This window comes from Nicotiana sylvestris, chromosome 3 (genome assembly GCF_000393655.2).
Source record: "Nicotiana sylvestris chromosome 3, ASM39365v2, whole genome shotgun sequence".
Taxonomy (NCBI): Eukaryota; Viridiplantae; Streptophyta; class Magnoliopsida; order Solanales; family Solanaceae; genus Nicotiana; species Nicotiana sylvestris.
Genome location: NC_091059.1, coordinates 18136335 through 18208423, shown reverse-complemented (window position 1 = coordinate 18208423; position 72089 = coordinate 18136335). Strand labels below are relative to the sequence as shown.

At 40.1% G+C, this 72089-nt stretch overlaps 4 protein-coding genes across 4 annotated transcripts; 1 reads left to right on the top strand and 3 right to left on the bottom strand.

The window, feature by feature from the left end:
* Positions 1-38519: 38519 nt before the first annotated feature.
* Positions 38520-40820, bottom strand: LOC138887104 (uncharacterized). Its single transcript, XM_070168820.1, has 4 exons — positions 40687-40820; positions 40277-40425; positions 39332-39546; positions 38520-38876 (listed from the first exon to the last, which is right to left on the bottom strand). Exons 1-4 carry the CDS (start codon positions 40818-40820, stop codon positions 38520-38522), a joined length of 855 nt encoding a protein of 284 aa, XP_070024921.1.
* Positions 40821-41082: 262 nt separating this feature from the next.
* Positions 41083-42323, bottom strand: LOC138887103 (uncharacterized). Its single transcript, XM_070168819.1, has 3 exons — positions 42044-42323; positions 41526-41714; positions 41083-41384 (listed from the first exon to the last, which is right to left on the bottom strand). The coding sequence occupies exons 1-3, from the start codon at positions 42321-42323 to the stop codon at positions 41083-41085; spliced, it is 771 nt and encodes a 256-aa protein (XP_070024920.1).
* A 3218-nt stretch (positions 42324-45541) lies between these two features.
* On the top strand, positions 45542-46033 carry LOC138887102 (uncharacterized). The gene has a single exon (XM_070168818.1). It carries the CDS (start codon positions 45542-45544, stop codon positions 46031-46033), a length of 492 nt encoding a protein of 163 aa, XP_070024919.1.
* A 5898-nt stretch (positions 46034-51931) lies between these two features.
* On the bottom strand, positions 51932-55339 carry LOC104239343 (probably inactive leucine-rich repeat receptor-like protein kinase At5g06940). Its single transcript, XM_009793959.2, has 2 exons — positions 53005-55339; positions 51932-52500 (listed from the first exon to the last, which is right to left on the bottom strand). Exons 1-2 carry the CDS (start codon positions 55268-55270, stop codon positions 52124-52126), a joined length of 2643 nt encoding a protein of 880 aa, XP_009792261.1. The 5' UTR covers positions 55271-55339; the 3' UTR covers positions 51932-52123.
* Positions 55340-72089: the final 16750 nt, after the last annotated feature.

Genomic DNA, 72089 nt, shown 5'->3' with positions numbered 1-72089 from the left:
AATATCAACAAGAAGACCTCGACAAGGAAAGATCGCAAGCAAGATTAGAGCAGGCCAGACTCCCAGCTCTATTAGAATCAGCTCTAGACCGTGAAAACCGTGTCAGAAATATAGCTACCACTCGTCAGCAGCAATTGCAAGACCAAGACCAACGTCTCCAAGGTTTCAGAGCACAAATCCACGACTTGGCAGTCTTCACATCCCAAAGTTATGTAAACTGCCAAGGAATGGATTATGAAAGATTTGCGGAGCATGCACCCATTTTTGCTCGTCATCTAGCAACGGAGTTGGAAAGGATGTATCGTACGCTGGGAGGCCATCCAGGTCAAGCCCCACATTGAGCAGATAATCCAATATTAGAGAACAAAAGTGGAAAGTGGGGCATTATGAATTGTATCTTTTATTTTGATTTAAGTGTGTGTGTTTCAAGCTATTTTCTTAAAAGTTTTCAAATGTAATTCCATCTTTGTGTAATAAATAAACATGATTGACTTTGTTCCGAACTACGCAAGGTCTGATTCATGTTTGGCATGATACGTAGGCAATCTCTAAGATTCGACCACCACGATAAAGATATATATAGTAAATAAAAGCGAATGACAATTTTTCAATTTCAAGAAAGCTGGGACGACACAAGCAACCGAGCGAATGCATAATAGAAAGGGATTATTTGTCTAGGAGCATTGCATCTCAACGTGTGATTATATATGTGTTAAACTCTCAAAACTAACAAGTTTGTTCATTTTCAGAATTCAGAATTCAACCAGTTAGTTTCTCTAAAGAGTATACTGGCATATTATCACTATCACACAAGATCCAAAGGACCAATACCCGAAAGTATGTCTATCCCAGATGTTGACACAGGTATGGAGATAGAAGAGATGGATGTCGGGAAAATGAAAGAAGAGATGTTTAAGCTCAAGCAGCAAATGGCTGAGATGTACCAAGCTTGGTCTACAGGACAGTTACCCCCATCTTACCCAAATAACCCTGCTCCATCAATGACCCAAACTCAGGATAATATCACCACTGAATTATCCCCAAGTTTCCCCATTTATCAGCACTACCGAGGCACCACCTCTCAGACACCACAGTCTCCACCTCCAAAACCAGTTCCGTACCTTCCTCCACCTATGACTCCTGTTTTCGTAGCACCTCCCCCTGCTACATTTCACAAATCTCCTAGTGAGCCTACATTTCAGGCCCAAGACAACCAATATTACCCCCCGGAGCCCACCTTCAAAGCCTCCGAAATCAATTCACCTGCTCCTCGGTTTGATCTCCCAACCGAAATTGACAAGCCAGCCAAAAATGCTGAACAAGAAGAGATGTTCAGGAAGGTCAAAAGTCTAGAACAGTCGTTCCGAGACATGCGGGGATTAGGTGGGCAAGTCAGTGTAGCATACAAAGATTTATGCTTATTCCCTAATGTACAATTGCCATTTGGCTTCAAGATGCCCAAATTTGACCTATACAGCGGGCACGGCGACCCAGTAGCCCACTTAAGGGGTTTCTGTAGCAAGATGCGAGGAGCTGGGGGAAAGGATGAATTATTGATGGCTTACTTCAGTCAAAGTCTAAGCGGATCAGCTTTGGAGTGGTATACACGCCAAGACCATGGAAGATGGTACACCTGGGATGACCTGGCACAGGCATTCGCATACCATTTCCAATACAATCTGGAAATCATCCCAGATCGATTATCTTTGACCAAATTTGAGAAGAAACACAATGAAAGTTTCAGAGAGTATGGTTTTCGGTGGAGAGAACAGGCAGCAAGAGTAGATCCCTCCTATGAAGGAGAGCGAAATGGTAGACTACTTCCTCCAAGCCTTGGAACCGACTTACTATGCCCATTTGGTTTCAGCGGTTGGGAAATCATTCAACGAAGTAGTGAAGATGGGAGGTATGGTGGAAGAAGGCCTCAAGACAAATAAAATCATGAGCTATTCAGCAATTAAGGCAACTACTCAAGCCATTCAAGGCGGGGTAGGAGGAATCGGAAGAAAGAAAAGGGAGGAAACAGCAGTAGTTGATTCAGGAATTTGGCCGGGACCCAGAGGTTCACCACTTTACTATAATCAACAACGACCTCGCCAATCAGCTTACCACCATGATTCATCCCAACACTACTATCACCCTTCAGAGCCTCATTTTGCCATTAACCATGCTCAAGCATACAATCAGCCACCTGTTCACACCAATTGGCGTGCTCCTGTCACACCAAATACTTACCCACGAGCCTATCCCGGACCAGGTTTCAGGCCTAGGCCAGCATTCAGGGGAGAAAGGGAACAGAAAAAGAAAACTTACACTCCATTGGGAGAGTCTTACACTAGTCTGTTCCACAGGTTGAGACAGCTAGACATGCTGAGACCAATACAATCCAAACTACCCAATCCTCCACCAAAGAATTTGGATTACACCATTAGCTGTGAATATTGCTCCGGTGCACCAGGCCATGATACGGAGAAATGTTGGCATTTGAAAAATGCAATACAAGAGCTGATTGATACTAATAAAATCGAGGTTCAAACCCCCGAAGCTCCAAATATCAATAGAAATCCAATGCCAGCCCATCAAGAGGCTAATATGATAGAAATCATACAAGCTGATGGGGAGACAAAGAAGCCGTCACAAACTGTCATGATGATCAAGTCTCATGAAACCAAGCCAGATAAGCAGTTAATGGAGGAGAAGCCGGTGTCTAAGCATAACAAGAATGGTGGTGAACCGTCTATGATAGTCGATGAGGGATCATCGAACAAAGTTGCCGTTATTATTGCACCTGTAATTCAGCTGCCAATCATCAACAACAAAACCATCCCATGAAACTATGAACGGGTGACCGTAATGTACAAGGGCAAAGAAATCAAGGAAGAAGTGTGTGAGGTGCAAGGCTTGACTCGTTCGGGAAGATGTTTTACTCCCGAAGAGTTGAGAAAAACTAAAAACAATCCAATATCAACAAAGAAAGCTGTGACGGAAGAAGAGGCGGAGGAGTTTTTAAGAAAAATGAAGCTCCATGATTATTCTGTTGTGGATCAATTAAAGAAGACCCCCGCTCAAATTTCATTGTTGTCATTACTGATCCATTCAGAGGAACACCGTCTGGCGTTGATGAAAATCCTGAATGAAGCTCATGTTCCTGAAAAGATCTTCTGTAAATCATTTGGGCAAAATAGCCAACAGAATCTTTGAGACAAACAGAATTACATTTGCTGATGATGAATTACCTGTGGAAGGTACCGAGCACAACAAAGCTCTTTACCTCACCGTGAAATGTGAAAACTCCGTAGTAACCCGGGTATTGGTTGACAATGGGTCCAGTGCAAACATATGCCCTCTCTCCACTTTAAACAAATTAAAAATTAAAGAGGAAAGGATCCAGAAAAATAGTATCTGCGTACAAGGATTTGACGGTGGAAGCAGAGATTCATTTGGCGACATAGTGTTGGAACTAACTATAGGGCCAGTTGAATTCACAATGGAGTTCCAAGTGTTGGACATATCTGTTTCTTACAACTTGTTATTGGTTCGACCATGGATCCATGCTGCTAAAGCAGTCCCGTCAACACTATATCAGGCTGTCAAGTTTGAATGGGATCATCAAGAAGTAGTCGTGTATGGAGAAGAAAGTTTAAATGCTCACAGCAGTACCATTGTACCGGTCGAGGGAACAGGAATTGACCAAGGACCATGGGTATACCAAGTGACCAACACGGTGTCAGTAGAGAAAATTCCCGAAGGGAAATACCTTCCGAATCCAAAGATATCTTCTGCATCAGTCATGGTAGCTTATGAAATGTTAAAGAATGGCTTTATACCCGGCAAAGGTCTGGGTTTATCTTTGCAAGGAATTATACAACCAGTATCTCTCCCCGAGAACTGGGGAACATTCGGTTTGGGGTTCATACCCACTGCCAATGACGTGATAAGGGCTAGGAAGCTGAAACACCAAGCATGGGTTCTTCCAAAACCAGTCCCACATCTGTCAAAGTCTTTTGTCAAGACCGGTGCTAAAAATCGCCCGATAACAACAATTCCTAAATCCCGGGTCAATCCTGAGGAGGAATTAATTGAAAGGTTCGAGAAATTGTTTAGTGATGTGAATATGTTGGAAAGCGGAGAAGGGTGTAGCAACGCAGAAGTTCAATTCGTTGGGCCAGAAACAAAGCTCAATAATTGGAAAGCCACTCCTCTCCCAATTCGAAAGGAGTCTTGGTAGTTTATTTTGATTTTCTTTCAGTTTGTTTGGGTTATTTCAAGGTTGTAATCCCAAAGTTTATTTTACAGTCGGTTTGAAGTGTGCAAAACCTTGTTATCTTTCATCATCCAATAAAAAGCAGTTTCCTTTTTATTATCATTCCTAATAGATTTCTTTTCTTTTTTCTTCTTTCTTGTACAGTTCCTTTTACGCTGGCTCTAGTGATATGGCATGCATGAGGAATCCTCAGCCCAGTCTTAAAAATCAATCTGGTTCCGAAATATTAATTCAAGAAATATATTGTGATTATGAATCAGAATATGATGAAGATGAGGTTTTTGAAGAGATTAGTAAAGAGTTAATTCACTTTGAGGAAAAAATCAAACCTAACTTGAGTGATACCGAGGACGTCAATATAGGGGACACGAGTAATGTCCGGGAAACTAAAATAAGTGTCCATCTCGAACCAAAGATCCGAGAAGAGTTAATTAAAGCACTCATAGAATTCAAAGATGTTTTTGAATGGTCATATGACGACATGCCGGGCCTGAGCACTGATTTGGTGGTCCACAAATTGCCCACCGATCCAACGGTGCCTCCTGTTAAGCAGAGACTGAGAAAATTCAAGCCTGATATGAGTATGAGAATTAAGGAAGAAATCACCAAACAATTGGAAGCAAAGGTCATTCGAGTTACTCGATATCCTGTTTGGTTGGCTAATGTCGTTCCTGTGCCAAAGAAAGATGGCAAAATTAGAGTATGCGTCGACTATCGCAATCTCAACAAAGCAAGTCCAAAGGATAATTTCCCATTACCCAATATACATATTTTGATCGACAATTGTGCCAAGCATGATATAGGGTCTTTCGTGGATTGTTATGCCGGGTATCATCAAATTCTAATGGATGAAGAAGATGCAGAAAAGACGGCATTCATCACACCATGGGGAACTTATTGCTACCGGGTAATGCCATTCGGTTTAAAGAACGCCGGAGCAACCTATATGAGAGCAATGACCACAGTGTTTCATGATATGATACATAAGGAGATTGAGGTATACGTGGACGATGTAATCATAAAATCAAAGCATCAGACCAACCACGTTGGGGATTTGAGGAAGTTCTTCTTAAGACTTCGCAGGTACAACCTCAAGCTTAACCCTGCCAAGTGCGCATTCGGAGTTCCATCTGGAAAATTGCTGGGATTCATAGTCAGTCGACGAGGCATCGAGCTAGACCCATCAAAGATCAAAGCCATCCAAGAACTGCCACCCCCAAGAAACAAAACTGAAGTAATGAGTTTGTTGGGAAGGTTAAATTACATCAGCAGGTTTATTGCTCAGCTCACAACAACCTGTGAGCCAATTTTCAAATTGTTAAAAAAGGATGCTGCAGTCAAATGGACCGATGAGTGTCAAGAAGCGTTCGAACAAAATAAAAGGGTACTTGTCAAACCCACCCGTATTGGTCCCGCCAGAGCCAGGAAGACCTTTGATTCTTTACTTAACGGTTTTGGAAAATTCATTTGGTTGTGTATTGGGGCAGCATGACCTCACTGGCAGAAAAGAACAGGCCATCTACTACCTTAGCAAGAAGTTCACAGCTTATGAGGTTAAGTATACTCATCTGGAAAAGACATGTTGCGCCCTAACATGGGTAGCTCAAAAATTGAAACACTATTTATCATCCTACACTACTTACCTCATTTCTCGGTTGGATCCATTGAAATACATTTTTCAAAAGCCTATGCCAACGGGAAGACTTGCAAAGTGGCAGATATTGCTCACGGAATTCGACATCATCTATGTGACTCGAACTGCAATGAAGGCTCAAGCACTGGCCGATCATTTAGCCGAAAACCCGGTCGATGAGGAATATGAGCCGTTGAAGACTTATTTTCCCGATGAAGAAACAATGCATATCGATGAGGTGGAGCAAATTGAAAAGTATGGCTGGAAACTTTTCTTTGATGGAGCTGCTAACATGAAAGGAGTTGGGATATGAGCTGTAATCATTTCTGAAACAGGGCATCACTATCCTGTTACGGCTCAATTGCAATTTTATTGCACCAATAATATAGCTGAATACGAAGCTTGCATTTTGGGGTTAAGGCTAGCTGCAGACATGGGTATCCGAGAAATCTTAGTCATGGGAGATTCGGATCTTTTGGTACATCAAATTCAAGGAGAATGAGAGACCCGAGACTTAAAGCTCATCCCGTACCGGCAATGTCTACATGATCTTTGTTAGCGGTTTCAATCAGTGGAATTCCAACATATTCCAAGAATCCATAATGAGGTTGCCGATGCATTGGCTACCCTGGCATCAATGTTGCACCATCCGGATAAAGCTTATGTAGATCCAATACATATTCAAGTCCATGATCAGCACGCTTATTGCAATATGGTTGAAGAAGAATTTGATGGCGAACCATGGTTCCACGACATCAAGGAGTATATCAGGATGGGGATATATCCCGCACAAGCCACAGGAGACCAAAAGAGGACCATTAGGCGATTGGCAAATGGATTCTTCTTAAGCGGAGGAGTTTTGTATAAAAGAACACCAGATCTTGGATTATTAAGATGCATAGATGCCAGACAAGCTACAACTGTCATGTCTGAAGTACATTCAGGAGTTTGCGGACCCCACATGAGTGGATATGTGTTGGCAAAGAAAATCCTCCGAGCTGGTTACTATTGGCTTACCATGGAGCGAGATTGTATCAGTTTTGTGCGCAAGTGTCATCAATGCCAAATACACGGAGATTTGATTCATTCTCCACCATCCGAGTTGCACACAATGTCGGCACCATGGCCATTTCGTTGCCTGGGGCATGGATGTGATTGGACCAATTGAGCCGGCAGCATCCAATGGGCACAGGTTCATTCTGGTAGCTATTGATTATTTTACCAAATGGGTTGAGGCCAAGACATTCAAATCAGTGACCAAGAAAGCTGTGGTCGATTTTGTCCACTCAAATATCATATGTCGATTCGGAATCCCGAAGGTGATCATCACAGATAACGGTGCTAATCTCAACAGCAACTTAATGAAAGAAGTATGTCAACAGTTTAAGATTACACATCGTAACTCTACCCCATATCGGCCCAAGGCGAATGGAGCAGTAGAAGCAGCCAACAAAAACATAAAGAAGATACTTCGGAAAATGGTAGAAGGTTCAAAACAATGGCATGAAAAATTACCATTTGCATTATTGGGATACCGCACTACTGTTCGCACTTCAGTAGGAGCAACTCCTTATTTGTTGGTATACGGCACTGAAGCAGTAATTCCTGCAGAAATTGAGATTCCTTCCCTTCGGATCATCGCCGAAGCAAAGATTGATGATGATGAATGGGTCAAAACCCGTCTAGAACAGTTGAACTTGATTGACAAAAAACGATTGACCGCAGTATGCCATGGTCAATTATATCAAAGAAGAATAGAAAGAGCATACAACAAAAAGGTGCGTCCCCGAAAGTTTGAAGTAGGTCAGCATGTGCTGAAGCGTATTCTTCCACATCAGGTTGAAGCAAGAGGCAAATTTGCCCCGAATTGGCAAGGACCATTCATTGTGACCAGAGTATTATCAAATGGTGCACTATGCTTAACAGACATTGAAGGCAAATGCATAGATATGGCGATCAATTCTGACGCAGTAAAGAGATATTATGCATAACTTTTTAAATGTTTATATTTAGCATTATTTCGAAGATTGGAATGACAAAGGCAATTTATTCTGCTATCCAAACACTATACCATTTGCTTCCCCTTTGAGCCATACTTGTTTCTTTCCTACCCTCTCTTGGAATCAATAAAAATCAAGTATTATAAAAAAAAATCATCATTATTATGAGGTGAACTACGTTTGACCTGATTCCTCAAAGAAGGATACGTAGGCGCTTCACGGCTCGGTCATAGGGTGCACAACATACATAAAATGTGCACAAAAAGAAACATTAAGCGACCCCAATCAAGGAACTGGGGCAAGAATTGTATTAGGAATAAGAAAAGATTCCAAGAGTTGTAATTTCAAACACATACCAAAATTGTTTAAGCTTTTCACCTAAGAACCCCATACCGAAAGACCTTTCGACCAATCTTAGAAAAAATGCTAATGAAGATGGTTCATAACATTCTGGTACAAACAAGAAAAGAAAGTAAAAACGAGAGAGTCTTATAGGTAAAAACCCAAATGGGCACCATAAGGCGACAGAAGTTGAGAGAAAAAGTAAAAATGAGAGAGTCTTATTGGTGAAAACCTTTGTAGGCACCACAAGGCGAAAAGGAAATGAGAAATGAACGAATGAGGAAGGTTTATCGGTGAAAACTCTTTGAGACGTTACAAGCTTGTGAAATGAAAAATGAAGTTGGATTATGGAAATTTTGGGGAGATTGATTAAAAGACTGGGTTGATTAATCCGAAATGCATACCCTGATCATTGGTGCCAGTAACTCCAATCAGATAAGTTTTTATTCTTTCTCAAATAGTCATCCAAAATTGGATTTTTCTTTTTATAATTGTCGAAATCAACGTATTTCGTCACTAATAATCTTACTTTGAGATAAGTTTTATTCCAAACAAACAAGAAGGAATGTCAAGGTGTGCTACCAATATCCAGGGTTACAAAATACAACCACGAAAGGTGGGAGATAAAAGATATGGGTATAAGAAGGGTGAAATCAAGAGTGGATCAGCAAAGTCAGAAGGGACATATGATTACAGTTAAAAAGGTTTTGAAGGAAATCCTATAGTCGAGAATCAATTACAAAGACAAAACAGTCTTTTCAACCATTCTAAGGCAACAAAGAGAAACGAAGAGAAACATCACCATCTGCAAGAATACCACAGCCAACCACCCTGCTTTAAACTAACGAAGTTTTCTTTGATTTAAAACAGGGGCAAAAACAATATTTTTGTTAGGAAATACCTGGTAAAAGAAATTAAAGAAGTCAGGCGTCCACCTGGAGAATGAGGATGATAAAGGAAGAGAAGTCAGGTATCCACCTGGAGAATAAGGATGAGAAAAGAAAAAGTCAGGCGTCCACCTGGAGAATGAGGATGAGAAAGAAGAAGTCAGGCGTCCACCTGGAGAATGAGGATGAGAAATTAAAGAAGTCAGGCGTCCACCTGGAGAATGAGGATAAAGGATTAAAGAAATCAGGCGTCCACCTGGAGAATGAGGATGAGAAAGAAGAAGTCAGGCGTCCACCTGGAGAATGAGGATGAGAAAAAGAAGTCAGGTGTCCACCTGGAGAACGAGGATAAAGAATCAAAAGAGGTCAGGCGTCCACCTGGAGAATAAGGATGATAAAGGAAGAGAAGTCAGGCATCCACCTGGAGAATAAGGATGAGAAAAGAAGAAGTCAGGCGTCCACCTGGAGAATGAGGATGAGAAAGAAGAAGTCAGGCGTCCACCTGGAGAATGAGGATGAGAAATTAAAGAAGTCAGGCGTCCACCTGGAGAATGAGGATAAAGAATTAAAGAAATCAGGCGTCCACCTGAAGAATGAGGATGAGAAAAAGAAGTCAGGCGTCCACCTGGAGAACGAGGATAAAGAATTAAAGAAATCAGGCGTCCACCTGGAGAATGAGGATGAGAAAAAGAAGTCAGGCGTCCACCTGGAGAACGAGGATGAAGAATTAAAGAAATCAGGCGTCCACCTGGAGAATGAGGATGAGAATTGAAGAAGTCAGGCGTCCACCTGGAGAATGAGGACAAAGAAGAGAAGAAGTCAGGCGTCCACCTGGAGAATGAGGATGACAAAAGAAAAGAAACAGTCAAGGCACCCACCTGAAGAACAAGGGAATGCAATTGAAGTGATGAAATCAAAAGCTCGCTCATATGAAAGGAGCACATTTAGAATCAATAAAGCAGAAGAGTCCAACAGAATCCCCAACAAGAAACAACAAGAGTCCCAAAAGAAAATACGGGACACAATGAAAAGGAATACGGAATAAGCCAAATGCCCAAGATTCACCAAGATATCAAGACAACAAGAAACGCAAGGGCATGATCTAGATAAGATTTTTATAATTCCTGTACCATAGTCTAGTTTAATTTCTGTATTTCCTTTAAAGTAAGGTGTAATAAGGAGGTCAGCAAGTAGTAAAAACAACATGAAGCAGCAGTGACATCACAGTCCCGCGGTAGTCCCAGTTACCCAAAACTTCCCGAACTACATTGACCTGATTCCTTTATAGCCAAGGATATGTAGGAAACCTTTGAAGCAGAGGTTCGGTCTGTCACACCTCCTTTTTCCGCACCCGAGGGGCGCAAGGGAGTTTTTTCCAATTAAAGGACAATCGAAACGGGATTTGTTTATTTATTTCAGAGTCGCCACTTGGGAGATTTAGGGTGTCACAAGTCACCAATTTTAATCCCGAATCGAGGAAAATAATGACTCTATATTACAGTCTGCGTACCAGAAATCCGGATAAGGAATTCTGTTAACCCGGGAGAAGGTGTTAGGCATTCCCGAGTTCCGTGGTTCTAGCACGGTCGCTCAACTGTTATATTTGGCTTGATTATCTGATTTTATACAAGTGTGAACTTATGTGCAAAATTTAACTTTTAACCGCTTTTATCATTTACTGTTTTTATCAAGAATTGCAACGTTGTGAAAATGTATCTCGAACCGCGTTACAATCAATGTACCCGTGGTCGTCGACACACTTTGACTCCGTTGAGATTTGGATTTGGGTCACATCAATGTGCACCCGAGTTTAAGGAAATTAAATTATTAAAGACGCGCCTAAAGTGACTAGCGTATTTATTTTGGGTAAGACCGTGAAATTTTACTAAACGGTCCATCCCGAAGTCCAAATAATTTTTAAAACAAATATTTACTGAGGGCCCCGCAATTTGTATTTTTATTTGGTGAGGCTCATCTCATTCTTATTTTTTTAAAAATGAATTTGCAACGTCATGGACATGCATCTCGAACGACGTCACAATCAATGTACCCGTGATTAGAAACACATTTCGACTTCGTTGAGATTTGGATTTGGGTCACATAAATGTGCACCCGAGTTTAAGAAGGTAATATTTATTAAGGCGCGTCCTAGAGAGTCTAGCGTATTGTTATTTTAGGAGGGTTGTGAGATTTGCTAAACAACCCGTCCTGGAAACTAAATGCTTCGATAATATACATTTTTACAAGGGCCCCGCATCTTATGCGTTTTTGTTTGTCGAGGCACATCTCATTCTTATTTTTTGAAAGGATGTCCAATGACAACTACGTTTCTTATCGCGTTTGTCTCTACTAATTGAAAACAGTAGATAGTCCTAATTAATTACATGCTTGCAAGTTGTTTGTAACAACATTCAGAAATTCTTTAAAAAAATCAGAAATGAGGCTACATGCATAGTCGGCCGAACAAATAATCATGGGCCCAAATCCAGCCCACGCATGATTGGCCAGACCTGGGCCGCTGCTTGTTCGATGCGAGCCTGCTGGGTCTGTTTTGACCCGGGCTCGACCCTCGTGGGGTTGAGATTGTAAACCGTGTTCTTTATCTAAAAATGGTTTTAACAGTTATATATGAAATTTATTGGAAAGGAAAGAAATTAATTTACAGTATACGATTTTCATGCTGGGCATACATTACATGCTTATACTGCACCATTGCACTAAATCTGAGATACAACCTATTACCTTGGGCATGCTCTTATCGCCATCCTATATACACAATCTAACATTCAACTACCATTCATTGTCAGTATTAGGCCTGAAGGCTATCCCCAGCATCCAAAACAAGCATAAAATTTTCTACATTACATGATATTTAAGGTAGCAAATTATGTATATAGAAAAAAAACATTCTTCAGGTCTTTTCATTTGCATTCACGCTCAAATTTCCAGCTACATTTGACAGTGTATTAGGTGTGTACCTGGTATAGAGGAACAGAAGAAGAAGGAAAAGGATCAGCTGAGTAGCACACAGCAAACAACAGCAATCAGCAGATTCACAGCAACAACACAGCAACAAACAACCAGCCAATAATGATGAAGCTCAGCAAAGAGTCGGACAACAAATGAACAATCCCAGTGGTGTCCACAGTCCACAGACAAACAACAATATTTCCCAGAACCAAAGAGAACCAGCAAATAGTCGAGTACCAAACCAGTGAACCCAGAAAAGAATGATGAAACAACAGCAACAACAGAGTATTCAATGCAGCAATACTACCAATTCAACAACCAGAAACAGTTCAGTCAATGCAAACACAGAACTTGGCCAAGACAGCTTGAGCAAAATGCACTCTTATACCACTTTCAGACAGTGTTTGGTTGCAATGTCTTACTGGAACTCTCTTATGTTTTCAGTCTTTTCTTTTAACTCACAAACCTTTCTTAAGACTTAAAGATTCCAGCCTCAAGACTCAAAATTCTTCCTTTTTTCTGAAGACTAAAAAGTCCAGCCCCTCTTAGGTACTCAAAGGACCTATTTATAGGCCAAATGACCCAGTGCAGCTGAGCTGCCCTCGTGCTGCAACTTGCAGCCTGCCCATACTCTGTTAAACCCATGCTTGAGCATCTCTTGATGCCAGCCATTGGTTCCCCACGCCTGGTTTTGTTTAATCAAGAGTGATGGGCTCATTTTATTATTCATTTTAAGCCTCATACCCTTGTGTCTTGTTCCCCATTAGTATTAGTTTAATCTTAATTAGTACCCTACTTGTCAGCTTCATTTAAACTAACCTTTTCTGCCCTTTTCAAACCCCAGATTACCCCTATTTAACCTTGATTATTACTGCCCTGCCTATTGCAGCATCAGGGCACTTTGGGCTTTGATTATTCGATTTCAGAACTGCCCCAGCCTAGCTTTTTTAATTGTTTACAATGTAGTTACAAACTAACATTCATAGGTAATGCCCAACATTCAAATCACAATACAGGCCCATTCAGAATATTTGAACATTCAGTCGTAGGAAACTAATCGACGACATTTATCAGGTGGACTACACTAATTATAACAGGTAATAATCAGTCGCTCATATAAACAATACGTTCAGGGACCTAAAGGGCATCAAACAACTTTTGTTCAATTACTGGGGGGCCTATATGAATTAACTCATTTGACGACTAATCTAATTGACGCACATGTATGTCACAGAGTACATTTAGAACACAAACAGAAAACCAACTGACCAAATAAGAGGCCTTTGACAGAGATGGAAGAAATTCGAATGAAAATAACAAAATAACAAACAAACACAACGAAGCATGCTGACAACTTAATTAGAACCAAACAAAGAGAAAAGGAAACTTACCGAAAAAGTTTGAAATCAAAACGGACCCGAATCAGACTCAACTTCGACCTCTTGAGGCCGAACAAACTTTAATCAGGGTATTCTCACATGAGAACACCTTGATTAAGGTCTATTAGACCTCAAACCCTTGTCAAGACCGGCCAGATTCCCCAGGTGCATGTGTTTTAAGGTCTGGATTTTCAGATCTGGATTTTTAGGAGTTGTGGGTAGATTCAGACCAAACCAAGCTTGGTTTGGTCACGAGGAAGGTCAGGGGAGTGTCTGATACAAAGATGGTGAGGTTTGGTATAGATCGAGTTTTGTCCCGAATCTTCAAATCCAGATTCGAGATGACAGGAGGTGATTCGAGGTTCATGGTTAGTGGATTCGTGTTCAGGGGAGTGAGGGGGTGTTAGGGTGTTCGGGAGGTGGCCACCGGCGTTCATGCCGCCGGGTTTTGGTGGAAGGGAAACTAGGGCGGCTTGCTAGGGTTTGGGGGTTTCAGGTTGGGGAAGGAGACGAGTGAGGGGTGGGGTTCGGATAGGGGGTGCGGGGTAAAGGGCTGAGTTTATATATGGGGAGGTTGATCGGATCTGAGCCGTTAGATCAGATGATCTCAACGGCTTGGATCTGAGGGTGAGAAGTGAGACGGGGTCGTTTGGTAGTTAAACGGGGTCGTTTGGTTTAAGTGAGGGGTTGGGTCAGATTGGTTATTGGGTGGGTTTGAACACGGGTTGCTGAAAGGGGTCCTGAGCCGTTGGATTGGCCTGGACGGACGGCTCAGATTGATTTGCCTGAAACGGCGTCGTTTCAGGAGGTGCCTGGGCAGCCGGATTTGGACTGGGTCTGAGTGCTGGTTGGGCCTGTTTTTTTTTGTTTCATTTCTTTTGGCCCAAACCGATTTCCTTCACTTTTTGTTTTCTAATTTCATTTTTCTTTTAAAACAAAAAAATAAAAATAACAAATAATAAAATAACGAAATTAAAACTAAACAACAATGCAACATTTTAACACAATTATCACAAAAATATTTAAGTAAGTTAGCTAAAAGCCTAGAACGAACGATGCACACATATATATTTTTTGAATTTTCTTTTACTGACCGAATTATGGTTTAATCATCCTAACATACATATTTTGTATTTTGTTTGTTAATGATTAAATGCAAAAATGGACAGATCCACAAATGACTAACAACACATGTCACGAAAACTCGAACAATTGTACAGCGAAACCATTTGTCACTATTTTTATTTTCTTTTGGAGCGATTGCTCGCAAAGCAAAAATCACGTGCTTACAGCTGCCCCTCTTTGCACGAAGACACGAAGGGTTTTCGCGCAAAGATAAAGCGAGCGATTTTTGCCCGTCTGAATACTCCGTGTGAAGCATTTTTTGAAAAAGATTTGACCGAACCTTTGCTTCAGAGGTTTCCTACATATCCTGGGCTGAACAGGAATCAGGTCAATGTAGTTCGGGAAATTTTGGTAGCTGGGACTACCGTGTGACTGTATTGCTTGCTGCTGTTGTGCGCTGTTGCACGCTGCTATAGGATGCTACCGCTCGCTGATCTCCTTGTTACATTATTCTTGAAAGGAAAAACAAGAAGCTAAGCTAGAGTGTGAGATCTCATCTATCTCCAACTTGTTCTTGTTGCCTTGCTTTCTTGTCGGGTAACGCTTTCCTCTGACGCCTTTATTTTGTGAACCTGGCAGATTATGCTGATCCTTCGCCTTTTCTGAATGCCAGTTTTTTTCATCACTTTGTTTGATTCGCTGGGAACATGGCTTTCTTCTTTAAATCTTTCACTGGTTTCTTCAGTGGCATGTCTCTTCATCAGCATTGTTATACTGGGAATGCTACAATGTTTCCGAACTGCTTCTTCTGAGACGCGTTCCTTCTTCCTTTTGAATGTGCGCTTGCTTTGGCAGACTTCTGCTTCTTGGCGCTGGGGATTTTATTGTTTCCTGCTTGGGGATCTCTGTTGCAACCCTCCGTCTTCAGGTGGGGCTACTGATTCCAAACTCTAGAGCTAAAAGTATTCCCGCATTATACTGGCGGGCGACCTAGAACTTAAATGTATTCCCGCATTATACTGGTGGGCGACCTAGAACTTAAATGTATTCCCGCATTATACTGGTGGGCGACCTAGAACTTAAATGTATTCCCGCATTATACTGGTGGGCGACCTAGAACTTAAATGTATTCCCGCATTATACTGGTGGGCGACCTAGAACTTAAATGTATTCCCGCATTATACTGGTGGGCGACCTAGAACTTAAATGTATTCCCGCATTATACTGGTGGGCGACCTAGAACTTAAAAGTATTCCCGCATTATACTGGTGGGCGACCTAGAACTTAAATGTATTCCCGCATTATACTGGTGGGCGACCTAGAACTTAAATGTATTCCCGCATTATACTGGTGGGCGACCTAGAACTTAAATGTATTCCCGCATTATACTGGTGGGCGACCTAGAACTTAAATGTATTCCCGCATTATGCTGGTGGGCGACCTAGAACATAAATGTATTCCCGCATTATACTGGTGGGCGACCTAGAACTTAAATGTATTCCCGCATTATACTGGTGGGCGACCTAGAACTTAAATGTATTCCCGCATTATACTGGTGGGCGACCTAGAACTTAAATGTATTCCCGCATTATACTGGTGGGCGACCTAGAACTGAAATGTATTCCCGCATTATACTGGTGGGCGACCTAGAACTGAAATGTATTCCCGCATTATACTAGTGGGCGACCTAGAACTTAAATGTATTCCCGCATTATACTGGTGGGCGACCTAGAACTTAAATGTATTCCCGCATTATACTGGTGGGCGACCTAGAACTGAAATGTATTCCCGCATTATACTGGTGGGTGACCTAGAACTTAAATGTATTCCCGCATTATACTGGTGGGCGACCTAGAACTGAAATGTATTCCCGCATTATACTGGTGGGCGACCTAGAACTTAAATGTATTCCCGCATTATACTGGTGGGCGACCTAGAATTGAAAAGTATTCCCGCATTATACGGGTGGGCGACCTAGAACTTAAATGTATTCCCGCATGATACTGGTGGGCGACCTAGAACTTAAATGTATTCCCGCATTATACCGGTGGGCGACCTAGAACTTAAATGTATTCTCGCATTATACTGGTGGGCGACCTAGAACTTAACTGTATTCCCGCATTATACTGGTGGGCGACCTAGAACTTAAATGTGTTGAAATTGCTTCCCCGTTTTTTCGAGAAAATTTTCGACAATCGGCAGAAAATTTTCTGCCCCGGTTTTTGGTGACTTCCATGGCGTTGCATCTTGCTGCCATCATCAATCCTTTGTTTTCCTGCAGCAGACAAAAGGATTTAATTAGTTTTCATTGTGGTGGTAGAGGGTGCCTTTCCGGCGAGCAACTTTTCTCTCTTCCCCTTTTCTTGCTCTATGTCCCCATAATTGATTAACGGGCAGAGTTGCCTGCTGGGGGGGTCTCTAGCCTGCTGGGGATTGGCTTTCAATTAATTCCCCTTTCTGCTTTCTCTTTAAGCACATGCTGTGGGAGTCTGCTTTTAACTCCTGAAACCACTCCCTTTATGAGCTTACTTCCTCCAATAGTGTCGGGTATGATCACTGCATGGCCTGGGACCGGCCTTTAGGACTGTTTGTATTATCCTGCATTGGATGAATTCCCCTCCGGTTTCTGGTAGTAAGCTTTGAAAAATCCTTTCAAGACACATTTTAGGAAAAGAAATAAAAGCTAGAAAAAGGAGAAAATCTTTCTGAACGAATATTTTGGTGGGAGAAGAAACTCAAAATAACTTATCTGGAGGATACGACTGGTCCCCGTGATCATGACGTGCACCATAGATTCCCGACCCAGTCTATTTGTATCAATCGTTTTGCCCGATGGTCTGACTTGCTGGGGATGATAAATGAGTGTCCGTTTCGGATGTTGTAGCTTTTGCTAATCTGTCTTGTCGCCTCATAGTGCCCTTCGAGGGGTTTTCACTAATGAGACTCTCTCGTTTCTCTCATCTCTCGGCGCCTCATGGTGCCTGTGAAGGTTTTCACCAATAAGACTCTCTCATTTCATATCCCTCATCTTACATCGCCTCCCGGTGCCTGTGAAGGTCTTCACCGATAAGACTCTCTCATTTTATTTCTTTCGGGAAATCGGGGTGTTGTAGATACGTCCCTCCTTTCTGGAGATTCCCTTGACCATCAACTCATTTCCAGTCTTACGATCCTCTTCTTTGCTGGGGATAAGTGTATTATTCTCGGCCTTATTCGCCGGACTTGGCATCTCTTGAACATTGATCGGGAGGTCTTTTGGATGTTGATGTTGGTTTTGGTGTAGGGTTAAAGAAAGGCTATAAGAATGAAAGCAATTTGAAGGGTGATGTGCTACAACTTTTGGAATCACCTTTGTTGGAACTTAAAACATAACCTCTGCCCCAGTTTTTTTGCTTGGGGAATTTATTTATTTATTACGCTTATGTTGAGCTATGTGCGTTACGCACATTGTGCCTATTATGCACACTATGTACATTATGCATCCTATATTCACTATGATGCATACTATGACCGATCCGTGAGGCGCCTACGTATCCTCTTTGAGGAATCAGGTCAAACGTAGTTCCCACGGTTTTGTATTTCTTGTGATTTTATCTTCTTCTTTTTTTTGTTTTCTTCATATCTTTCCCATTAGTGATTCCAAAAGAGGGGTATGAAAGAATAACTTAAGGCTCAAAGGGGGAAGCAAGGGTTAAACGTGTTTGGATAGAAGAAAGAATTGCCTCCGTCATCTCATTATTCAACAAATGCCAAATACAAACAAATAAACCAAAAATTGCCATAATTAAAGAAGTTACGCATAATATCTCTTGACTGCATCTGAATTGATAGCCATGTCGACACATCTACCTTCGACATCTGTCAAACACAAAGCACCGTTGGACAATACTCTGGTCACGATATAAGGCCCTTGCCAATTTGGGGCGAATTTGCCTTTTGCCTCGACCTGATGTGGGAGGATCTTCTTCAATACCAGCTGCCCTACTTCAAACTTCCTGGGGCGCACCTTCTTATTATACGCTCTTGCCATTCTCTTCTGGTACAGCTGACCATGGCACACTGCTGCCAATCTTTTCTCATCTATCAGGCTCAACTGTTCCAATCGAGCTTTGACCCATTCATCATCATCAATCCCGGCTTCAGCGACAATTCGGAGGGACGGAATTTCGACCTCCGCCGGTATCACGGCCTCAGTTCCATACACCAACAAATAAGGAGTTGTGCCTATGGAAGTCCGGACGGTAGTGCGGTACCCCAACAAGGCAAAGGGTAATTTCTCGTGCCATTGTCTGGACCCTTCCACCATTTTTCGCAGTATCTTCTTGATATTCTTATTGGCTGCTTCGACTGCTCCATTCGCCTTGGGACGATATGGGGTGGAATTGCGGTGTGTAATCTTGAATTGTTGGCATACCTCTTTCATCAGGCTGCTATTAAGATTCGCACCGTTATCCGTGATGATCACTTTTGGGATCCCAAATCTGCAGATGATATGGGAGTGAACAAAGTCCACCACTGCCTTCTTGGTTACTAATTTGAAGGTTTTATCCTCAACCCATTTGGTGAAGTAATCAATGGTCACTAGGATGAACCTATGACCGTTGGACGCTGCTGGCTCGATGGGCCCAATGACATCCATGCCCCATGCCACAAACGGCCAGGGTGCTGACATCATATGTAACTCTGTTGGCAGAGAATGAATCAAATCTCCATGTATCTGGCACTGATGGCATTTCCTCACAAAAGTGATACAGTCGTGTTCCATGGTGAGCCAATAACACCCTATTCGAAGGATCTTTCTTGCCAACACATATCCGCTCATGTGTGGACCACAAACTCCAGCATGTACCTCAGCCATAACCGTCGTTGCTTGACTGGCATCTATGCATCTCAACAATCCCAAATCCGGAGTTCTTTTGTACAATATTCCCCCACTGAGGAAGAAACCATTCGACAAACGCCGAAGGGCTCTTTTTTGGTCTCCAGAGGCATGTTCTGGATATATCCCCATCCTGAGGTATTCCTTGATATCATGAAACCAGGGTTCGCCATCTGCTTCTTCTTCTATGGCATTGCAGTAGGCGTGCTGATCACGGACCTGGATGTGTAGAGGATCAACATACATTTTGTCAGGGTGGTGCAGCATTGATGCTAAGGTGGCCAAAGCATCTGCAACCTCATTGTGAACTCTCGGAATATGTTTGAATTTCACCGATCGAAATTGCTTGCTCAGATCATGCAAGCATTGTCGGTATAGTACGAGTTTTAGATCTCGTGTTTCCCATTCTCCCTGAATTTGATGTACCAAGAGGTCCGAGTCTCCCAAGACCAAGACGTCTTGGACATCCATGTCAGCAGCCAGGCGCAGACCCAGAATGCAAGCCTCATACTCGGCCATATTGTTGGTGCAATAGAAGCGTAGTTGAGCCGTAACAGGATAATGCCGTCCTGTTTCAGAAATGAGTACTGCTCCTATTCCAACCCCTTTTGCGTTTGCAGCTCCATCGAAGAAAAGCTTCCAACCCGGTTCCTCAGGTAATTCCAACTCATTCGTATGCATCACCTCTTCGTCAGGAAAATACGTTCTTAAGGGCTCGTATTTTTCATCAACGGGATTCTCTGCCAAATGGTCTGCCAGTGCCTGGGCTTTCATGGCTGTCCTCGTCACATAGACGATATCAAACTCGGTGAGCAGAATTTGCCATTTTGCCAACCTTCCCGTGGGCATAGGTTTCTGAAATATATACTTCAATGGGTCCAAGCGGGATATGAGATAAGTAGTATATGAAGACAGGTAGTGCTTCAACTTCTGAGCTACCCAAGTTAGGGCGCAGCATGTTTTCTCGAGTTGAGTGTACTTGACCTCATGTACTGTGAATTTCTTGCTAAGATAGTAGATGGCCTGCTCCTTCCTTCCTGTGTCATCATGTTGCCCCAGTACACAACCAAATGAATTTTCCAAGACCGTCAGGTAAAGGATTAGGGGTTTCCCGGGCTTAGGCGGGACCAATACGGGTGGATTAGACAGATACCCTTTGATTTGGTCGAAAGCCTCCTGACACTCTGCCGTCCAACCTACTGCAGCATCCTTTCTCAGCAGCCGAAATATGGGCTCACAAGTTGCTGTGAGTTGAGCGATGAACCTGCTGATGTAATTGAGTCTACCCAGCAAACTCATTACCTCTGTTTTGTTCCTTGGCGGTGGCAAATCTCGGATGGATTCAATTTTGGATGGGTCTAACTCAATCCCCCGTCGACTGACGATGAATCCTAGCAACTTTCCTGATGGAACCCCGAATGCGCATTTGGCCGGGTTAAGCTTGATATCATACCTTCGGAGTCTTTGGAAAAATCTCTTTAGGTCTGCCACATGGTCCTCCTGACGCCAAGATTTGATGATCACATCATCGACGTACACCTCAATTTCCTTGTGTATCATGTCATGAAACACAGCAGTCATTGCTCGCATGTATGTTGCCCCAGTGTTCTTTAACCCGAACGGCATTACCCGATAGCAGTAGGTTCCCCATGGCGTAATAAACGCTGTCTTCTCAGCATCCTCCTCGTCCATTAGGATCTGATGATAACCCGCATAACAATCCACAAAGGATCCGATCTCGCGCCCAGCGCAATTGTCGATCAGGATATGAATGTTGGGTAGCGGAAAATTGTCCTTGGGACTTGCTTTGTTGAGGTTGCGGTAGTCAACGCACACCCTGATTTTTCCATCCTTCTTTGGGACTGGTACCACATTGGCCAACCACTCGGGATACCGAGTGACCCGAATGACCTTCGACTGCAATTGCTTAATCACTTCTTCTTTGATCTTCACGCTCATCTCTGTTTTAAATTTCCTTAGTTTTTGCTTGACCGGAGGGTATGCCGGGTCAGTGGGCAATTTGTGAACCACTAAATTGGTGCTTAATCCAGGCATATCATCATATGACCAGGCAAAAACATCTTTGAATTCCCTGAGAGTTTTGATCAATTCTGTTCTGACATTCGGCTCAATGTGGATGCTAATTTTGGTCTCTTGGACGTTATCAGCGTCTCCTAGATTCACAGCCTCGGTGTCATTTAGGTTAGGCTTGGGTTTCTCTTCAAATTGGCACAGTTCTCTGTTTATTTCTTCGAAGGCTTCACCTTCGTCACATTCAGATTCATCGTCACAAACGACCTTTTGCATCATTGAGTCGGTTTCAGATTGATTTATTAGACTAGGTCGAAGATCCGCTGTGCATGCCATGTCATTAGAACCAGTAAAAAGAGAACTGTTCAGAAAGAAAAAGAACAAGACAAAAATTAAAATGGGACAAAAGAAAAGAACTTTATTAAATTTGCGGTATAAAAAGGGTTCACACTTTTACAAAACGAAAGTAAAATTTGGATTACACCCTTGAATAATCCGATCAAACAAACAAACAAAACATTAATCAAAGCCTACTACCAAGACTCCCCTCGGACAGGAAGAGGAGTAACCGTCCAATTGTTGGTCTTGGCCTCAGGCCCCACAAATTGTATCTCTGCTCTGCTGGAACCTTCTCCAGCTTCCACCATACTGACATCCGCGAATAGTCTATCAAAACTCTGATTCAGGTCTTCATTTATACCGATCAAAGGTCCTTGAATCTTTGGGACCGGTGACCCCTTGGCACTTGCTTTGACAAAAGACTTTGAGAGGCATGGCACTGGTTTAGGTAGAAACCAGACCCTCTTCTTCATTTTTCGCGCTTGCTTCCTGTCTGCTGCGGTTGGTTTGAACCCCAATCCGAAAGTTTCCAGATTTTTAGGAGGGGAAACAGGTTGGACTATCCCTTGAAGCTTGACTCCCAGGCCTTTTCCCGGCACAAATCCATTGCCCAGCATTTCTGAGACCATCATGACCGTTGCGGCAGCTACCCTAGGGTGTGGGATGATTTCTCCTTCAGAAATTTTGTTGGCCGACCCTGTATCGAAAATCTGGTAGACCCAAGGACCTTTGTCATCAGTGGTCTCTATGAAAGGTACAATGGTTCCGCCCATGGTGCATGTTGTATCCTCGCCGTGCAACACGACCTCTTGTCTTTCCCACTCGAACTTCACCGTCTGATGTAGGGTGGAAGGTACCGCTTTGGCTGCATGAATCCAGGGTCGTCCTAACAGCAGGTTATAAGAGACCGTGGCGTCCAACACCTGGAATTCCATGGTAAATAGGACCGGACCAATGGTTAATTCAAGTACAACATCCCCCACAGTGGCTGTTCCGTTTCCGTCAAACCCCCGGACACAGATGCTATTCTCCCGGATTCTTCCACGGTCAATCTTTAACTGGTCCAGGGTGGATAATGGACAAATATTGGCGCTTGAGCCGTTATCCACCAATACTCGAGTTACCACCGAGTCTTCACATTTGACAGCTAGGTATAGAGCTTTGTTATGCTCCGTACCTTCCACTGGCAGGTCATCATCTGAGAATGTTACCCTGTTCACCTCGAAAATCTTGCTGGCAATGGTTTCCAGGTGGTTTACAGAAATTTCACTGGGTACATGAGCCTCGTTCAATATCTTCAACAGGGCCCGACGATGTTCCTCAGAATGGAGGAGTAATGACAATAGTGAGATCTGGGCCGGTGTTTTTCTAAGCTGCTCAACCACAGAATAGTCTTCCACTTTCATCTTCCTCAGGAATTCTTCAGCCTCTTCTTCAGACACTGGCTTCTTGGTTGCCACTGGGTTGGTTTTTCTTAACTCCACCGGAGCAAAACATCGACCTGATCGAGTCAGCCCTTGCGCTTCACAACTGACTTCTTCCACCTGTTTTCCTTGGTACGTCACCACTGCCTTTTCATATTTCCAGGGCACAGCCCTGCTGTCAATCATCGGCAGTTGGACCACCGGCTTTATGGTCACCCGTTCTCTACATACCCCTTTCAACATGACTGCCGGTGTGGGCAGGATCCCTGGTATTACCAACTTGCTTGGCTCGGGTTTGCTTGCTATGACGGACGGGCTCTTCCCCAATATCACTACCGGCTTGACGCCTTCTCCCTGCGACTGTACACTCGTTCCTCCACTGGTTAAGACTTCTTTCGGGGCGGCTTGGATCATCATCACTGTTTGTGAGGGTTTTCTTAATTCTCCTCCCTCACACACCAACTCAATCATGTGAGTTTCGTGGTGCGCTGGCAGTGGGTTTTGGTTGATGTTAGGAGCCTCCGGTGTCTGGACCTCGATCTTATTGGTGTCAATAAGATCCTGTATGGCATGCCTTAACTTCCAGCACTTCTCGGTATCGTGCCCGAGCATCCCTGAACAGTATTCACAACTGATTGAACGATCCAAATTCTGAGGCGGGGGATTTGGTTCCCGAGTATGGACAGGACTAACCAAACCCAATTGCCGCAGCTTGTGGAACACAGCGGTGTAGGTTTCTCCCAGTTCGGTGAAGGTTCTTTGCTTCCGCAACCTGTCATTCCTAGCATCTGGATTTCCCCGGAAACCTGCCCCTGAAGGGTTTCTATATGCCCTTGGTGGAGGGTAGGTGTTTTGTGGTGGTGCATATATGTTCTGGGGAGCCGGTGCGCGCCATTGTGGGCGAACCGGAGGCTGAGTGTATACCTGGGCTTGGTGTACGGAACAATGTGGTTCTCGAGGTGGATAGAAATTTTGTGGTGGGTTGTATGGGTAGTTTGACCTGTGAGGCCTGGGTTGGTTGTAGTGCGGCCTGCCAGCCCTGGACCAACTGCCTGCCTCGATCGTGGCAACCTCTTCTTTCTTTCTTCTTAGCGCACCTCCCGTGCCGCTTTGAATAGCCTGGGTTGTGGCCTTAAGTGCCGAATAGTTCAAGATCTTGTCCGACCTCAAACCTTCTTCTATCATGACCCCTATTTTGACCACCTCGTTGAAAGATTTTCCAACCGTTGTCACCAAGTGACCAAAGTAGGTTGGATCCAATGTCTGCAAAAAATAGTCCACCATCTCTCCCTCTCTCATGGGAGGATCGACTCTAGCTGCTTGTTCTCTCCAGCGGAACCCGAACTCGCGAAAACTTTCCCCGGGTTTCTTCCCAGTTCTCAATAACGTGAGACGGTCAGGGACTATCTCCAGATTGTACTGGAAATGACCTGCAAAAGCCTGCGCCAGGTCATCCCACGTGTACCACCTGCTGAAATCCTGCCTGGTATACCATTCCAGTGCAGATCCGCTCAGACTTTGGCCGAAATAAGCTATCAAAAGCTCATCCTTGCCTCCTGCCCCTCTCATTTTGCTACAGAATCCCCGCAAATGTGCCATGGGATCACCGTGCCCTTCATATAAATCAAACTTGGGCATCTTGAACCCAGCCGGGAGTTGGACATCTGGGAAAGGGCACAGATCTTTGTATGCCACGCTGACTTGATTGCCCAGCCCGTGCAAGTTCCTGAAGGATTGCTCCAGGCTTTTGAACTTTCTCAACACTTCATCCTGTTCAGGGGCCTTAACCGGCTTCTCAACCTCTGCCGGTACTTCCAAATGTGGATTGTAAGCCTGTGGTTCGGGTGCATGGAATGTAGGCTCAGGGGGATAGTATTGGGTATCGTGAGCCTGAAACAATGGCTCACTGCTCGTTCGCTGCAAAGGGGCTGATGCAGGTCCCACAAAAATGGGAATATTGGGTGTTGGGAGAGGTTGATGGGGTGGTGGAGCTTGTGAATCATGAGGGCTTCTTTCTTGATGATAGAGGGGATTTGGGCGGCTTGTGGAAGGGCCAGAGTGAGGGTACTCCGGCATGTGTCCCAGTGTTTCAGGACTCTTTTGTGTTTTGGCTAGGGCTAGTTGCATTGCATTCATTTCTAGTCCCATCCTTTCAATCTTTTCCATCGCTTCTTTTAACAACTGGCTCATCGGCCTTTCTTCCTCATTGCTATTCTCCGAAGTAGTCATGCTTGTTGCTACCGGTCCTTTGGATCTGGTTTGGTATGAATGTGTTGCCAGAATTCTTTAACAACTAACTGTCTGATATCAGACAACAACAAACTTTGTTAGTGTTAGAGCTTAACAGATTTGATCATAACACATAGAGGATGCAATGCACCTAGGCAGTTAACCGTTTCTACATGCTTTGCTTCAAACAACATGCGTCATCCCGGTTTGCTCATTCGTCTCTTTAAAGTATTTTGCGAAACCCTGCGTTTTATTTTATTTACATTTTCTTTTCTTTATTTATTAAAAGCGGTCGAATCTTATGGGGATTGCCTACGTATCACGTCCCCGCGTGAATCAGACCAGGCGTAGTTCTGCCTCGAAGTAAAGACACATAGAAATTCTTCCGGAGTTGCTTAATTTCATTATCAAAATTTGCTATTACACATTGCTTCAAACAAAATAACAACAGTACAGACTTCACGGTTCTTTGACCCTATTTGATTGAAGGAAAAATAGAAAACAACATATGGGAAAACATCAAGCTCAACTACAACAAGACTTGACCAGAGGTTAATTTTCCAATCTTAAGGACCCGTGATGCATCATTCGGCCTCTTCGCGGTTCTAGGTGCGAGATCCCTTTCGAGCTGCTCCAACTCGTGCATGGTCTGTTTGACGTAACCCACCACTGCCGGGAGAACGGTAACGTAGGTCATGTTTTCACACCGCCGGCACCTTCTGACGATGGCATGGGCAATGGCCCTGATCTTGTCTCTGGTTTGTTTCTTTTCTATGAGTAGGTGTCTTATCTGATCACTGCACGTCTTAAATACCTGTGAGTCCTGTATATACTGATCCCTCAGCTGTCGCACTTCCTCCTTCATTTGGGCCAACAAGTCGTAACAGTGTCTACTTTCCAATTGGAAATCCCTGGCCTGCTTAACTGCTTTAAACTCAAATGTAGCCATTTCCCTCTTCACTTTGGCAACAGTCTTCTCGTGGTCGCTTTCCAATCGATTCAGGTGTCGACGATGCTTATCTGCTCTCGTATCCCACTGCGTTTTGAGCTCTGCTATGACGCTTTCGGACTTCTCCAAACCATCTTGCCATTCTCTGATCTCGCTTTTTAGCCTTTTTATCAGGTGCTCGTCTGATCGACGCCTTGGCTGTTTATCTGCATCCAACCTTATCTGTCTGATCTGGGCTCTGAGCATTTCATTTTCTTGAATTAACCTGTTCCGCTCTCCCAGATCGGTAGCAATTTGCACGTTGTGCTCGTATTTCATGCCTTCTACTTGTTGCTTTAACCTGCTGATTTCGGCACAATAGCCTCTTTCCTTTGCTAACCAATCCCAATGCCTTTGCGATGACTCGGTGAAATTCCGGATGTGGGGTCTCTTAGCTGGCCTTTCATGCTCAAGTTCCCTTCTGTACCATGCAAGGTAACCTGGCGCCGTTTCTCCTTTGGCTCGATCCCGCACGCAAGTATCTGATTTCAAATATTGACCCTCATTCCAGATTTGGCGAATCTTTGCTTCTGGGAACTGTCCGTTAGGACTTATCTCAACTGCTTGAGCGCTAAGATCTTCCTCATGAGGTACTGTCTGGCATCTTCCGAACTGTCTCAAAACTCGGCCGGGTGCGTAAGGTTGAATGCTCTTAAGCCCCATCAGCAAGAAATGAGTTTTAGCCGCCGACATATATAAGATCTCATCAACATGCAACCATCCCAACGTCCATTATATTTGGCTGGCAGTAAGAGCTTGAAAGAACGAGGTTCATGCCAGGACTCCTTTGGGCAAAATGATCTCTTTGGTCCTCGTGTAAGATTCTTCTATGCGGGTCTTTTCCGGGGAACCATGGCTCAAAATCCTGGAATGATGGCAGAAGTGCTCGGTTATCCATATCTGTAGGAGCAAGTTACAACCTTCGAAGAAATTTCCCCCAGCCTTACAAGCTGTGAGAGCTCGAAAGATGTCGGATACCACCATAGGCGCGAGAGTACTGTCACTTTGCGTGAGTAAAGTGCTGACGACCCCAGATACCTTTAAATCAATGTTTCCATCTTTCCTTGGAAATACCAGAAGGCCCAGGAACATTATCATGAACGCTACCCGTCTGTGCTCGTCCCACTTCTGACGAACTCCTTTGCTGCACAGTTTGTTGATTGGATTATTGAATCCCCCTCATGACCGTACCTATCATATATGAAGCATGGAGTACAAAATCCGGCTGCCAGATCCGGGTTGTGGACTGTTCTAGGTATCTTCAATGAATCTAGGAATCGATGTACCGTGACGACTCTTGGGGCGACCAAGTATTTCTGTCTTAACGGAAGTTCAGTATTCCCGATGTATCCGGCCATTTCTTCCAAAGTCGGGGTGAGCTCAAAATCAGAGAAATGGAAAACGTTGTGCGCCGGGTCCCAATAGGTGATCAAAGCTCTTATGATATCTCCCCGAGGCTGGACTTCCAACAGACCCACAAGACCTTTCAGATATTTCTTAACCTCATTTTGCCCTTCAATACCCAGATCATTCCACCATAGCCGTAACTTGACAGGGATTTTGGTCATTATTGAAAAATGTTCATTTTGCATCGTGCTCATCCTGCACATTTTTTAAGGTGATTTTAACAAAACGACTCGACTCAAAATATTTTAAACAGAGGGGATCAAGTTTTGAACACGGCCTTTAAACACTTCGGGGATGAAGAGTTTAAGGCTGTGTGGGTCAACTGGACAAAAAATACTAAACAAGACCCGAAGGTGGCTGTTTATGCAAAGTCAGCCTTCCGGCGTCCATTTCGGAACATTCGGCTATTTATGATAAAACAACGTCACGTGACTTATTTATGACACATTTTTTATTTTATTTATTTATTGATTTTTGGCTATTTTAGCAAAATGGGGTTGAACCCGATGAGGGTTGCCTACGTATCTCACATCCGGTGAGAATCAAACCGGCGTAGTTCGGGCATATCGTAAAATAGGAAAAATCGAATAAACCTAGAAATCAGGAATACGTATTTTGGAAAGAGATAGAGATTAAACCTATTTTTTTTTTTTTTTAGAAAAATTCCGGCAAGGTCTTGACACTACTTGGACATTGGTTTTATTTTTCCAAAAATAAGTAATTATCTCCCCTACGCTGCTATTTTCCCTTTTTTTTTTTAGGAACCGGTCGACATGCGGAACTGAAGCAAATAAATACACAACACAGATAGGAATGCAGCATGATGGTCCTTTCAATTCAGGTTGCCTGTCCTAGACGGACCCAACCCCTGTGTTGAGTCCCCTAAGTCAAATACAACATGATGCAAATAAACGTTCCTACTAGGGATCCGGCATGAAGTTGAGTTATTCTAGGTTCAAAACCTGGGTATTTGTTCTAGACAGTGTACCCGAGCGGACAACTCGAGTCGAGGAGGGGGCTACGTACTGGGGACCCGCGAGATCGTCCGGCTTTGTAACTTGTCCGACCTCTTTCTTATTTCAGGTATTGATACTAACAGAATAGGGAGTCTCGACCAGCGAGCTTCTCCCCGGAGGTAAGAAGTGAATGGTTTCGGCACAGTTTATATGTACAGTTCAAATAATATCAAAGCGATAAAAGCAGCATTTAGCACATTAGGCTCAAAACATATAATAAAATCAGATAATAAATAAAGCCAAATATAACAATTTATATGAGCTCGAATTTCTAACCCTGAACCACTGGTTCTGGGTTAAGTCCCCAGCAGAGTCGCCAGAGCTGTCACACCTCCTTTTTCCGGCACCGCGAGGTGCGTAGGGAGTTTTTTCCAATTAAAGGACAGTCGAAACGGGATTGGTTTAATTATTTCAGAGTCGCCACTTGGGAGATTTAGGGTGTCCCAAGTCACCAATTTTAATCCCGAATCGAGGAAAAGAATGACTCTATATTACAGTCTGCGTACCAGAAATCCGGATAAGGAATTCTGTTAACCCGGGAGAAGGTGTTAGGCATTCCCGAGTTCCGTGGTTCTAGCACGGTCGCTCAACTGTTATATTCGGCTTGATTATCTGATTTTATACAAGTGTGAACTTATGTGCAAAATTTAACTTTTAACCGCTTTTATCATTTTACTGTTTTTATCAAGAATTGCAACGTTGTGAAAATGTATCTCGAACCGCGTTACAATCAATGTACCTGTGGTCGTCGACACACTTTGACTCCGTTGAGATTTGGATTTGGGTCACATCAATGTGCACCCGAGTTTAAGGAAATTAAATTATTAAAGACGCGCCTAAAGTGACTAGCGTATTTATTTTGGGTAAGACCGTGAAATTTTACTAAACTGTCCATCCCGAAGTCCAAATAATTTTTAAAACAAATATTTACTGAGGGCCCCGCAATTTGTATTTTTATTTGGCGAGGCTCATCTCATTCTTATTTTTTTAAAATGAATTTACAACGTCATGGACATGCATCTCGAACACGTCACAATCAATGTACCCGTGATTAGAAACACATTTCGACTTCGTTGAGATTTTGATTTGGGTCACATAAATGTGCACCCGAGTTTAAGAAGGTAAGATTTATTAAGGCACGTCCTAGAGAGTCTAGCGTATTGTTATTTTAGGAGGGTTGTGAGATTTGCTAAACAACCCGTCCTGGAAACTAAATGCTTCGATAATATACATTTTTATAAGGGCCCCGCATCTTATGCGTTTTTGTTTGTCGAGGCTCATCTCGTTCTTATTTTTGAAAGGATGTCCTATGACAACTACGTTTCTTATCGCGTTTGTCTCTACTAATTGAAAACAGTAGATAGTCCTAATTAATTACATGCTTGCAAGTTGTTTGTAACAACATTCAGAAATTCTTTAAAAAAATCAGAAATGAGGCTACATGCATAGTCGGCCGAACAAATAATCATGGGCCCAAATCCAGCCCACGCATGATTGGCCAGACCTGGGCCGCTGCTTGTTCGATGCGAGCCTGCTGGGTCTGTTTTGACCCGGGCTCGACCCTCATGGGGTTGAGATTGTAAATCGTGTTCTTTATCTAAAAATGGTTTTAATAGTTATATATGAAATTTATTGGAAAGGAAAGAAATTAATTTACAGTATACGATTTTCATGCTGGGCATACATTACATGCTTATACTGCACCATTGCACTAAATCTGAGATACAACCTATTACCTTGGGCATGCTCTTATCACCATCCTATATACACAATCTAACATTCAACTACCCTTTATTGTCAGTATTAGGCCTGAAGGCTATCCCCAGCATCCAAAACAAGCATAAAATTTTCTACATTACATGATATTTAAGGTAGCAAATTATGTATATAGAAAAAAACATTCTTCAGGTCTTTTCATTTGCATTCACGCTCAAATTTCCAGCTACATTTGACAGTGTATTAGGTGTGTACCTGGTATAGAGGAACAGAAGAAGAAGGAAAAGGATCAGCTGAGTAGCACACAGCAAACAACAGCAATCAGCAGATTCACAGCAACAACACAGCAACAAACAACCAGCCAATAATGATGAAGCTCAGCAAAGAGTCGGACAACAAATGAACAATCCCAGTGGTGTCCACAGTCCACAGACAAACAACAATATTTCCCAGAACCAAAGAGAACCAGCAAATAGTCGAGTACCAAACCAGTGAACCCAGAAAAGAATGATGAAACAACAGCAACAACAGAGTATTCAATGCAGCAATACTACCAATTCAACAACCAGAAACAGTTCAGTCAATGCAAACACAGAACTTGGCCAAGACAGCTTGAGCAAAATGCACTCTTATACCACTTTCAGACAGTGTTTGGTTGCAATGTCTTACTGGAACTCTCTTATGTTTTCAGTCTTTTCTTTTAACTCACAAACCTTTCTTAAGACTTAAAGATTCCAGCCTCAAGACTCAAAATTCTTCCTTTTTTCTGAAGACTAAAAATCCAGCCCCTCTTAGGTTCTCAAAGGACCTATTTATAGGCCAAATGACCCAGTGCAGCTGAGCTGCCCTCGTGCTGCAACTTGCAGCCTGCCCATACTCTGTTAAACCCATGCTTGAGCATCTCTTGATGCCAGCCATTGGTTCCCCACGCCTGGTTTTGTTTAATCAAGAGTGATGGGCTCATTTTATTATTCATTTTAAGCCCTATACCCTTGTGTCTTGTTCCCCATTAGTATTAGTTTAATCTTAATTAGTACCCTACTTGTCAGCTTCATTTAAACTAACCTTTTCTGCCCTTTTCAAACCCCAGATTACCCCTGTTTAACCTTGATTATTACTGCCCTGCCTATTGCAGCATCAGGGCACTTTGGGCTTTGATTATTCGATTTCAGAACTGCCCCAGCCTAGCTTTTTTAATTGTTTACAATGTAGTTACAAACTAACATTCATAGGTAATGCCCAACATTCAAATCACAATACAGGCCCATTCAGAATATTTGAACATTCAGTCGTAGGAAACTAATCGACGACATTTATCAGGTCGACTACACTAATTATAACAGGTAATAATCAGTCGCTCATATAAACAATACGTTCAGGGACCTAAAGGGCATCAAACAACTTTTGTTCAATTACTGGGGGGGCCTATATGAATTAACTCATTTGACGACTAATCTAATTGACGCATATGTATGTCACAGAGTACATTTAGAACACAAACAGAAAACCAACTGACCAAATAAGAGGCCTTTGACAGAGATGGAAGAAATTCGAATGAAAATAACAAAATAACAAACAAACACAACGAAGCATGCTGACAACTTAATTAGAACCAAACAAAGAGAAAAGGAAACTTACCGAAAAAGTTTGAAATCAAAACGGACCCGAATCAGACTCAACTTCGACCTCTTGAGGCCGAACAAACTTTAATCAGGGTGTTCTCACATGAGAACACCTTGATTAAGGTCTATTAGACCTCAAACCCTTGTCAAGACCGGCCAGATTCCCCAGGTGCATGTGTTCTAAGGTCTGGATTTTCAGATCTGGATTTTTAGGAGTTGTGGGTAGATTCGGACCAAACCAATCTTGGTTTGGTCACGAGGAAGGTCAGGGGAGTGTCTGATACAAAGATGGTGAGGTTTGGTGTAGATCGAGTTTTGTCTCGAATCTTCAAATCCAGATTCGAGACGATAGGAGATGATTCGAGGTTCGTGGTTAGTGGATTCGTGTTCAGGGGAGTGAGGGGGTCTTAGGGTGTTCGGGAGGTGGCCACCGGCGTTCATGCCGCCGGGTTTTGGTGGAAGGGAAACTAGGGCGGCTTGCTAGGGTTTGGGGGTTTCAGGTTGGGGAAGGAGACGAGTGAGGGGTGGGGTTCGGATAGGGGGTGTGGGGTAAAGGGCTGAGTTTATATATGGGGAGGTTGATCGGATCTGAGCCGTTAGATCAGATGATCTCAACGGCTTGGATCTGAGGGTGAGAAGTGAGACGGGGTCGTTTGGTAGTTAAACGGGGTCGTTTGGTTTAAGTGAGGGGTTGGGTCGGATTGGTTATTGGGTCGGGTTTGAACACGGGTTGCTGAAAGGGGTCCTGAGCCGTTGGATTGGCCTGGACGGACGGCTCAGATTGATTTGCCTGAAACGGCGTCGTTTCAGGAGGTGCCTGGGCAGCCGGATTTGGACTGGGTCTGAGTGCTGGTTGGGCCTGTTTTTTTTTGTTTCATTTCTTTTGGCCCAAACCGATTTCCTTCACTTTTTGTTTTCTAATTTCATTTTTCTTTTAAAACAAAAAAAATAAAAATAACAAATAATAAAATAACGAAATTAAAACTAAACAACAATGCAACATTTTAACACAATTATCACAAAAATATTTAAGTAAGTTAGCTAAAAGCCTAGAACGAACGATGCACACATATATATTTTTTGAATTTTCTTTTACTGACCGAATTATGGTTTAATCATCCTAACATACATATTTTGTATTTTGTTTGTTAATGATTAAATGCAAAAATGGACAGATCCACAAATGACTAACAATACATAGTCCCAGCTACCCAAAATTCCCGAACTACATTGACCTGATTCCTTTATAGCCAAGGATATGTAGGAAACCTTTGAAGCAGAGGTTCGGTCAAATCTTTCTAAAAATGCTTCCCACGGAGTATTCGAACGGGCAAAAATCGCTCGTGTCCGCTCACTTTATCTTTGTACGAAAACTCTTCGAGTTTCCGCACAAAGAGGGGCAGCTGTGAGCACGTGATTTTTGCCTTACGAAAAACTACTCCAAAATAAATCAAAATAAATTTCTTTTACTGTGTAATTTCTGAATTTGCGTGATGTTAAAAATTTGTTTATGTCCGTAAAATGTTTGCTTTGTCATAATTAAACAAAAATAAAATAAAATACATATTTGCATGAATATAGGATTTAATTATGCATTTAAGAGATAATTTAAATAAAATCACAAAAATATGCATTGGTTTTATTTTAAATGTTTCACTATGTGATTGATGTTTTTGTCTATGTGTTAAATAATTGTTATAGAGTAATTAATATATTTGTAAAGGTAAAATTGTTTTATATTTACAATTAGAAATTTAAATTAGAAAAAATGAAAAAAAAATATAATAATACATATACATAAAAATCGGACCTGGATTTAAATCCAGGCCCAACCAAATTAATTCCCTTCACAGCCCAATCCCAACAGCCCCATGTCCGGTCCAATTCAAACAAATCGAAACGACGACGTTTCATCACCCTTCATCAAGGGCCGTCGGATTCAATTCATCCAACGGCTGAGATCTCATCACCCTAACCCGTGATCAGTACCCGACCCACTGCCCCGGTTCAACCCGTCCCCCAACTTAAACCAAACGACATCGTTTGGTTAAGTGAAAAGATCCTAGCCATCCATTCTACTTGATCCAACGGACGATAACAATCCACCCCACCTCTATATAAATCCCAAACCTTACCCCGGCCCCTAACCGAACACCCCCCTTCCTACACTGTTCATCATCATCCCAAACCCCCACTCCTAACCCTAGCCGCCCTAGGATTCCACCGCCTGAAACCCGGCGGCATCAACGCCGCCGGTCACCACCTTAACACCCTAGGACCTCCTGAACCTCCTCTACACGAATCCGACCTTAGTTTCCTTCGAATCAGGCCCCAACTCTTCGAATCATAAATCGAAGGTTGGCCTGAAAACCTGATCTAAACCAATCAGCCCCAAATTAACACCATGGCTTTCCCTAACAACCCTTGTTATGGATCTGAAGTTAGTTTAGTTCGAATCAGCTTTGAACTTCTCGAATCTTCTTTTGAAGATTCGGACCAAACAAGAACAAACTCAGATCCGTTTCAAATTAACACCAAATGACCCCTAGGCTACCCTTACCCTTGTATCATGTTTGGTTCCCTTCGAATCTGCCCTGAAATGTTCGGATTTAAGATCCGAGAACCTGAAACCCTAAAAATACCAAACTTTTGGATTCCGTGCATATTAAATGAAGATTGAGGTTTAATCGACCTTAGTCGAAGTATTTTCAGTGGAAAATACTTCGACTAAGTCAGTTTGATTTCAAACAAAGCCCAAATCCAAGTTGAGTTCGAGTCGGAATAAAATGGAAGATTCAAAGGTATTCTTTCTGTTTATTTTGTGTATTATACGTGTATTTTTGTGTTTGTTTTATTCTGTGTAACTTTCCCATCTTTTATTGTCATACTGTCTCCTACCATCTATTTGATTTGAAATGAGAATTGTTTCTGTTGGTTGTGATTGTTTACAATGTGTGTAATCGACTCGATTAAGTTCGTCGATTAGTTATATTACGAATTTTCATTTCTGAAAATGTTGACTGAAACAGTCTGCTTCTATTGTTCAGACTAATTAGTGACAAATGTTGTAAATAGTCAATTGATTAGTACTCGTCAATTAAATCAATGTTTATTTGTGAATCAATGAATTCAAATATATGTTGTATTGTTGTTTTCTAAACAGGACATTGTCAGTATATTGACAATGCTCCTGTATTGGTTTGCTTTTAATTCAGTTTTGAATTCCAGTTGAAATAATCCTGCATGTTCTGTATAATGTTAAGGTTGTTTTTTACTCAGTATTCAGTTGAGAATTCCCTGTTTAAATTCAGTTTTTGTCAATCAGTTATTAGAAATGTAATATACTGTCTCAAAATCATAGGATTGGTTATAGCTGTAAATCAGAAGGATAGTTAAGTCTATACAGATTGTAGAATCTGTTTTACAGTGGGTTCTGATTTTTCAAGTGAAAACAGTAGGTCAGGGGCATTTCTGGGAATGAAACATGTAAAAACAGGGTGTTAGTGCTAGTGTATTATAATGTAATGTTAATGGCTATATTTAAGTAATAAAGGGGGAACAAGGGATAATGGGGCTGCTGAAAATCATGTTAGGATCACATAAAGTATTAAAAAGAAGTTTCAATGGAAACTTTCTGGTTGTTAAAGGGATAAAGGGTCCCTCCAATACTAATTAGTATAAAACCAGCCCTGTATAAATACAGGAGCTGGACAGACCTTAAGGGATGAGTTTTTAAGACCCTAGAGAATTTTTAGGAGAGTTTGGAAGGAATTTTAAGAAGGCAGTCTTTAAGAGTTTTAAGAAAAAAAGAGAGTGTGAAATTGGGAAAGCAAACAGATTTTAGGATCAGTTTTCAGAAGATCAGTTTTCAAGACCCTAGAGAATTTTTAGGAGAGTTTTGAAGGAACAAGAGGACAGTCACACACACACACAGATATACAGCAACAAAAACAGAAAAATCAGAAACAAGAAGTCCAAAACAGGAAAGAAACTGAAAAATCTGAAAAATGTTACTTTTCTAGAATCTGTCCGTTGTTTGCATGTGAATATTGTTCGGTGAAATCTGAATTTTTTTCTCAAGTTTTTGTCCCTATTCATTTGGGTTCTTCGGGTCTTATTATTGCTCAAATCTGTGGAAAAACTGGTATTCTGTTGATTTTGTTACTGCTGCAACTGCTGAAACTTACTACTTCTACCTCCATTTCCAGGTACATATCCTTTTAAATTCTATGTTGGAAAGAGATTCAATATGGCGGATAAACGAAGATTGAATTGAAATTCTGTTTTTTTATTTGTCCAAGTTCATCAATTTAAATTTCATTTTTATTTTTATGTTAGTTAATTAGTAGTGAATTCAATTTGATAGATATGAGCTAATTGTCTTACTTTGAAAGTTCGTATAAAGATTTGTAATAACATTAGCTCATTATCTCATTAGTTTAATCATATTAAATTGTCGAAGTAGGGAATATGGTATGAATGTTGGTCATTATTTAAATTTTGTTGTTGGTTAAGTAAGAAGTGATGTAGAAGTGCCAAGATAACTATAGTAGTGATATTTATTGTTACATAAGGTTAAGATGGTGATGTCGATAAAATAATAGATGTGTGTATAAAAGTGGGCGAAAGGCGATATGATGTAGCTTATTACAATACGTTATGAATACGATATACAGTTAAGTTACATGTAAGGTAATTTTATTAAATTAACTTGTATAATAATTCTGCCATTATAGCTCGATGTCTATCTACCTTCATAAAACAAATTAACCAAATAATTAGGCCTATTAGATTAAAAGCAAGCATATAAGAATGAAAAGAGATGTATAAGCATAAATTGCCACACTTCATATCAATGATAATTAGAAGTAGAATTTGCATTAAGTAAATAATGAAAATTCTCGGAAAATATTTCCTTCCTTTATGAATCATTTATTTTCAGTTTCATATGCAATTTATTCTTTGGCATATATATATATATGTCATATTTGTTTAAAAATAGTATTAATCATATTTTTATTCTGTTCTTTGAATTTGAATAGTCTTGGATAAACATGTTATATGTGGAAATTATAATCAATGGGCAACATTCAAAAATTGTGAATTCTTTTTCAAGAATTAATGATATCTAAAAATGAAGATTTCTCATAATATAATAAAACAATTTATGGAAAAATCCCTAATATCATTACAAATATGTCGCGCAATTAGGGATACGTTCGCGTACCATGATTATATTTTTAAAAGCTAAATTCGGATTATGCGTACGCGCAATTTCGAACGAATATTTAATAAAAAGGATTTTTTCAAAGGCGTTAAATCAATTTCATAAAAAACCGAGATGTACAGTTCACTATTCAGAAAAACAAATATTCTTGATTCGACACAATTTCGAAAAATGATTGCTCAGTAAATATATTATCAAAAGTTATTGTGTACACGTACGCGTGACACAATTCCGTATTTTTAATTTATAACACGAATATACGTACGCGTAATTCGATTCAAAGAAGGGTTCTTAACCACAATAAGTAAAAGCGGTAGAAAAATCATGTAACAAAAAGTATTTAATAAAAATCAAGATAATTAAGCCAATAATAAAAACAGTTAAGCGACCGTGCTAGAACCACGGAATTCGGAAATGCCTAACACCTTCTTCCGAATTAACAGAATTCCTTACTCAGGATTTCTGGTTCGCAGAATAATAAACAGAGTCATATTCTCCTCGATTCAGGGATTATAATTGGTGACTTGGGACGCCTTAAAATTCCCAGGTGGCGACTCTAAAACAAATAAACAAATCCCGTTTCGACTGGTCCTTCAATTGGAGAAAACTCCCCACGCGCCCCGCGGGCGCGGCAAAAAGGAGGTGCGACAATAAGGATACTTCTTCCTCATATCCTCCTAGACCTCCCACGTAGCTTCTTTTTGAATCATGATTACTCCACAAAATTTTTACCGATGCTATATCTTTTGTTCTCAACTTTCTTACTTGTCTATCGAGAATTTCTGTAGGTACCTCTTCATAAGTCAAACCTTCTTTAATTTCTATGGTATTAGTAGGTATTATATGCGACTCATCATGAATGTACTTTCTAAGCAAAGACACTTGAAAGACATAATGAACAGAGGACAACTCAACGGGCAGCGCTAGCTTATAAGCCACATTTCTTTTCTTTTCTAGAATTTCATAAGTTCCGATAAATCTAGGGCTAAGTTTCCCTTTCTTACCAAACCTCATAACTCCTTTCATTGGTGAAACTTTTAAAAATACCTTATCACCAACCATGAACTCTAACTCACGATGCCTCTTGTCAGAATAAGACTTTTAACGACTCTGAGCCACTTTAAGTCTTTCTCTAATTAGCTGAACTTTCTCCAAGGCCTCACAAACAAACTCTAGACCAATCAACGGCACCTCTGCTGGTTCAAACCAACCCACTGGAAACCTACATCTCCGCCTATACAAAGTTTCATAAGGAGCCATACCAATGTTGGCCTGATAGCTGTTATTGTAAGCAAATTCTATAAGTGGCAAGTGATCATCCCAATTACCTCTAAAATCTATAACACACGCACGCAGCATATCTTCGAGAGTCAGAATGGTCCTTTCTGCCTGGCCATCGGTCTGTGGGTGAAAAGCGGTGCTTAAATTGACCTTGGTACCTAATCTTTTCTGAAATGCCTGCCAAAAATGTGTTGTGAACTAAGGGCCTCTGTCAGTTATGATTGAAACTGGAGTACCATGCAGTCGGACTATTTCTTTGATGTACAACTACACATCTGCTCTGCGGAATCTGTTGTCTTTACTGGTGCGGACTTTGTCAATCGGTCTACAATAACCCAAATTGAATCATGTTTACGGTATGTGCGAGGTAGACCTACTACGAAATCCATATTAATCATCTCCCACTTCCATTGTGGTATCTCTATATCTTGAGCTAGGCCACCAGGCCTCTGATGCTCGACTTTGACTTGCTGGCAATTTAAACATTTAGCCACATGATCTGCTACTTGTTTCTTCATGCCTTTCCACCAATACAACTCTTTCAAATCCAGATACATTTTGGTAGCACCTGGGTGGATATAGTACCTCGAACTGTGAGCTTTCTCCATTATGGCCTTCCTAAAACCATCTACATCAGGCACACATAACTGGTCATTCAACTTCAAAACTTCGTCACTTCCTAGAGTGGAAGCAGTGATTTCTTTGCTTCTGACTCCTTCTTTTAATTTCACTAAGTATGGATCTTCGTCTTGCTTAGCCTTAACATGTGCAACAAGGGAGGATTGCGCTAAGGCATGAGCAGTTATATCTTCTTCTTCGGTCTCATCCAATCTAATTCCATCATTTGCTAGTTTTTGAATTTCTCGACCCAAAGATCACTTACTGCAAGATGGGTCAAGACACTCATTGACTTCCTACTAAGTGCATCTGCTACCACATTAGCTTTGCCCGGGTGATAAAGGATATTGATGTCATAATCTTTCAATAGCTCGAGCCACCTTCTCTGTCTCAAATTTATTTCTTTTTGCTTGAAAATGTACTGGAGGCTTTTGTGATCTGTAAACACTTCAGAATGCTCGCCATAAAGGTAGTGCCGCCATATTTTTAATGCAAACACCACTACTGCAAGCTCCAAGTCGTGTGTGGGGTAGTTCTTTTCATAATTCTTTAATTGCCTGGAAGCATAAGCAATAACTTTTCCATTTTGCATAAGAACACAACCAAGGCCCACTCTGGAGGCATCACAATACACTGTGAACCCACCCGAACCTGTCGGCAAGGTTAACACAGGTGCAGTGGTCAACCTCTTCTTTAACTCTTGAAAACTCCACTCATAAGCGTCTGACCATTGGAACTTACTGCTTTCTGAGTCAACTTACTTAATGGAGCTGCAAGTGAGGAAAACCCCTCTACAAACCTTCTATAGTAGCCAGCTAACCCCAAGAAACTCTTGATTTCGGTTGGCATTGTCGGCCTAGGCCAGTTCGTGACTGCTTTCGTCTTCTAAGGGTCTACTTTTATTCCTTCACTAGATACCACGTGGCCTAAGAATGCCACTGACTGCAACCAGAACTTACATTTTGAAAACATGGCATAAAGCTCATTCTCCTGCAAGGTATGCAAGGCTATTTTGAGTTGTTCTGCATGATCTTCCTTGCTCTTAGAGTACACCAAAATATCGTCTATAAACACAATAATAAAGGTATCCGGGAATGGCTTGAAAACTCTATTCATGAGGTCCATGAATGCAGCTGGAGCATTTGTCAACCCGAAGGACATCACTAGAAATTCATAGTGCCCGTAGCGAGTTCTAAAGGCTGTTTTAGATATATCCTCTTTTCTGATTCTCAACCGATGGTACCCTAACCTCAAGTCTATTTTTGAAAAGTACTTTGCACCCTGAAGTTGATCAAATAAATCATCAATTCTTGGCAGTGGGTACTTGTTCTTAATGGTAACTTTATTCAACTGTCGATAGTCGACTCACATTCTGAGAGGCCCATCTTTCTTCTTGACAAACAGGACCGGGGCACCCCACAATGAAACACTCGGTCTGATGAAGCCCTTGTCAAGAAGGTCTTTTAACTGTTCTCTCAACTCATTAAGTTCTGCTGGAGCCATCCTATAAGGAGGTATAGATATGGGTTGCGTGCCTGACATGAGATCAATGCCGAAGTCTATGATTCTTTCGGAAGGAAGTCAGGGAAGGTCATCTGGAAAAACTTCTAGAAATTCTCTAACAACGGGCACTGACTGAAGAGCTAGTGGTTCTGATTCTGGATTAATAATGTGAGCCAAAATAGGTGAGACACCCCTTACCGATCATTCGTTGTGCCTTAAGGTAAGAAATAAACTTACCTACAAGTGATGTTGAACTACCCTTTCACTCTAAGACTTCTTCATTTGGAAATTGGAACATGACTATCTTGGCATGACAATCTAACATGGCATAGCAGGAAGACAACCAATTCATACCCATGATCACATCAAGATCCACCATTTCTAACTCTATGAGATCGGCTTTGGTGTTGCGGCCTTGGACTAAAACTATACAACCTCTATAGACTCTGGTGACTTTCACTGACTCGCCAACTGGAGTAGATACTAGGAATGACTCACTAAGTTGTTCAGGTTCTAGTCCGAGGTTAATGTCAAAGTATGGAGTCACATATGAAAACGTTGAACCTGGATCCATTATGGCATAAGCATTATGTGAGCAAACTAAAAGTATACCTGTAATAACTTCTGCAGATGCCTCTGCACTCTGACGATCAAGTGTAGCAAACAAACGGGGTTGTCCTCCTCCTTGAGTAAATCAGTCTGCACCTCTGCCTGTTCCATGCCCGGTCTGATTATGAGAACCACGAGCCTGAGGTAGTGCAACTGCAGTAGCTGAGGAACTAGAATGACGAGTTGATCCACCACTGAAATTACGTCGCAACTTTGGGCAGTTGGCCTTTATATGACCAATGTCTCCACAATGGTAGCAACCATGAAACCCAAGCTTGCACTGACCTGAATTTTGCCGCTTACATGTTGGTGTGAATGTTGCTCAGCATAACTCTGGCTATATGAGGATGATGTCCTAAAATTCTGATTCTGACGAGATTGATTTCCATAACTCTAAGTATGTCTGAAGAAAAACCCACCACTTGACCGATAACTGGACTGAGCTGGTGCTAATGACAATTAGAGGAATCCCTTCCACCTCCGCTGGATGTACCATTAAACCTGCCTGTTGTCCGGGCTTTCTTGTTATGCTCTTTTTCTTCTCTCCTTAGTTGTCTATCTTTTTCTAAGTGCTTGGCAAATCCCACAACAAAGGAGAAGGCTTTCATCCCTACTGCCTGCAGCTGATGTCGTATCCTTAATATGGTAAGCTAAACTGCCAACAAACCTACGAATCTTTGTTTTTTCTGTCTTAACCATGTAAAGAAAATGCTTAGCTAACCTTATGAATTCTATGTAGTACTCTTGCACACTTTTATTCCCTTGCTTGACCTGTTCGAACTCTGTAGCCTTAGCTTCCTTATCCTCTTCTAGGATAAAGTTAGCCATGAAGGCCTCTTTAAATTCTTCCCAAGTAGGCGGACTATCATCTTCATCTCTTTCCTTTTCCCACATCTCAAATCAAGCGTCGGCCACATCTCTAAGCTAATAAGCAGCTAGCTCCACAGCTTCACCATCAAATGCTTTCATCACTCGGAGGGCTTTCTTGACACCCTCTAGCCACAACATCGGATCTTCATCAACTATAGAACCATGGAACACTGGAGGACTCAACTTCAAAAATTCATTCACTCTTGAGGACTCAGAATTGTTCTGTCTATTTGATTGAGGTGGAATCTCATCTCTTCTCTCGTTCTGGTTGGCCATAAAGGCTTTAAACATCTTCATAGCACTGTTGACAGCATTAAACATCTGACCCACCTCGGGAGATATAGTTGCCTGAGCCGGAGCTGCTGTTGGGGGTGGTACTGGATCCTAAGGTACTGGATCATCATGCTCCACCCCTTCTTCTCGTTCAACTCGCGGTACTTGGACTCCTTTTGTGGATTTTCCCCTCCTTTTCTGAGTCGAAGCACTCTTAGTTCTACCTTGAGCCACAATAGTAGCGATAGTTTCTTGAGCACCATCCAGAGTGTCGGTGTTAGAGTTGCGAGTATGAGCCATTTCTGCGAGTTTTGGAGAAATGAATAAATTAAATAATTCCTTAGAGGTAGACTCTACTGCACGATCTAAAGTATGAAAAAAGAGACTTTTCCTAAATGTTTATAGCCTCCTGTTTATAAGTATGGCGCGCTGCATACACATAAACAAGACTCTACTAACACGGCTTCATAGACCCCTAGCACTCCAAAAACCTGAGGCTCTGATACCAAGTTTGTCACAACCCATTTTCTGAACAAGCTGGGACCAGCACTCGATCACTAAACATGACAAAGCGAACCATCTCTGCTTATCAAATCTATTATAACTCCAAACTTTATATGCAACAAGGCAATACTCTAACCAAATACTTTTGATTAATTTAAAAATTTAAATAAATTAACTCCAAAACTTTATTCATAGTAACCAATGAAATACTGCTAAGTTATTATCAAAAACATTTGAATCTTAACCCAATGACTATGTCTATGAAGTCTCTACTGATAAACTGACGCACTGCTCAGGATATGAGATTTCCTGGCCAATTCTCTAAGTAACAAAGAAATAACTAAATAAAGATGACTATAAGGAATACTCTACGAACAAAAGCGGAGCTTACCAATCGCACTGGAAGAGAAGGAAGTCCTAACTCGTATCATGCTCGCCTGCAAATCCGGTTCCTACATTGTACCGCAGACCAACGAAGGTTCCCAAAAGAGAACGTCAGTACCATCCATTGTAATCAGTGAGTCTCAACAACAGGGGGCGAAACTTTAATAACATACACATTATGAGCAAAGGTTCTAAATGCATGTAAAACATAAAGCTTATAAGAATAATTCTAAATAATTGCATAAAAGCAGTTTATGAATATTCTAAAAGAAATTCTTTTCTTTTTCTTTCTTAAAACAAATAGTTCACTTTATACTTTGGGAGTTCCAACTATCCTGACTTAATTCTATCTCATTCACCGTATGATCAGCTCGGGTTCGATCCAAACCTGATCGAATAGGCCCAATCCACGGGGTGCCACTGGTTTCATGGTTCTCAGCGCTCATGTCTCATACCTTAGCATGGCTAAGTAAATTCTCAGCAACAAGACCATCGGCTCGTGTGCTCCCTACTTTGGCACAAGTAATTTCAGGAAGTCAACGCCTTGGTCAGGACCCTAGGCCTAGATGATGACCCCTTCTTAGAATAAAGGATACTCCCAAAAATCTTTTTTTTCTAAAACTTCTTCTTGTGACTTTGCAAGTCTAAATCTTTTATACATACTCATACGGGTATCCTTAAATGTAAGGCATGACATAAGAATAAAATAAACATTCAAAAGTATTTATAAAGGTTCTTGATCCTTTATGAATTTTCAACATGAAGATGGCATATAAGAATAACATAAAAATCTGAAATTTATACACATATATCCAAATAATCATCTAAACTTTAGCTAGAAAATAATTCTAAGGTAATAGGTACTTACTACACCAATTAAGTATATATTAACTCTTTTATGCAATTCATCAAACACCTTGTGTGCATGCTTTTGTGAGTTAAACCACTTTGGTAAAGGGTTATATCAACTCGCCTTAAAACTTCTCGAGCCAATACGTAGGCCCCAGTCCAATTGACACCAGTCAAATAATCGATTATACAACAACCAATATATTTTAATTAATTTTAAAGTTTCACACCTAAACATACTTTATTGTTGATATAAAGGAAGAAGGAAATTAACTATTCAATTCTTACCTATTACTATTGTAGGATAATTGACAATAGGGAATTTCATATACCTGAATTCAAAAATTAGTGATTTGTAAAGAACCCTAGAATCTTTTCGTGGCCTCCGTGAGTAAGCAGTGTTGCCTCTGTTTCGTAGGCTTGTGTTTGCTTTGTCTTTTTTCCTTTCCGCTTTTGTTTTGTTTATTCGAATAGGGCTTCTGCCTTTTTGTTGCTTTTCTAAACAGATGTTTTGCCTTTTGCCTCCTTCTAAAGTGAATTACGTACTACTAAATGCAAGGCTTTAAGCCCTTTGTTTTGTTTTGTTATTTTATTTGTTTTTCCTTTTTTTTTTTACTTAACTAGTATTTAATGATACCCACTTTTAATAATTAACAATATTAAAACTATTAATATTTTCCTAATTGTATATATATATATATATATATGTATGTATATTTCACTATAGGCAAGATAAAAATAATAAAAATAGTAATAATTTAGTTCTATAGTTAGCGTGTCTCGAAACTTTTATAAGTTTGAGGAGTGTTACATTTGAAGAGGCTCAACAGCTCCTTTCCCGGGTAAGTACTTACTTTTAGTATTGTAATTTTTTCTTTCTTTTCTTTCGACCGATATGTCTCCATTTCATGTATAGGCCGTCGCAAAGTTTATAGCTGAGTTGAGCCAATGTGAGGCCGAGCTCAAGAAAGTTTCGGGTAAAGAGAAGGCTCTGAGGCTCCTCTATAAGAAGGAAGAGGAGCTTAAGGATCTCCGAACCGCATTGCCAAAGCTCAAAAAAGAGAGTCCGAGCTAGATGAGTAGGTAACTATAATTTTAACAGAGTGCGGCCTTCTTGGCCCTACTTTGGAGGCTAATACTTTGATATCTCAGCTGCAACAAAAGCTAGATATGATTGGGCAGCTCCAGGGTGAGGTCAAGTTCGGACCGATTGTCATCAGTGGAAGAAGAAAATGGATCAACTTGTTGCCGATAAGGAAGCTGTTACGTCCCAACTGGCCTCGGCTGAAGCTCAGCTCCGAGGCATTAAAGCGAAGGGTCTAGCTCAGGCCAGGAAAATTGAGGGGTTGGAGGCCGAGCTGGCTAAAACCCGGGCCGAAGCTGCACAGACTAAGGCTGAAGCTATACAGGCTAAGGCAGAAGCTGAGAAGACGAAGGTTGCGGCTGATAAATCCATTGCTATATACTCGAGGGAAGTCGTGGCCATTCAAGCTGAGTTGAGGGAGGCCTCGGACTGGGAGATACGGGGCAATGAATTGTCTAAGTGTCAAGCCCGGAGGGAGACTCTCGAAGAAATCCATGCCCGAGGGTTCAACCTTGCCGTGGAGATAGCCGAAGCAAAGGCATGGGAAACCGATGCTAGGTTTCTTGTATCCTCCGATGAAGAGGATGTGGTGAGTGGCTCCAGGGACGAGGAAGGTGAAGAAGATGTTCCCGAAGGATAAGAGACTCCCAAAGATAGAGCCACTGAAGATGTAGACTCTAAAGACGACACTCCCGGGGGTGTGACCCCGAGAATAGATTAGGTTTTCTTTTTTGTGCAAGGGCCCCTTGTGGGTGTTGTAAATATGTTTTGTAAATTTCCCTTATGAATATAAAGTATCTTTTGCTCTATCCTCGATTTGGGTTGAATTTTATTTTGTCCCCATTTGTGGAAAATTCCAATGATTCAAATACTTAGCTCGAGATCATACCCCTAGATGATCCTCGAGCTAGCTTAAAATCAATTTGATGCGAGCTCGGAACAATGGGGTCTTTGGGTCCGAGTTGAATGAGAACAAAGTCTCGGACCCCTATAAGATTTTGGCCATATATTTATTTTAAGCTGGACCTTAGGCTCTTGTATATCGGCCCTTAGGCTCTTTTAAAATTGGCCCTTAGGCTCTTTAAATTGGGTCGTTTCGGCCTCTAAAATGGCTATATAATTTTTCCCTCATTTCAGCTAAAAGACTTAGTGAAATTTATTATGCCTTAGCATGTGATTTTGTACCCGTTGGGTTTTTCGAAGGCTCAACGTATCGGAACCTTATTAGTTATTTCGTTTGTGTAGACATAATCGAATACCTCCTGGAGTTTTTTCGAAGGTTGATGTTATCAAAGCCTTTGTATTATTCGAGGGCTGATTTTATCCAAGCCCCTTATAATTTGCTTTTGCCGAGGGTAGCCTATTTTAACCGGTTTTTTCAAAGTATATGAAGGCCTTATAGTTTTATGGAGGAAGTCGGACGTCTCCGAGCCACATTATTTCGTCTGTAGCCTTTTCATATGACCGTAGTATTTTATATGGTTGTAGCCTTTAGTCCCCGAGTGTGATGGCCTTGGCCTTAACATCGAGGGGATGATTCTTCGAGGTCTTGTGAGCTCGAGTGTGCCTCTTTTAGGTCTTATAAGTTCAAGTATGCCTCTCTGAAGTCTTATAAGCTCGAGTGTTCGAACTCGATGTGTCGATTGTCGATGACAGTCTCTGAATATTCGGGTGCATTCGGGATTTCAGCCCTTGAGTCGTTAAATGTAAAAATAGTAGACTTCTTTGAGGCATAAAATGTTTCGATATAATAAGAATGCTTCTTCAAATGATTGATACATGTGTACATGTTTTGTCGTTGGGGGCTCGACTATTCTATAGGGACACGGTTTATGTGACCATTTGGCCCATTACAACATTCTCCTATCGAGGCCCTCCTTGGCATGAATTACTTTCTTCGATAATGCGACCTCCGAGGGTGATGCCCCTAGTATTTGAGGTTGATTGAAAAGAAACCTTGAATACTTGTTGAATATTCCTTAGGTAGCATATAGGTGAGGAAATCTTCTTCTTCGTCTTCGACCACCTATTCGTCGATCACCTGTCCCTCAGGCTCAACCGATGGCATGGGTTGTGATTGCTATTTGGCGACTTATTTGTCCTTTGACTTCTCCGATGTGGATGGTGTCGATACCGGTGCCGAGTCGTGTACTGCAAACATCTCCTTAGCTGCATGATGCTCTCCATATACTATTTTAACGCCATCCTTTGTTGGGAACTTCATCATTTGATGAAGGGTTGATGGCACTGCCCTCATGCTATGGATCCACGGCCTTCCAAGTAAAGCGTTATACCTCATATCTCCTTTGATGACATGAAACTTGGTGTCTTGTATGGTTCCGACCACATTGACTTGGAGGATGATTTCCCCCTTCGTCGTTTCACTTGCCATGTTGAATCTATTCAAGACTCAAGAGGCAGGTATGATTTGGTCCAGCAGCCCGAGCTGATCCACGACCCTTGATCTGATTATATTTGTTGAGCTACCTGGATCCACGAGAACACGTTTAACTTGAACTTTATTTAAAAGGATAGAAATTACCAATGCATCATTGTGAGGCTGAGATAAGGCCTCGATGTCTTCTTCGCTGAATGTGAGGGTGTCCTCAGGCACGTAGTCCCGAGTCCATTTCTCCCTTGTGATGGAAACTTTTGGTACGTTTGAATATAGGTTCATGTGGGACGTCGACTCCACCGATGATCATGTGAATGACATGTTGAGGTTCTTCCGGTTCATTCTTCCTGTTTGCATCTCTTTCTCGGAAATGGTTCTTGGCCCAGTCACTGAGAAATTCACGAAGATGCCCCTCGTTGAACAACCGGGCTACCTCCTCTCTAAGCTGCCTACAATCCTCGGTCATATGCCCGTGAGTACCATGATATTTGCACGTCAAGTTGGGGTTCCTCTGAGAAGGATCGGTCTGTATAGGCTTAGGCCACCTAGTATCCCTAATTTTGCCAATGGCTTAGACAATTCCCAAGGCATCGATGTTGAAGTTGTACTCTGATAATCGGGGTACCTCTGCCGGTCCCAAGTGCCTATCAAACCTGGTTTTGCTCATGAGTCCCCGAGAACTTTGACCTCGATCGGCTCTTCGATCATTCCGAGGTATGTTACGCCTTGAAATGTTCCTTCAATCCTCGACGTATGGCTGATATCTCTCCTTATTCGATCTTGATGCCCTGTTTTTATTTCTTGACTCCTTTGCTAATAACCTGCTTGGATAAACTGAGCCCGATGGGGCTCCCAACTGGTCATTCTCGATCCTAATTTTTGATTGGTACCTGTTATGCATATCCGCCCAAGTCACGGCGGGATACTCGATCAAGTTTTGCTTCATTTACTTCGAAGCTATCAAACTTTGTTCGTTTAGCCCCTGAATAAAGTCTTGTACAACCCAGTCATCGGAGACTAGTGGTAACTCCATTCGTTCTGACTGGAAACGGGATACAAACTCCCTCAGCATCTCGTTCTCCCTTTGCTTTATTTTGAACACATCGAACTTCCTTGTTGCTACTTTTATGGCACCGGCATGTGCCTTTATAAATGAGTCTACCAACATGGAAAATGAATCGATAGAGTTTGGGGGTAAGTTATGGTACCAAATTATGGGACCTTTAGACAGAGTTTCCCCAAACGTTTTTAGCAAAACAGACTCAATCTCATCGTCTTCCAAATCATTTCCTTTTATGCTACAAGTATATGTGGTGATGTGCTCGTTGGTATCAGTGGTTCCGTTGTATTTTGGGATATATGACATCCGAAACTTATTCGGGATGGGATTTGGAGCCGCACTTTGGGGGAATGGTTTTTGCATGAACTTTTTCGAGTCTAGTCCTTTCAAAATCGGAGGTGCTCCCGGTATCTGGTCTACCCTTGAGTTGTATACCTCCACCTTTTTGTCATTTTCTTCAATCTTCTTTTCTCCGGTCTCGATCCTTTTGGCGAGCTCTTCGAGCATTCTCATAATTGCGAGGTCAGTCCTCGAGCCACTTTTAGCAAGCATTTCAAGCGCTGGTTCAGCACACCGAGTGTTCACTGGTTCGGCAGTGTTTGGAGTTCTTCTGGCTCTAAAGTTGAGCGATGGTGACTTGCTGGGCTTGCAACATTTCGAATATCACCTGGAGGCTGACTCCTCCTTCTTCCATTCCTCGTGTTCTTTGGCCATCGGGTCGGGCTTCCCTGCGCGCATTCCCTACGGGGTCTGCACCTGAATCCGCGTTTAGAGCGTTATGCGAGCTAATATCTATCGGTTCCATATTTGGCACTTCCTCAGGGTTTATGGGTGGTACACCAACCCCTATACCGCTGTTTTCTCCAAGACCTTCGTCCTCGTGAATAGGTGCATTCTGTGTGCTAGACATGTTTAAGCCTGAAAAACAAAAAATCTCGACAAGAAAAAGTATAAAGATAACTTGTGTAACGAGAATCAGTAAAGAAATAATCACTATTATCTTTGGCCCTATGGTGGGCGCCAAACTATTTACCTCGAAAAATGTGAGTGACAATTAAGTGTGATTTGTGATTTTAAAGATATGTGATTTATTCCAATACTAGTGAATATACAAGTAATACTAAGCTTAAATAAGAAGAATTGATGAACCAAACCAGTATTGTTAGAGCAATAGGGGCCTCGAGCTCGAATATCTTAGGGGCCTCGAAGTGAGCTAAGAACAATCAAGTGTGAATTATGAAGTAAAAACAATAAAGTTAAAGAACAATTGTGGAGCACAGTAAACGAGAAAAGCAGAGTAGAATGTTCTATTGCAGTGAATAATGTGTTCTTTACAAATGATTGGGGTCCCCTTTATATAGGAGGGGAAAATCCTAATATGGTATATTTTCAATTATGGTAAAGAGTACAGTTGTATAACAACCTAGTACGGACTTATACTATTCCGTACAAATCTTATCCTTTAATTTATGCCCTGATCCACGTGCCCTTGAGAAATTCCCGCTCTTTCTTGAGTGTCATCGAAATTGTATTGGCCTCGATGTAGGTCGTTCCAGGCCTTCGATTTGCTCCCTCGAAGTGTATGTCCTTCAGCCGGGTCCGACCCCCACTTCGAGTCGCCCGAACTCGGACTCATAGCCCAATTTAAGACTTCGAAATCGGGCTCCTTGATTTTGACCTTATACATACATACATACATACATACATACATACATACATACATACATACATACATACATACATACATACATACATACATGCATACATACATCCATGCATATATGCATGCATACATGCATGCATGCATGCATACATACATACATACATACATGCATGCATACATACATGCATACATACATGCATGCATACATACATACATGCATACATACATACATACATACATACATACATGTACACGGCATACATACATGCATACATACATGCATACATGCATACATACATGCATGCATGCATACATACATGCATGCATCCATACATACATGCATCCATACATACATCCATGCATACATATATATATATAACAACCTCGATGTAGGTCGTTCCAGGCCTTCGATTTGCTCCCTCGAAGTTTATGTCCTTCAGCCGGGTCTGACCCCCACTTCGAGTCGCCCGGACTCGGACTCATAGCCCAATTTAAGACTTCGAAATCGGGCTCTTTGATATATATATATATATATATATATATATATATATATATATATATATATATATATATATATATATATATATATATATATATATATATATATATATATATATATATATATATATATATATATATATATATATATATATATATATATATATATATATATATATATATATATATATATATATATATATATATATCAGCGTGTATATCCATTAGATTTCATTAATATACATAGATATGTATATTTATGCATGATATACAAGAGATAACAGATATACACTAATATATAAGGTAATATATACTGAGATGTAATTCATTCATTGAATTCATCACTTGAAGATTTTTTCAAATATTTTGTGGTGGTGAAAATTAAAGATGCAGATAGAATTGTCGAGGCTCAATATCAACTAGCAAATCCAAGGCAAAATCAACATTGAAGACATACTATTTCTTGAATTAAAATTTTAAAATTATCACGTCTTTTAATATGTCGAGGCAATACTACATCAGACGATTTCGTAACAACAACATGCATATCACCATATATATATGTTATGTGACATATTATATTAAATTTTCCCATAATAATATTAAGACTTCCAATTGACCCTTCTTAATCTTGAATGAGTATCTCTGCCTTTTGCTTCGGCTTGGCTCTTCGCGCTCTTCCCACATGCTTTTTTATAGAGAGAGAAAGTGTGTGGGGGCACAAAGATTGATCCGCTCCGAAATGCTGTATTTTTGTCCCATAATCCCCCGTTATTATACATATCACAAAACGTCATAGTTGTTGATTGTGAAAGGGGTATAATTACCTCAAGAATTATCATCAAAAGTTAATAACAAAATCAAGTCCATCAAAACTAGAAGTGAGAGGGGGGGATTATGCTTAAGATAATATACAGAAATGGACAACATAAACAGGGTTAAAGACCTTGTATTATGTTGATTAGAACAAAAGTAACAAACTGTAGAGTTTAAAAAAAAAAAAAAAAAAAAAAAACAGAATTTCCAAGCACATTCCACAATCTAGTAAGGATTTCAAAACAGGCATTGTAGTATTGAAGTAGAATTCACAAAATCATGAGAATTTGTTGAAAGTTCAGAGAGGAACTGAACTATAGCTAGAAGTGGATTGTTCCTCTCGATATGTTAGCTTGGATCTTGAATCCAGACACTGCAACACCCTCACAACTTCGAACATTGAGGGTCGTTTCTCTGGCATTACAGTCGTGCAACGTATAGCAATCTCGAGAGCTCCAAGCATTTCATGTTGACAAGCACTTGAAATTTTGGGATCAAGAACTTGTAGTGCTCCATTGGTAATGTTTATTTTCCTCCTTACCCACTTTACCACATCAAGAGAGCCCTCTCCACATTCTGTTTCTTCTGCTTGTCTGCCTGTTATAAGCTCTAGTAGGATAACACCAAAACTGTATGTGTCCATTTGCTCACTACTCCTTTTTGTGTAACCATATTCTGCAAACAAACAACAGTGCAAATGAGAGGTTGTTCAAGCAAAAGCAAGATAAATAATCACATTAATATGTTGTCTCAATAATAAAAGGGTAGTCCAGTGCACTAAGCTCCCGCTATGCGCGGGATCCGTGGAAGGGCCGGACCACAAGGATCTATTGTACAACAGCCTTATCCTGCATCTCTACAAGAGGTTGTTTTCACGGCTTGAACTCGTGGCCTCCTGGTTACATGGAGGCAACTTTACCAATTATGCCAAACTCTCCTTAAATAATAATGCAGAAAAAAGGGTTTACTTCACACTTATTTAACTACTGAAAAATTCAAACTACACATGAGAATAATCCAAGAATCCAACCATAGAGCAGATTCATATTAATATTTGCTCAAGAATGTGAAGTTTTTGAACTAAACCACCTTGGAGATCAATGAATAATTGCATATATAACTAGGAAACAAGGATATTAGGTCGATAGTAGTCATGACATTCAACTATAGGTTGCGTACCTGGTGCCAAATAACAGGAAGATGAAGCATCTGAAGCCAGAGATGACTTAAATGCAGCTTCTCCAATTATCCGATCTAGAGCAAAATCTGTGATCTTTGGTTCATAATCAGCATCAAGAAGGATATTAGTCGATTTCAAGTTTCGATGAAGTAAATGAGGAAGGTAATCTTTATGAAGATATGCTAATCCTTGAGCAACTCCAATAGCAATCTTCAACCTAAGATTCCATTGTAATTGAAACTCAGATTTCCCAATCAAATCCCCTAAGCTTCCTCTTGCTAGATATTCATAAATCAAGAATATGGCATCATTAGAGTAACAAAATCCAAGAATCTTTGTGATGTTCTTATGCCTGATCTTAGCTAATGTCTTAATCTCAGTTTTCAAAGATTTTGAAGACTGAGTCCCAAAATTCATTAACTTCTTCACAGCAATTAGCTCGCCACTCGGTAAGTTCATAATATAAACTCTTCCAAATGTCCCTCCATTTCCTCTAGCATTCTTCTCAGTCATTGACATCATCAGATCAGTCTCAGTAACTCTCAAAGGGTAGAAGAAAACTGATCTCCAACCATCCATTTCAGATCTTTGTTTCCTAGACCGCCTTATCGTGTAAAATCCAAGAGCAATAATCAAAATTGCAAGAGCTAAAGTTACTGAAATCAAGGCAGATGCCAATTTTGAAAGATTCACACCCTTACGCGTATCCTTTTCTTCTGAGCAAGAATTGGACAATCCTGGACCACAGAGGTCAGGATTTCCTTGCAAGAACGAAGACGGGAGGCCAGAAATTAATGAAGCTGGAACTCTACCGGATAGTTGATTGAAGGAGACATTAAATAAAGCAAGCTTCAAGTTCTGAAGCTCTTCTGGTATTTCACCAGTGAGATTATTGTGAGAAAGATCAAGATATGTTAAAACAGGCAATGCACCAAGGGATTTTGGTATTTCACCAATTAAATTGTTATCAGCCAGTGATAATGAGACTAATTTTTTACACTTTTTCAGTTCAGGAATTTTGCCAGAAAGGTAATTATGTGACAGATTTATGATACTCATTACTGGTGAATCACAGAAATTTGGAGGAAGCTCACCATACAAACCATTTAAAGATGCAGAAAATCTGTACAAATTTCTAATCAGCCCAAGACCTTGTGGAATTTTACTAGTAAAGCTATTATTATCAATCTGAACTTGCTCCAACTGAGCAGCCTGTGATATTGAGTCAGGAATTTCACCTAAAAACCTGTTGTTTTCAGCTCTAATGAGCTTGATTTTAGGCAATGACCATAACCATGAAGGGAAATTCCCAGAGAACAAATTGTTCTGAACTTGAAAACTTTCAAGATTCATGCACTCATTAATGGAATCATTAGGTATAGAACCATTAAAGAAATTAGTATGTAAACCAAGATCAACAAGACCTTTTGCTTCACATATACCATTTGGAAATGCCCCAAAAAGCTTGTTTTGTGAAACATCAAAAGAAACCAAATTTGGTAGAGAAAAACCAACTTGAGGTAAAGTCCCAGTAATATTATTCTGTGATAAGTCCAAAATGACCAAACTTTTTAAACCCTGAAAGAAGTTTGGTATTTCACCATAAAAACCAGAACTTTGCAACAAAAGCTTCTGAAGCTTACTAAGTTTAGCAATATCTACAGGAATCTCACTTTCCAAGAATGGATTTTGAGACAAATCAAGAACCAAAAGCTCAGTGAAGTTACCAAAAACCATTGGAACTTCACCTGAGAGTAAATTGCTACCAAAGTTAAGAACTTTAAGCTCTTTTAATGACCCTATGCTTTCTGGGATTCTTCCTTCAAGATGGTTTCTACTAAAATCAACAATTTTTAGTGAACCAAACTGAGAAATCTGTTCAGGAATAGTACCCCAAATGAGATTGTTGCTAAGATTCAGAGTTTCTAATGAATTACACTGTGAGAGATGTAGAGGTATAGGCTGGTTAAAGAAGTTATTTGCAAGGTTGAGATGAGCAAGATTGGGTAGTTGACATATAGAAGGTGAGATTTCACCAGAAAGATTGAAACTTTGGAGGTTAACAGTAGAGATGGAAGATGTACAAGTGATACCAGTCCAGTTACAGTGGTGAATAGTTGTGGTATTAGACCAGCTTGAAAGAAGGTTTAAAGGGTCATTAATGGAGTTCTTAAATGTTAGAAGAATATCAGCTTCATCTGAAGCAGAACTCAGAAGAAACAATGACAAAAAGAGAAAGATGGAGGATTTGCAGAGAGTTGCCATTGGAGAGAAGGAGAAAGAAACTGAGAGTGAGAGTACTAGTTGAAGCTATACTGAAGTGTGGGAGTGTACAAAAAGGTCTACGTTAGCTAGTGCACTTAAGTTTCCGCTATTCATGGGGTCCGTGAAAGAGTCGGACCACAAATGTTTATTGTACGCAATCCTATACTCTATTTTTAAAAGAGGCTATTTCTATAATTCAAACTCGTGATCTCCTAGTTACAGTACAACAATTTTACCGGCTACCGTCCATAAGAAAAAGTTAGTACTGCTACTCAAGGAAATGTAGAGATACGAATTAATTGTATGCCAAATTCTATAAAGTTGAAATCAAATGAAGGGTCCATATATGTATCTAAAAGCTGCTAAACAGCAAAAGTCAATGCAAATTATGTCATGAGAGAGTAGATAATCAAGGACAATTTGTAATTTTGTGACCCCAAAAATGTTCTTGAAAAGGAATATATTCCAACTTTTTTTTAACAAAATGGAGAAATCACTTCTATCAATCAATTGCATATACAGGTTTTAGGTTTTGGACATATCTAGCTAGAATCTATCAAATTTATTATACACAACAAAATTTTAGTCGATGCCAATTGCCAAAAATGTCTTCTTTTTTCTCATATCATTGAAAAGAAGTATTCTTAGCATTATAACTGGGAAAAAATGGACTTACCAACCTATTAACCTTGTGATTTGCTTATGTTTTTCAAATATAATTGACATTTATGCACAAGATTTGGTAAGAGAGAATCCTAGGAAAGAGATATTATATACAGAGATAAGTTAAACTGGGGGAAAAATTTAATCTCAACGTGAGTTAACTTGTTTTTCCGAGCTACAGAATAGATTTGTAGTATCATTGCACAAAATTTGGCCCACGAATTAATAATCATGACGACTAGAAAAGGGGGGAAAGGGCTGAAATTTAAGGGAAAGTGTTTGGGAAATTATATACTTTTATTCTTCTTTTGAGTTCTATATTCATGAGCAATGAGTAATACACCCTAATTTAACAACCAAATCTAGTTAACTACTACATACGCTCAAATGTTCAAACACTTTTCTTCATTTACGCCAAAAAGAAAAAAAAAATTACCATTTTATTTCATACGATATTATTTAATTGAGCACAAAATTTGATAACTAAATAAAAAATAGTCACATAAAAAGTACCGTTTAAACTCGTGATCTTAAATATGCGACAACACTCTTATGACTATAAGGTCATTTGGTAGGATGTATTAGGGAAAATAATACATGTATTAGCTTTGGAACTATTCATTCCTTGTTTGGTAGCATTTTTCAACTTACGTCTAACACCATATTCAGTAATATTCTTATACATAGGAACTCATGGTATTGCCAATGTCATGAATTTTAGTACATGAATAAGCATGTATGAAGACAGAACTGTTCTTTCAAAATCTTTTTCAAATCCTTTCTAAATAATATAAAAGGTATTTTTATAAACAAATAATTTTTAGAAAAAAATATACAATGCATGTTATTTTTAATACACAAAACTAAACAGTCATTAAGAAATAATCACATCATAACTAATTCTAACATTACTACTCTTAATATTGCTTATACACTATATTCAATACTATTTTTATACACCCCACCAAACCGCCCTAAGAGCATGCAAGAATAAAGAGTTTCCCAATATAACAAGATGACTTTATTTTTTTTTTTAACAAATGAAGAAGTATCATTGAAAATAAAAACGGATGAAAAATATATAACAAAAAAATGAAAAGATAAAACGAAAGAGATAGCAAACAAATAAATAAGAAAGGGCAGCCTGTACCACCAAAGGATGTGGTGCAGTGAATGAGATTGTTCTTCCCTTAATCAGAGGTTTTGAGTTCGAACCATGAGTATGAAAAAATTCTTGGTAGAGAGTACGTCCTTCCGAATGGGGCCCTACGCGGCGTGAATTCGGATATAGTCGAACTCCAATACGAATATCGAATACTGATTGGAACAAAAAAACAGCCCGTGACTAGGTAATGAAGAGGGTGGTAAAAGATGACAAAAGAGAGAGGAAAAGAACAAATTAAAGGGTGCAACTTTGCTTCCCTCACGTTACATATGACATGTTTGCCATGCCCTTGGATTTTTTACTCAACGACCTTCTGACTGTTACAATGACATATGCCAATCCCCCATTGTCCTTTTCCAAATTTTTTTATTTCACTAATATATATGTTTAAAGAAGTTTTACTTATATATACACAAATATAATTAAAATTAATTTTACATTGTTTACTGTAATCTGATTATTCTAATATATTATTCATCTTATTTCCCAACGATCGACTCATATTTATTGTAAACACTTACACAACAGTTGCTTTTAATTAAGTAATTTAATTGTACTAGTCTTAGGGGTCGTTTGGTAGTGTGTATAAGAATAGTGCAGAATAAGGTGTATTAGTAATGCAAGCATTAGTAATGCAAGCATTAGTTATGCAGATATTATTTCTTATCTACTGTTTGGTGTGGTGAGTTTAAATTATAATGCATTGCATAATTTTTAAGAAAAATAGTTGTTTACAAAAATGTCCTCCATATTCTCTAGCTTTAAGGGACTTTAAGGATAATTTTGTCTTTAACCATACTAATGCATGCATTAATAGCCTTGGTATTACGTACTAATGTCATGGTTTTCTATGCATTACTTATACATAGGATAATACCAAGTATGATGTACAATCAAACCTCTCTATAACAACCTCGTTTGTTCCGAATATTTTTGGATGTTATATCGAAGTGTTGTTATAGAGAACATATATTATAACATAACATGAAAATTGGTTCCAGAAAAGCTTGGCTTTTATAGTTAAGTGTTGTTATATAGGGATGTTGTTATAGAGAGATTTGACTGTATAATTAATACAGGAAATAGTTATACACATGTTTAAAAATATACCAAACAAGGTATTAGTAATGCACAGAGCTAATGCTTGCATTATTTTTTCTAATGCCTCCTACCAAATGACCTCTTAATGTGCACGTGTTGCGCATGTTCTCGATCTCAATAATTAATTTTGGTTTAAAAAATTTATACAAGTATTATTTTTAAATTTATAATTGAGTTATAAAATAAAAGTGTAAGTTTTCTAAAATCGATGAATATTAATCGCCAATAAAAAAGAAAACTCTATCTTATACGTTTTCAATCATCATTCAAATATTCAACTCATATTTTGTTTAAGTTCCAAAATTTAATCAGTTTAATTTCACAAGTTATCATGCTCGATTTAGACTTTTACGTTTTTGTATGATTAACTTTGCTACCAAAGAATTATTTTGGGGACTTTAAATGTACATGAATTACTTTTATTGTTTTGCGTTGAAACACTTTTACGTGCTACGTGTACTTTCCTTGTATGTATTTTTATGTTTTTTCTTTGGTGATGATCCCAGGTTAACTGTGCTCATCACGTTAAGCGTCTTAAATGTTACATATATGAATTTATTTTTAATTAATATAATTTATATGATGTAAAATATTGATTAATTTTTAAGTCTTAAATATTAAAACATTCTACCTAGTTTAATAAGAAAAGATTTATGGTCTTAATTATTAGAAAAATAACTTATATTATAATTTTGTCTAATGTAAAAATTATTTTATAAGAGTAGAACAAGTGAATGATATTTTGTTAAGGAGCTATGTGCTTCTAATATTTATCATTTATTTCCATTCACAATTTTGGTAATGGAATATAACGGTTTCCCGCCAAACTTTCACCAATTTTGGTGAAAATAATATTTTAGGATATTTAGTGTAAATATGAGTGATCTATTGATTAGAAGTTAATTTGGTAATTTTCTACAATTATACTGAGTGATTTGCTCTATAATTAACCGCTACTATGATATGCTCTAGCAATTTATTTTGAATCAACCTAATTTTATAGTACTATAAAAATTTAGAAGGGATCTTACACAAATAACCAAACAGATTCATTGTTTATCTTCTCTAGCTGATATACATAAACTATACATTTATTATATATATATATATATATATATATATATATATATATATATATATATATATATATATCGTTGTCTATTTTAAGTTTAAACATCTGATGAGCTGCAATTGGCAAAATACCTTAAATCACCCCTAAACTTGGCTCAAATTATTAGTATCCTCCTCGAACTATGTCCGGTCTTAATTATCCCCTTCAACTTGGCCTTTTGAGAGTCATTACCCCCTAGACGCTGATGTGACAAAAACTGTGGGTGCACTCGCCTGCCACGTAGATTTTTACATTTTTTTTTAAAATAAAATATATTTTTACCTTTTTAAGAATATTACTTTTTAGATAAAAAATTTCGAATATAATATATAATAAAACTTGAATAGAACTACATTATTTAGGCTAAATATTTTTATTTTTTCAAAAATAATAAAGTTTTAGTTAAATCTTTTTTTTGAATTTGACTTGAAAATAAAAATTTATACAAACAAAATAAATAGTCAAGTCATCTAAAAAGTTATAAAAAATATATAGTTTGAAATTAATTATTTTGGCTACAACTTTTTTATATAACTCCAAATTACGGTGCTCTAAAAATATACTTTTTTTTTTACATATTTTACCTAAAAAAGTAAAAATACACCGTTGAAATAAATAGTCATTGCATCAAAAGAAGAAATAAAAAGAGTGTACAATTACAGTATAATGCAAGTGATTCATTTTATTTCTTACAATTGTATACTCTTTTTATTTCTTTTTTTGATGCAATGACTATTTATTTTAACTGAGTATATTTACCTTTTTAGGTCAAATATGTAAATAATAAAAAAAAAATAGAGCACCTTAATTTAGAGCTATATAAAAAATTATATCCAAAATAATTAATTTCAAACTATGTATTTTTTATAACTTTTTAGACGACTTGATTATTTATTTCAATTGTATAAATCTTTATTTTCAGATTAAATTCAAAAAAAATTAACTAAAACTTTATTATTTTTGGCAAAACAAAAATATTTAGCCTAAATAATGTAGTTCTATCCAAATTTTATTATAAATTATATTCGAAAAAATTATTTAAAAAGGTAAAAATATATTTTTTTTTCAAAAAAATGCCACATATACAGAAAAATCCACTTGGCAGGCGAGCGCACCCATACTTTTTGTCACATCAGCGTCTAGGGGGTAATGACTCTCAAAAGGCCAAGTTGAGGGGGGTTAATTAAGACTGGGCATAGTTCGGGGAGGATACTAATAATTTGAGCCAAGTTTAGGGGTGGTTTGAGGTATTTTGCCGCTGCAATTCATGTTAATTCTTCCATTTTTAGAATGCAAAAATATATTATGTTGGCATGGTGTTGGGCTATATGTTGGAAGAATCTTTCCATTTACAAATAGGACCCCAAAAGAAAAAAGGTCACCCGCTTTATGCGCTGAGATTCCTGTATCCCCTATGCTATTTCCCTTTCTCAATGTGGTCCTCTTTTCATTTATTTTCTTCTCACATTTTTTAATTATTTTCTCCCGTTAAAACAAAAGCATATACCTATGTGAATTACTATCAATTATCATAATATTAACCGTAAAAAACTAAAAGCAATAGCGAATCAGCCATGGTAGGTCTGCACAGGACACACACTCCACTCCGCCCCCCCCCCCCCGCCCCCCGACTGCCAAACCAGAAAACATATACTAGTAGTAAATAAATTGAATTTAAATACTATTAAATACTACTTCTATTTCAATTTATAGGATAATATTTGACTTGACATATAGTCTAGTAAGAAAGACTTTTAATGCATAAGCTACTATACATATACGATAATAACATAGCAAAATATACATAAAAATTATAATTTTAAATATGTCATATTATTTGTATAAGAATATCAATAAAATAAATTAAAACAAAAAAAAAACTTTTCAAATATGTAAAGCTGCAAATCATTTTAAAACAAGCAAAAGAAATAGGAAAGTGTTGCATTCAATGAAATAGATAAAGTAGAATGATGGAAGTCAAACTTTAATGAGATTGCAAGAAGTGAAATTTCGAGCATCTTTCTCCTTTTTCCCCTAAAGTTAACACACACACAAAAATACAGCAAAATATCATTGGAACAATAACAGCTAAAAAGTTACTACTACAATTAGAAGTATAGTTTTTTTACTATTGAATTGTGTGTTAGGGACGAGCATCTCTTTCATCGCAGTGTACGCTTTTGAATCATTTTACCATGTGTCTCACTTTCCAAAAGAGTATGTATTTTTTGTAATGATTAGTCATCATATTTTCCGACGAATCAAACCCATATAAATTATGAAAAGTAGGCGAGCGATTTTTCCCTAGACGATTTTTTAGTAGTAAAATGTTGAGAGATAATAAAATTCAAGTTATTAAAGCGAAACCGGATTTAATCGTCTCGATGCGAATATGGTGCGAATATCATACATCGAATGAGAAATACAAAAAAAATATTGAGAGATTAGTTTGAGCTAGAGTTATCAGACAAATCTCCCCTTTAAAACTGGAAAGAAAAAGGAAAAATGAGAACAAATTAGTGAGTAGTAGAATGCCATATATATATATAAGAGGGAATTAGACAAGCTGACTTGGCACTTTCTAAACAAGAAATCTATTTATCTTTTTTCTTCTTTTTTTGCTCTTTTCTCGTATTTTTTCTACTACTCTATTTTTTAGCCATTTGAAGAAATTAGTTTTGCTCAATTAATATGATAACTGAAAAAACTTCACCACTTAATCATATGGAAGCTGAAATGATACATCACCTTAAATATCTTCTGTAACCGATATTAAATTAATCCTTCACACCCGTTTTTGCTATTTTTTTTTGAGAATTTAATTACTTCTCATTCTATTACTCTCTCAAATGTAGCCTATAAAGAGGAGAGCACTATTTGGTGAAGCAAAATGGCTCTAAGTATAGAGACCATATACTTGTATTTTTCATCCATTTGTGCAAGTTTTTCCCACATTGGTTGGCATTGTTTTAATTTGTAGGTACAAATTACCTCTTGCCGGTAGTCTTGTATTTGAAACCAAGATTCTATCATGGAAGTTGCTTTGGTAAAAGCGGGCAGATCTAACCACTACTTTCTATTATATCCTTTCATATCAATGATGCAATATTAGTACCATACATAACATGTCGTAGTGAAGTTATTGAGAATAAGGCAGTAGAAAAGGATCTTACAATTAATTAAGATTGTTGTAGTGTCATTTTTTTTTTTTTGGTTGATAAAATTATAACTTTTCTTCTCTTTAATGACTATTCTCATTGTCTTCGTCTCAACAACTTCGTTTTTTCTTTTTCTTTTTCTTTTTTCCATTTCATGCAACAGTGCCATCTTTTGGGGGCTAATAAATGGATCGGTTGTAACGGCCCGACCGGTCGTTTTGAGCTTTTGCACTTCGCTGGCCAGTTCTCGGGTATTGCTTGCCCGTGTGGTGTATTATGACTTATGTAAATCGTTGGTGTTGGGTTTCAGGTCGATCAGAATGAATTTGGAAGAACAGTCTCAGTTGAAAGCTTAAAATTTCAAAGGTTTGACCAAGATTTGACTTGTGTGTATTTGATCTCAGATTGAAATTTTTATGGTTTGGTTAGCTCCATTAGGTGATTTGGGACTTAGGAGAGTGATCGGAATGCATTTTAAAAGTCCGTGGAAGGTTTAGGCTTGAATTGGCGAAATTGAGATTTCGGCGTTTTCCGGTTGACAGGCGAGATTTTGATATAGGGGTCAGAATGGAATTCTGAGAGTTGCAGTAGCTTCGTTGTGTCATTTGGGATGTGTGTGCAAAATTTCAAGTCATTCGCACGAGATTTGATAGGCTTTTTGATCGAAAGCATAATTTAAGAGTTCTTGGAGTTCTTAGGCTTGAATCTTATGTTAAATTGGTGTTCTGATATTATTGTAAGCGTTCCGAAGTTTTGAAAAAGTTTGAACAATGTCATGGGATGTGTTGGTACAATTGGTTTGAAGTTCCGGGAGTTCCGGGTAGGTTCCGGGATGTTTTAGGCCGAAAATCATAGCTGTAGCAGGTCCAGAAGGGTTGCAGGCCTCGGAACCCACCCGTGCGGTCTGCACAAAAAGAAGTGTGGCCGCAGTATGTGCTGTGCAGACCGCACAAAATGAAGTGTCGCCACGATATGTGCTGTGCGGTCCGCACAAAATGCAGTGCGGCCGCGGTGGGGGACATTTCACTAGTCCTACTTCGGAAGCTCATAACTTTTGATCTACAAGGAGTTTTGAGATAATTCAAAAATGAAAGTTGTATCTCTTCATGTATAGTTTCTGGAAAGGTCAAGATACCGCAATTTGGACATATGTAGTGAATGTTATGGTCAAAATACTAAAGTCTGTCACTGTAGAGGAAAGCCTGCGTAGCCGCGGTCGTTTTTGTGTGGACCACACTGGTTTTGTGTGGACCGCGGTCGATTTTGTGCGGTTCGTGGAGGTGAAAATCTGTGGGTACTCTATAAATACGAGGTTTTGGATTTTATTTGATATTTTGACCTAGAGAGCTCGGTTTTTGGCGATTTTTCGAAGGTTTTTCAAGAAATTCATCGGGGTAAGTGATTCTAACTCAAATTTGGCTAGAGTACATGAATCCATCATTGAATTCATCATTTTATTTGTGATTTGGGATGGAATTTAGGAAGAAAATTTTGAAATCTTTCAAAAATGTAAAATGATGAATTGAAGGACCAAATGGTATTGGAATTGGATAATTTTCGTATGGTTAGACTCGTGAGGATATAAGGATTCTAGTTTTGTGAATTTTGTCAAATTTCGAGATGTGGGATCGAGGGTCGGGTTTGACCAATTTCTGGAATTTTGTGGTAATTCGATTGTTTTCGCTTGGGCGTTGTTCCCTTAGCATATTGTGACGTATTCGTTCTGATTTTGGATAGATTCGACACGCATGGGGGCCAATTCGAGGGGCAAAGGCATCACGAGCTAGATAATTAGTCGGTTCGAGGTGAGTAATGATTGTAAATGATGCTCTGAGGGTTTGAAACCCCGGATTGCACATCGTAGTGCTATATTGAGGTGAGGAACACGCTTGTTGACGAGCGTGGGGTCGTACACTATTGGGGATTGTGACTTGGTCCGTCCCGATTGATGATTTTACCGCATATTTGACTGAAACTTATTTGTTATTATCATGATTTGGGATGACTGCCATATTTGGGCTTCGTGCCAACTATTTGAACCCTTTAGGAATTTTTATTACTATTTCCTCACTACTTTGACTTATTAATTGAACTCACTCATGTTATTTTCTACTATTTTACCACTCAGCCATTTTACTCCGTTTTGAGACCTAAATGATATTCTAAATGATGTTTTGGGCTGAGAAATACTGTTTTACTTATGCCCGAAGGGCTTGTGAGTATTTTTGACTGAGTAAGGCCGAGGGCCTAGTTGTTAGGAAACGCTGATACTGATTGAGGCCCAGGGCCTAAGATATGTATGCCACAAGGTAGCTTGTTGATATTGTTTATGAGGCCGAGGGCCTGAGATATATACGCCACGAGGTGGCTTGACTGATATGAGGCCGAGGGCCTAGATTTGATGCCACGAGATGGCTTGATATTGCGCTTAGGTCGTAAGGGGCCCCTCCCGGAGTTTATACACTCCCAGTGAGCGCGGGTACCCATTGTGATGTGAGATATAGCCCGAGGGGCTGATATTGTTCTATGTGATAGCCCAGGGGCTGGTATTGTTCTATGTGATTGCCCGAGGAGCTAGTACCATTGTATGTGATTGCCCGAGGGGCTGGTATTGTTCTGAGATATTGCCCGAGGGGCAGAGTTGTTGACATTGAGCCCGAGGGGCGAACCTTTATGTGTTTATCTTTCATATTTACTTGTCATTTACATGTTAAACTATGTTATTTGTGCTCGAGGGGCGGATTTCTGTGCTTATCTGCACTAACTGTTTTGCATTCATTTGCGTACTGTTGAAAAAGCCATTTTCAAATAAGTTTAAACTGAGCTAAGATATTTAAAGAGATTTTACAGCTTCACTGCTTTCTTACTGGTTTTTGGAACTACTTCTATACAGCATCTTGATGTGCTTTACGTGATTTCTTGCCTTTAGTCTTTATTTACATTTGTTACTCACTGAGTTGGAGTACTCACTTTACTCTCTGCACCTTGTGTGCAGATTCAGGTATTTATACACCCGGTAGCGGGTTTTGGTTGATCTGAGGCAGAGTCATCGGAGTTTAGCAAGGTAGCTGCTGGCGTTCATAGCACTGTTTTTCTCTCTCTTCATTTCATTGTTCTGTATTTGTACACTTCAGACTTTCAGTTGTATTTATACCCTAGTAGATGCTCGTGACTTGTGACACCCCAGTTAGGGCTGTGTTGGGTTGTGCTTCCGCACTTTATTGATATTATCCGCTACTTAGTATTGCTATATCATATTTTAGACTGCTTTTATGATATTTAACTGTTTAAAAAGTGAATTGAGTTTAATTGGCTGGCCTTGTCCTCACGAGAGGCGTCATCACTACCGGGTTCGGGTTTAGGGTCGCGACAAGTTGGTATCAGAGCCTAGGTTACATAGGTCTCACGAGTCATGAGCAGGTTTAGTAGAGTCTCACGGATCGATACGGAGACGTCTGTATTTATCCTCGAGAGGTTGCAGAACCTTTAGGAAAACTTTACATTCTTGAATTCTTATCGTGCGTCCTTTGATTCAGCTTGAAATGTAACTCTTTCAATTCCATCCACTCGTTTGTGTGCGCGCATGAGCGCTCAGTATCAGGTGTGCATCGATGGTTTGTGATTCCCCGATCAAGGGGCGAGACGTGATCTCTGTGAGTTGATGTTGGGCCAGTCTGGAGGACTTGAGGCCGGATCTTTGCCTATAGCTTGAGCACTGAGGTGCTGATTGTGTGAACAAGTGTTTTCGAACTGATATGTTCGGTAGTGTCCCTATTAGTAGAAGTGACGACTGCATAACTATTTTATGAGTATGTTAGTACTATGAGATGTATCCATATGATTTGGAAGCGACGAGAAGGATCTGCTGGAGCATAGAAGAACTATTAGGTGCTTGATTTTCATTTTTAATTTGAGGTATAGACCCGAGTTATGGGTGTGCGAAGAGTCTTTTCATGTGTCCTAGTTGGGAGTGAAGTAAATTTCATGTTGCGGTATGAGTTCAGACTCAGGAAGGCTAAGTGGCTGCGTAATGTTTGTGACGGTGGATGGTATACAGAAATGTTAGGTGAAGACAAGGCAGGTGGGTTATCTCCTGCGAAGTGTTCCGAGGTTGTGTGATCCTTATGTGTCTTTTAGAAGGTTTCATTTACAAATGAAATATAAGTGTTGAAATTTGAATTTTGAGTCGCTTAAGAGAGTGGGCTTGACTGTTGCAAGGATGAATGCGAGATTTGTTGAAGATTTAAAGTACTAGATGGTCTGTGTTTTCACAAGATTACAAAGGGATTTGAGTTTAATCTCACTATGGTATTATGGCATCAAGAGAGTATATGCGTTATGAGTTATTGGGTGTGTGATGATCTATGGCTTCGAGCCAAGTGGGGGAGTCTGTTGTTGATTATTTGATTGCACGGTTATGTGCTATGTTGATTCCAGTTTGAGGTGTGCTGGTGAATCAGTTATGGCTTGCAGAAATTGAGATCGAGGATGGCTCGAGTACAGGATTTTTTTTAACAAAGGTTATAAGATGCTTCACAGGCTTGTGAGAATCAAGGAATGTCTTGAGTTGTTGTTGGTAAAGGATGCTCGATGCATAGAGCGGGAAGTTGCTTGGTTGTAATGGAATAATGTCACATTCTACGGTGTTATAGTGCCAACGAGGCACGGGTTGTTCGGTTCGCTTGATCAGGCTAATTGTAGTTTGAATAGAGTGAATGACTCTCGAGAATGGTTCCAATGCGTTCAAGATTCTACATGTAACAATAGGGTATTTTAAAGTCGTATATGTGGTTAAGAACTGAGTTTTCATTTGGAAGATGTCAAGACTTGTGGTACTTTCTACATTAACTATGGGATTCTATATATCAGTATCAGGAAGGTAAAGGTAACGGATTTAGATTCGCAGGAAATTTTCTCAGAGTAAAGTATTTTATTTGTGGTGCTTTTGGGAATATTTGAGAGAGTACTCAGTGGCTTGTGAGCCTTAGAGAGTGTAGTTTTATGCTTGGGTCTCGTGTGGTAAGTTTGGGTTGAGGAATTATGGTGTTACGGCAAGAGGGGATATCAAGTTGAAGATAAATCAGAAGAAAACTCGGATAGATGGGATAGCTGGGTAGTAGGCCGGATCGGTATGGTAAGGATATGATTAGTTCCTTGGGTGTGTACGGGGTAATGAATTCCTACAGGTATTTCGCGCTAATGCTCTTAGGTTTTGATGGCTTGCGTAGCTTGGGCGAGTTAGAAGGATTCAGTCTTGGCCGGTCTGGCTTGTGCAAGGGGAACTCGGAGAGTTCTTGATGGTTTCTACTTCGATTGGAGATGTATATTTTCTATGGGCATGAGGAGCATGGGATGCATAGTGATTTTCTTCTAGATGGGATCAATGGAAAGTTCTTGACTAGTTGAGTACGTAGATGTTTGTGGCTCGGAAGGGAGATGAAGTTCTCATGTTATCCTATTATGGTATGGTATATGCGGTATGTTGTGGAGGATTGAGATTTGCGTGTGTAAGGTTATGGTTCAGTTTTGAACGGAAAGTCATAAAATTCTTAGGCAGCACGGGCAGTTTCAGATGATTAGAGAAATGAACTTCAGATGATTAGGGGGATGATCTCCAGGTGATTAAGGAAATGGTATTGCTAAATGGGAGTGATTTGACGAGGGTATATGTTTCAGAAAAGGCAATGTGATTAAGTTTATGGTACTTCGGTAGAATTGCAGTGCTTTCTTGTTAGATCGACTGCCGATATTCGAGTTTGCTTGGTGACACAGGGGAATTTTAGAATATCTTTCGTGGAATGATTGGGTATTCGAGGTGCGATATGCATTCGGACGGTGGAATTGGGATCAGGTGTGTTGAGTCATGTTACATATGGACTTAGAGTCAGGGAAGTTCTCATATTTAGGCTATATTGTAATTGTGAGTCGTGTGTATCTGCACTATTTAGTGATTATTGGGGGTTTGGTGACCCGAGCGGATCTTTCGTTGCTTGGTATGTTAGATTTTGAATGTGATATTGGGTTCAGACTGGTTGTCTCTGTGTTGTGTCATTTTGGACTATTGCACTAAGGCGACGCTGTTGGCTATGCCAGAAATGCCATGGATTGAGTGGCGAGGTTCGACGGATTATGTCCTATTGAAGTGGTTTTATATTTTGAAGGCCCAGCGGGCGGCTGGGAAGAATTGTTTTTCATATGTGGGCTTTCGTGATAAATGTCAGTGCACAAGCTCCTACCATTGATTCAGTTCCGATGGTGATAGACTTTTTGGATATGTTTCTTGTGGCCGGGGCATATCGTCGGGCAGGGTTGTTGATTTTGGTATTGATATAATGTCGGGCACCGTATCGTATGGCACCGGCAGAGTTAGAGGAGTTGAAGGAACAACCTCAGGATTTCCTTGATGAGGAGTTCATTGGCAGGCCAATGTAGATGCGTGTTCTAACTTGACTCGGTTTGGGTGGCTCCGAATTGTATTGTTGAGAGAGGTGTTGTGATTTGTCGGTTATAGGCACCTAGGGTGCGGTTCTATTGGGGTTTCATAGTGGAAGTAGAGCGGGAAGAGAAATTGGGTGTTACTCGGTGAATGGTGTATGGTTTATGTCCTTTCGGGTTTGTGTGGTGTAGGTTATTTGCTCTACTGTGGGTATGATGACTTGCTTTGTTTCCAGATATCAAATTGTGTGTGGTTGTCGATTTCGAGCATAGTGACTTGAGGTGGTTCATGTAGAGCAGTGTTGGATAGGATCGCGCACTGCAGCGAAGTTATGTGAAGGTATGACCTTGCGGGTTAGATTCGTGTGTTCTATTCCTACGATGCAAGATGGGTTCTCTGCCTTGTGTTGTGGTGGTACTGGTGAGCTTGAGGTACAACTCTTTCATTTGAGTCATTTTCATGATTTGAGCATTTTCGGACCATTGCTTATTGGTGCGCGTATTATGCAAGTTATGGCTTAGGCCTATATTGTTGTGTCATGTCACCAGAGTGATGTCTTGGATTAGAGGAGATCGTTGGGAGCATTAATGAATACGAACGGATTCGATTTCAGCATATTGGAAAGATAATATCGAGGTTCGGCTCGGAGATTTGCTATGGTATTTGCCAAAGGAGAAGTGGCTTCATGAATGGTTGATCTGAGAGATGGTTATGGTTTATTGCATGTTTCATTTATCGTTGGCAGTATATGAAAGTGTTGGAATGAGACTTTAGTTGATAGGAGGTTTTCTACCGGTATTCGGTTGTCGTGGGCAGCTGCTGTGAATAGAAGTTATCGCTACGAGCGTTTGAGTTAGGTGGTTTATCATGTAATTGCACCTGAGGTTGCGGGTATGGGTTATTACAGCTGGTTCGGGCTTATTCTGAATATAGATGTGAGATTCTAATCGTATTGAGGATTTTAGAAGTGGAAATGTGGTTCTATAGTTTATGGGCTAGATTGGGTTGTGAAATTTCAGTTACAATGTGTTATCAGACCTATATAAGATAGGGTGATGTGGGATCACCCTCGGGTATATGCATGGTAAGGTTATTCAGCGATTGATTGGCTTTTGGAACAACTCTAAGCACGTTTGAGGACGAATGTATGTTTAAGTGGGGGAGGATGTAACGGCCCGACCGGTCGTTTTGAGCTTTTGCACTTCGCTCGCCAGTTCTCGGGCATGACTTGCCCGGTGCGGTGTATTATGACTTACATAAATCGTTGGTGTTGGGTTTCAGGTCAATCAGAATGAATTTGGAAGAACAGTCTCAGTTAAAAGCTTAAAATTTCAAAGGTTTGACCAAGATTTTCCTTGTGTGTATTTGATATCAGATTGGAATTTTTATAGTTTGGTTAGCTCCGTTAGGTGATTTGGGACTTAAGAGCGTTATCAGAATGCATTTTGGAAGTCCGTGGAAGGTTTAGGCTTGAATTGGCGAAATTGAGATTTCGGCGTTTTCCGGTTGATAGGCGAGATTTTGATATAGGGGTCGGAATAGAATTCTGAGAGTTGCAGTAGCTTCGTTGTGTCATTTGGGATGTGTGTGCAAAATTTCAGGTCATTCGCACGAGATTTGATAGGCTTTTTTATCGAAAGCATAATTTAAGAGTTCTTGGAGTTCTTAGGCTTGAATCCTATGTTAAATTGGTGATTTGATATTGTTGTGAGCGTTCCAAAGTTTGAACAAGTTTGAACAATGTTATGGGATGTGGCGATACAATTGGTTTGAAGTTCCGGGAGTTCCGGGTAGGTTCTGAGATGTTTTAGGCCGAAAATCATAGATGTAGCAGGTCTAGAAGGGTTGCAGTCCTCGGAACCCACTCGTGCGGTCCGCACAAAAAGAAGTGCGGCCGCGGTATGTGCTGTGCGAACCGCACAAAATGAAGTGCGGCTGCGGTAGGTGCTGTGCGGACCGCACAAAATGTAGTGCGGCCGCGGTGGGGGACATTTCACTAGTCCTACTTCGGAAGCTCATATCTTTTGATCTACAAGATATTATAAGATGATTGAAAAACGAAAGTTGTAGTACTCTGTGTTTAGTTTCCTGAAAGGTCAAGATATTGCAATTTGGATATCTGTAGCAAAAGTTATGGCCAAAACACTAAAGCATGTCACTATAGAGGAAAGCCTGTGCAGTCGCGGTCATTTTTATGCGGACCGCGGTCAATTTTGTGCGGTCCGCGGAGGTGGAAATCTGTGGGGTACTTTATAAATACGAGGTTTTGGGTTTTATTTGATATTTTGACCTAGAGAGCTCGAATTTTGGCGATTTTTCGAAGGTTTTTCAAGAAATTCATCGGGGTAAGTGATTCTAACTTAGATTTGGCTAGAGTACATGAATCCATAATTGAATTCATCATTTAATTCGTGATTTTGGATGGAATTTGGTAAGAAAATTGTGAAATCTTGCAAAAATGTAAAATGATGAATTGAAGGACCAAGTGGTATCGGAATTGGATAATTTTTGTATGGTTAGACTCGTGAGGGTATAAGGATTTTAGTTCTATAAATTTATTCAAATTCCGAGATGTGGGCCGAGGGGTCGGGTTTGACCAATTTTTGGAATTTTGTGGTAATTCGATTGTTTTTGCTTGGGGCTTTGTTCCTTTAGCATATTGTGACGTATTCATTCTGATTTTGGATAGATTCGACGCGCATGGAGGCCAATTTGATTGGCAAAGGCGTCGTGAGCTAGAGAATTGGTCGGTTCGAGGTGAGTAATGATTGTAAATGATGCTCTATGGGTTTGAAACCCCGGATTGCACCTCGTAGTGCTATATTGAGGTGAGGCACATGCTTGTTGACGAGCGTGGGGTTGTGCACAATTGGGGATTGTGACTTGGTCTGTACCGATTGATGATTTTACCACGTATTTGACTGAAACTTATTTGTTATCATCATGATTTGGGTTGATTGCCATATTTGGGCTTTGTGCCAACTATTTGAACCCTTCGAAGATTTTTACTATTATTTCCTCACTGCTTTGACTTATTAATTGAACTCAGTCATGTTATTTTTCACTGTTTTACCACTCAGCCATTTTTACTCCGTTTTGAGACTTAAATGATATTCTAAATGATGTTTTGGACTGAGAAATACTGTTTTACTTATGCCCGAGGGGCTTGTGAGTATTTTTGACTG

Bases quoted from the DNA above. Each gene is read 5' to 3' on its own strand.
- LOC104239343 (XM_009793959.2), bottom strand. From the start codon at position 55,270: ATGGCAACTCTCTGCAAATCCTCCATCTTTCTCTTTTTGTCATTGTTT. The intron at 52,501-53,004 runs GTACGCAACCTA...GTTTGTTTGCAG, and splicing joins TTCCTGTTATTTGGCACCAG to AATATGGTTACACAAAAAGG.
- LOC138887102 (XM_070168818.1), top strand. From the start codon at position 45,542: ATGGATCAACTTGTTGCCGATAAGGAAGCTGTTACGTCCCAACTGGCC.
- LOC138887103 (XM_070168819.1), bottom strand. From the start codon at position 42,323: ATGTGGGAAAAGGAAAGAGATGAAGATGATAGTCCGCCTACTTGGGAA. The intron at 41,715-42,043 runs GTAGGGATGAAA...GGCAAAATTCAG, and splicing joins TACGACATCAGCTGCAGGCA to GTCAGTGCAAGCTTGGGTTT. The intron at 41,385-41,525 runs GTGCAGACTGAT...TAATGGATCCAG, and splicing joins CGGGCATGGAACAGGCAGAG to GTTCAACGTTTTCATATGTG.
- LOC138887104 (XM_070168820.1), bottom strand. From the start codon at position 40,820: ATGGCTCCAGCAGAACTTAATGAGTTGAGAGAACAGTTAAAAGACCTT. The intron at 40,426-40,686 runs GTGAGTCGACTA...CCTCATGAATAG, and splicing joins AAAGATGGGCCTCTCAGAAT to AGTTTTCAAGCCATTCCCGG. The intron at 38,877-39,331 runs GTAGATGGTTTT...CATTTTTGGCAG, and splicing joins ACCAGTTATGTGTGCCTGAT to GCATTTCAGAAAAGATTAGG.